This window comes from Sorghum bicolor, chromosome 4 (assembly GCF_000003195.3).
Source record: "Sorghum bicolor cultivar BTx623 chromosome 4, Sorghum_bicolor_NCBIv3, whole genome shotgun sequence".
Lineage (NCBI taxonomy): Eukaryota > Viridiplantae > Streptophyta > Magnoliopsida > Poales > Poaceae > Sorghum > Sorghum bicolor.
In genome coordinates this window covers 7,892,404-7,952,145 of record NC_012873.2, presented here as the reverse complement: position 1 = coordinate 7,952,145, position 59,742 = coordinate 7,892,404, and the positions used below count along the sequence as shown (strand labels likewise).

The 59,742-nt window shown below is 44.2% G+C and overlaps 5 protein-coding genes and 1 long non-coding RNA gene across 7 annotated transcripts; 2 read left to right on the top strand and 4 right to left on the bottom strand.

The window, feature by feature from the left end:
* On the bottom strand, positions 212-2,255 carry LOC8073759 (allene oxide synthase 3). Its single transcript, XM_002451731.2, has one exon. The coding sequence runs from the start codon at positions 2,097-2,099 to the stop codon at positions 522-524; it is 1,578 nt and encodes a 525-aa protein (XP_002451776.1). The 5' UTR covers positions 2,100-2,255; the 3' UTR covers positions 212-521.
* LOC8082958 (U-box domain-containing protein 34) lies at positions 17,990-21,066 on the bottom strand. Of its 2 annotated transcripts, XM_021458927.1 has the most exons (7): positions 20,510-21,065; positions 20,118-20,407; positions 19,928-20,029; positions 19,600-19,769; positions 19,341-19,521; positions 18,478-19,227; positions 17,990-18,402 (listed from the first exon to the last, which is right to left on the bottom strand). In XM_021458927.1, the coding sequence occupies exons 1-7, from the start codon at positions 20,718-20,720 to the stop codon at positions 18,205-18,207; spliced, it is 1,902 nt and encodes a 633-aa protein (XP_021314602.1). In that variant the 5' UTR covers positions 20,721-21,065; the 3' UTR covers positions 17,990-18,204. The 2 variants fall into 2 exon arrangements, with proteins under 2 accessions (XP_021314602.1, XP_021314600.1); XM_021458925.1 differs by having other exon boundaries at positions 19,341-19,769; positions 20,510-21,066.
* On the top strand, positions 26,135-30,328 carry LOC8073758 (U-box domain-containing protein 35). The gene is made up of 8 exons (XM_021458384.1): positions 26,135-26,453; positions 26,927-27,003; positions 27,233-27,354; positions 27,449-27,628; positions 27,844-28,159; positions 28,251-28,349; positions 28,441-28,869; positions 29,236-30,328. Exons 1-8 carry the CDS (start codon positions 26,276-26,278, stop codon positions 29,998-30,000), a joined length of 2,166 nt encoding a protein of 721 aa, XP_021314059.1. The 5' UTR covers positions 26,135-26,275; the 3' UTR covers positions 30,001-30,328.
* Positions 27,126-29,339, bottom strand: LOC110434411. The gene is made up of 2 exons (XR_002451909.1): positions 29,204-29,339; positions 27,126-27,634 (listed from the first exon to the last, which is right to left on the bottom strand). It is a non-coding gene; the product is annotated as an uncharacterized LOC110434411 (long non-coding RNA).
* Positions 38,960-46,578, bottom strand: LOC8082957 (aminopeptidase M1-A). Its single transcript, XM_002451729.2, has 19 exons — positions 46,163-46,578; positions 45,181-45,326; positions 45,005-45,107; positions 44,142-44,328; positions 43,951-44,044; positions 43,204-43,357; positions 42,807-42,911; positions 42,609-42,725; positions 41,793-41,906; positions 41,204-41,386; positions 40,778-41,063; positions 40,568-40,689; positions 40,388-40,485; positions 40,127-40,304; positions 39,923-40,037; positions 39,775-39,842; positions 39,516-39,593; positions 39,364-39,438; positions 38,960-39,275 (listed from the first exon to the last, which is right to left on the bottom strand). Exons 1-19 carry the CDS (start codon positions 46,400-46,402, stop codon positions 39,093-39,095), a joined length of 2,646 nt encoding a protein of 881 aa, XP_002451774.1. The 5' UTR covers positions 46,403-46,578; the 3' UTR covers positions 38,960-39,092.
* LOC8073757 (19.0 kDa class II heat shock protein) lies at positions 50,377-51,276 on the top strand. The gene has a single exon (XM_002453492.2). The coding sequence runs from the start codon at positions 50,477-50,479 to the stop codon at positions 51,026-51,028; it is 552 nt and encodes a 183-aa protein (XP_002453537.1). The 5' UTR covers positions 50,377-50,476; the 3' UTR covers positions 51,029-51,276.

Sequence of the window (59,742 nt, the reverse complement as noted above, 5' to 3'; positions counted from 1 at the left end):
GCAAGTGTGGTTGGGACTTGGGAACAACCACTCACATGCTCATTACTCATGCGAACACTTGCGACTTGTGGAATGTAGCTCAAAAAAGAAAAGAAAGGAAAAAAAAGAGAGAATTATCTCCTGCCTCTACATGCAACCTTGTTTGTTTGTTTTTTTTTGGACAAAGTTAATAATTCAGCTAAACAACCAATCAAACACATGGAACTGCAACTTGAAGAATGAAAAATAAATGAAGTTTTATTTCAAAAACCATGACACACACAGTTTTATTTCAAAAAAAAAATCATGACACACAGTAGCAAATGTTTTGAATTCGTAACATTTACAACAGATAATTTAGAAATGCTCTTATTGCCCCCATCAAACATTTTGTCGTTGTCCACCATTGATCTAATGCCACCCAAAATCATAAGAAAAGCACATGACGGGACTACGTACGTGCAGTACGTATCACACACAAAAGACAAAGTACACTGTACACACAGCAGTACAGTACACAGCACTGTGCATGATCGATCAGATCAGGGCTTGACGACGACGACGCTGTCATGGTCCCCCGCGGCAGCGGCGGAGGAAGCCGCCGCCGCCCTCGTCAGCGAAGTGAACGTGACGACCGGCTCCACGGGGGACTCCTCGACGGTGGCGACGAACGTGTCGTACCGACGGAACAGCTCCGCCACCATCAGCCTCCCCACCGCCACCACCGCGTCTTTCCCGGGGCACTGTTTGTTCCCTTCCGTGGCCGCGCCGGTCTCCGGCCCGTTGGACCACACCACGTGCTCCAGCAGCCGCCGCCGCTCGTCGTCGTCGGAGCAGGCGGCGAACCGGTCCGGGACGAACTCGCGGCCGCGGTGGCCGAACACGCGCTCGTCGCGCGTCGCCAGCGGCTGGTACCCGAACAGCAGCTCGCCCTTCTTCACCTCGTACGCCGCGTCGTGGCTCTCCACCACCGTGTCCCGCCGCGCCCGCCCGTACTGGAACTCCACCGGCGGGTTCATCCGCAGCGTCTCCCACACGAACGACTTCACCAGCGGCATCTTCTCCACGTCCGACAGGGTGATCGTCGTGCCCGGCCGTGGGACGACGGCGCGGACCTCTGCGGCGAGCCTGGCGTGCAGCTCCGGCCCGCTGCGCGCGAGCCACTTGACGACGTGCGGCAGGAAGATCTTGTACCCGCCGTAGGCGTTGAAGATGGCGAGGAAGACGAGGTTGTGGAGGAGCTCGTCGCGCGGGACGGGGACGGCGGCGGCGCCCGGGTCGTCGGCCTCGGCCTGCTTCTCGGCGTCGTCGAGGACGCCCGCCGCGACGTCGGCGAAGTAGGCCGTCAGCTCGGCGTAGTCGCGGCGCACCAGGAAGGGCGGCAGGCGGAAGGTGTGGAGGAGCAGCTCCTCCAGCAGCCACGGCCTGATGGCCTTGCTGGCGAGCGGGTGGAGCTGGAAGGCCAGCCACTTGTACGCCTTCGCCGCCGCGCCGTCGCCGATGGCCTTGCTCGGCGGCTTGCCGCCGAACAGCGCGGCGCAGGTGAAGTCCAGCATGTGGCGCATGTTGTGCTTGTTGAACTCCGAGGCGGCGCCGGCGCACGACGCGAGCTCGGCTTCGACGGCGTCGAACGTGGCGGCGAAGGCGACGCCGAACGCAGGCGCGACGTGGTGCATCCGCGCGGCGGCGAGGCGGATCATGACGCGCTTGAGCGCGGCGTGGCGCGGGTCGGCGCCGTCGAGGAACGCGAGCGGGCGGTGGCCGCCGAAGAGCGCGAGGGAGGGCATGAAGGTGCCGTCGAGCGTGCCGTCCTTGTCGACGCGGGAGTCGTCGAGGAGGACGCGGAAGCTGCGGGCGTCGAGGACGGCGACGACGCGGGAGTCGCCGGAGAGGAAAGGGCCCGGCGGCATGTTGACGCGCAGGACGGTGGCGCCGCCGTGCTTGGCGATGCGGGAGCGGAAGTACTCCTCCGCGCCCTGGAAGTAGAAGTAGTCCAGGCGGTCGCGCAGCGGCGAGAAGAAAGGCACGCCGTAGCTTCCCGGGATCTCGCGGACCGGGAGGCCAGAAGGCGACAGCTTCGGCTGCTCGTCGCCGGCGGCGTTGGCTCGTTTGGATGCCATGGCTGGGACTGGGAAGCAGAGAGCGCAGCAGGACACCGTTTTTAGTGCCTCGGATAGTCCACGTACGTACTGCGCGTGTTTTTCAATATCAATAAGCAATAAAAAAGCCGCGGACTTGGGCGTGTGCTATACTGCTGCTATATAGGCATATAGCAGAGCAATGTACTCTCTAGTCTCTAGTTTCTACACACAAGGATTTGGAAGGCATATTTTTAAGTTTGTATATGCAATTATTATGGCTCCGTTTGATTCCTCTGGCTAAATTTTAGCTACCTAAAATTATTTTAGCTACTCTTGAGTGACTAATAAACTAAACTATTTTAGCTCTTTTTAGTCAATGTTTTTAAAACTTTAACTACTAAAGTGATTAAAGTTTAACTATAAGCGAACCAAACATAGCCATATGTATATGTTTGACCCACCTGCGACTAATAAAATTTACTTATATTAGTCTGTACTCTCCTTGTCCCCGTTGTCACGCCCGGCCGGCATGCATGCAGGTTATTTTTTTAAAAAAAACATTGCATGCAACTTGTTTGGAAACGCGATCGCACCGTGATTACAAGAGTGCATGCACTGTGTTTCAAAAAAAAAAAAGAGTGCATGCACTGATATCAACCGGCAGTAACCGGTGAAGATGCTTTTCTTGACTTTATAATTAATTTTATTTTTATAAAATCAAGGGATTAGATTTTTTAAGCCTTCTTCACTTGCGAGGTATACAAGAGGTGTACCATATTAGACCTTCTCGGAGAGTCAAGTTTATTTAACTAAAATTATAAAAAAAATTACAAAAATTTATAATATACTCTATCTATCATAAATTATAAGTCTTTCTAATAATCTTGCAGAGTCAAACTATCTCAAGTTTGATCAAATTTATATTATAAGATAATACATTTGTGATATCAACTGAGTATCATTAGATTCTTTATTAATTATACTTTCATATTAAATATATTTAATATCATAAATCTTTGTACTTCTTAAATTTTGGTCAAACTTAAAATGCTTTACTCTTCAAGATTCTTGGAATGACTTATACTTTTGGATGAAGAGAGTAGTACATTATGAAAATATAAATAAGAAACATGTAATGATAATTACTTCCTCTATCCTATAATACATTGCATTCTAAAAATTTGAAGACAACTTAAGAAAACATTTAAATGACACATATACCCATAGATTATTTCATAGAGTTTTTTCTCAAATCATGGCTTTTCTTTTAACAAACCTTATCAAATTGAATCATAGTCATTATGTAAAATGTATTGTATTCTAATATAAATTTTAGAAGTTATCATTATGTAAAATGCATTGTATTTTAATATAAATTGTAGAAGGTATAATGTGCTTTATTTCAGGACGGGTAGAGTATTTGGTATCATGGTATCATATATAAGCCACGCACTTGAGTACTCTCTAGTCTCTACACACAAGGATTCGGAAGGCATACATGCACGGATGACCAGCTAAATAAAAACTGTCTGCCTGCGGCTTCTAGAAGGTCAGCCTCCGTGCGGCATGCCATAGGACGAATACAATTATCTACTTTTTTTCGTTTAAAAAAACTCTTGTTGTTGACTTTGACCAATCATATTTGATTGCTCATCTTGTTCAAAAATTTTGTGCAAATTCTAAAATAGATAAATTATTATTAAAATATCTCTAATGATCAAATAAGTCATGTGAAAATAAATGATATTTATATAAAAATTTTTAATAAAATGAATAGTCAAATAAGATGCCTGAAAATCAGCAGCAACGATCTTTTTGAGACGGATGGAGTACATGCATGTTCACCATTCATGACAGTGACGGATTAGTTAGGTTTTGTGCTGATCAGTGTCCAATCTCATCCAGAGTTTCCTCAGCTGACATCAACCCGACTATACTAGTAGTCAAGCTAGCTGCTCGATCCTTGGCCGATCCAGTTCTCGGCAGTTGACCAAAATCTGGTCAGAGGTGATCATTCCTTTGTTAACTCGTTTCAAATTTAAAATGATGGGACCGTAATTTATGAAAAGTGAATAGTCATTTCTAAAAAAATTATCCCGCCAGCTAACCAAAACAAGTACGGAATTAAAACTATCGATCTAGCTAAGACTACACTCCTACACTCCTGTCGCGTACCATGACCGGAATACCCTAATTAAGAGAGGAAAAACGGCAGAAGGAGGCCTTAAGATTAACAGAACCCACTTCCTCTCCGGGAGGCCCAGTTGAGCAGAGCACGGCCCATGACCCGCTCGAGCCCCGGTCTCGAGTGCAATCAGCGCCTCGCCCGAGCCCTGGTCTCAAGCGCAACCAGCGCCTCGCCCGAGCTCCGGTCTCGAGCGCAATCAGCGCCTCGCCCGAGCCCCGGTCTCGATGCCAGGCTTCCCACGCATGGCAATCGTACTGCGAACGCGACGTGAACCATGAATCCACCCATGCTACGGCAGGGAATGGCCCCCACTATTCAAACAACTTATGTTTCTAATACGCCTTATCTCCATCACTGTGAGTACGGCCGGACGAAGGATGGGATGAGAGATATCAAATTCCGACACTGTTGCCATAACCCAGCGGTCACTATTCCGCAACGCATGACAAGGGACGAGGCCTCGCGAAGGATTGCCACGACCCGAAACAGGGCTCGACAAGACGACTAAAGGGCAGCACATGAAGATCCACAACACGAAGGACGACCCCCATGATTAATAGGGACGACCACGCCGCTGTCATTACCTCAAGGATGCGATGACCAGCAACTATAGTCCCGACGTCGTAATCTCTCTGTGTACTAGAGTAGAAACTCAGACTTACCCATGTAAAACATGCCTCTCCTTGAGGCTATAAAAGGGGAGGCAGGGCATTGACTAGAGACAGATCGAACACGATCAACACAACAACCAACACACAATCCATCACATTCCAGAGAACTCACACGAGCACTCTGCCACCCACAAAGCCCAGACCTAGGACTACTTCCCTCTTTCGCAGCTAGCTTGGATGAAAACGGTACGGATATTTTCCGACCGTATTCGAGACCGAATTCGTTTAGAGAGGTTTAGATCTGTCCGTATTCGAGTCCGAATATTCAACATCCGAAACCGTATCCGAATAATTAAATCGTATATTTGTGATGTCGACATCCAATCATATCTTATCCGACATGGTTGATATTATCCGTATTCGAATCCGAATCCGACCAAAAATATGAAAACAAATATGATATCAGTGATATCCGTCCGTATCCGATCCGTTTTCATCCCCCTACTACAAGCACTTCAGGTGCAAGACAATACAAGATTCGACCCCCACAGTGGATGTAGAGCAGCGTTAGCCCGAACCAGTATAAATCTCTTGTGTCCTTGCATCACCATCTAGGTTTAGGGGCACGCAAATTCGTTACTCATTAGTGCCTGGATCACGTATCCAGATGCCGACAACTCCTCTATCTAAGTTCTCTAGCACCTTGTAAATGATCCTAAACAAGTAAACAAGATGTCGCCTTAACAAGAGTTCACCTAACCAATTTTTAGAGTAAGGTCACACAAACCTATGTCACTAATATACTTTGCACACCGATGAGCTCCTACACAACTTAGCAAGTAAGAGCACGAAGCTTCTAAGCTCACTAGTCATGCTCAATAACAAGGCAAATTACTTAACTACACAAGCCAAATTAGTCATGCAACAGGAGCTACTTTTAGCTACACAAGTAAGAAGATAACTAGCAGGCTACACAAACCAACTAATTACGAGAGCAACTACACAAGAACTAGAACTATGTATAGAAAGTAAATACATCGTGGAACAAAGGGAGTAGATGACACAAACGTGAGATCCCTGAAGCATGCAAGCAAGCCACGAAAAGACACTTTGAGGGTGTTTGATTTGCGAATTGAAGTAGTTTATTATCATTTTACTCTAAAGTTTTTAATTTGGTTTATAAAATAAAATGAGTGGATCTATTGTTGTCTCGTTCCTCACAAACTAATAATTAGTAATTCGATGAGGAAGGGGGATATTATATTAAATTTGAGGAATTAATTCATGACACATTAGTTCATCTAAAAGGAAAAAGGTCTATTTAACTCCCAAACTATTGATAGTTGTCTACTACTTCACCCCTTACTTTAAAATAATGTATTCTACCAATAAACTATTAAAAGCACTCTAAATGACCCCCAATGTGATTTTAAAGCGTTTCATTCATGTGACATATTAAAAAAAATCTATATAACCTCATAATATATCCAGGGTTGACTATATAACTTCCTTAACTATAAAACTTGATATTGTAACACTTTTCAACCATCTAATAGTGTCCAAATGACCCCAGAATGGTATATAGGGTCGTTTGAACACTGTCTCTTACCACACTTGCCTAAGCACCCATATTCGCACAAGCCCATTAGTTGCCTTCCTCTCTCTACTTAGGTTTGCGCTACCATCCGACGAGCACCACACTGACTCCTACTCCACCTCACAGCAGTCCTAGAAGGCATTAAGCACTGCGCCTGCTCCCTTACCATCTGATCCCCTCCCACATCCTCGACTCCTCTTGCCTTTTCCTCCTTAGCTACTTAAAAACTGAAGGACAACCTGATGGAGGATGTGGGAAGGGCTAGACGATGCTTGAGCTCAATGTCATTGATTAGTGTCGAGAGGTTGAGCAAGAGACAAGATGTCGGTTGTGGTCACTCCACGGGTATCACATTTTGTAGTTAAAGGCGTTATACATTCAACCTTTGATATATTAGGAGGGTGGTTATATAGATTTTTTTTATTGTTATAGTAGCGAAACCACCCTCGAAACGATCATACAGAGTTATTTAGATATGGTTTACTAGTTTAAGAGGTAGAATAACTAGTTTTATATGTGAAGAAGTATAGTAGACTACAGCCAATAGTTGTAGGGGCGGGGGTTATTAAGTTGACTTTTTCGCATCTAAAATGAGCTAATTCTCCACCAAATTACTTTTGAGTTCTTTGACTATAAGAAATACACGCGATTCAAAATATACTGCTCACCTACCGGCAGCTGGCATAGAAAGAGATGACGACCATCTTCTCGACTTGTTTAGTTCACCCAAAAATAAAAAACTTTTCAAGATTTTTCGTCATATCAAATCTTACGGCACATGCATAAAGTATTAAATGTAGATAAAAACAAAAACTAATTACACAGTTTGTCTGTAAATCACAAGACGAATCTTTTAACTCTAATTACTTTATGATTGGATAATTTTTATCAAATAAAAACGAAAATACTATAGTATCAAAATTCAAAATTTTTTAGATCTAAACAAGAACTTGTCGATTTCCTAACTCGATTCAGACCGGCCCCATTTCGAATTCGGAGTTGCATGCCATGCGTATAAGAAAACTTTCACATTAAACAGTGAATGGAGTCGTAATTATTCATAATAATGTGTTGCTCGGAGATAATATTAAATTACCAGATATTAGGTCTCAGCAGGTCCACCCCGTCGCCCACTCGCATGCATACATATGGTCTCAGCAGGTCCACCCCGTTACCAGATATTATGGATCAGTCGACCTACTCAAAGATCGATCAGAATCAAACGATGCCCACGCGAACCACGAGCCCTCCGGCACTGTTTGGATAAACTCATAATTGGATTAACTAATTCAGAATCATCGAGAAGTATACCAATAATTAATTAATACGACAAATCATGGTGATTTAATTATATGACGATATCAAAGAACCATCGCAATTGCATAATCGATGGCCTGGAAAGAATTGAGGATTGTTGAGACGCAGTTGCAACAGATTCAGTACAACATCAAGAACCATCAAAAAAAAAGTTTTTCTTCTCATGGAAGGGGTCTCTATTCTGTACATATACATAGGTCCATATGTAGATTCCTAAAAAAAAAATATATAGTAGATCACAACTAATTTCTGGGCTTCCCGCGCATAGCCTCTCCATTTGGCGGCATGGTCAAGCGGTATGGCAAGGGATTGTAAGGTTTTGCTGCTCTCTGCTTGCCGACACGACCAAGATGAGTTTGGAAAATATGGAATGGTGTACGGAGGTCTTCATCATCTTTTAAGTATATATTTTTATGTAAAAATTATCACTTTTAGTTTCTTTTTTTATGTTTTGTTTGATCAAAACTTGGATTTTTTTAGATAAAAGATAGTTTATACCCGGTTTCATCTATACCGTAAGGTAGAATCAGACCAATTATTACACAATTCGATCAATCGACCAGTAAAGGACCCAAAACACTAAGGAGAACGAAACGGGAAGAAAAGTTTTGACTATAAAGTACCAATAAACATAGTTGATCTAAAGAAATGCAGAGCTAGATGTCTCTAAAAACTGTCTAGCACATAGCAACTGGTCCTTTAGAAAGTCACACCACTGCGGTCCTATGTGTCTGGAGTCTTGGAAAAAACGCTGAACTGGATAGTTCTATGTGTTTTTGGAAAGATGAGAATTTCTATATGATCCAATTTTGGAGTCTGAAATGAACTTGGATTGTTCAATTCGTTTTTCTACCTTGCATTTGGTTGGTGCATAGAAATTTGTTTGACATTTGGTAATGAGAAACTAATAAAAACTCTTATTTAATTGAGTCAGTAGAAAGGCATGGCAGTTTGTTTTCAAGTTTGTACACATGACTAATGGTGAGTTCTATAAACAGTTGGAAATACAAATTAGCCTCCAATGTTTATAACCAAGATCTTGGTTATAAACATTGGAGACTAATTTGTATTTCCAACGGTTTCTTATGCTTTGATATCGCCATACTGTTAGGTCTTGTGTAGTTCCATTTTTTTAATTTCTCACATCGATTCTTTGGACGTATAAGCATTAAATATAGATGAAAAAATAACTAATTGTATAGTTTATCTGTAATTTGCGAGACGAATTTTTTAAGCCTAGTTAGTCTATGGTTAGACAATAATTGTTAAATACAAACAAAAATGCTACAACAATCGAAACCAAAAATTTTCGCGAACTAGGCATAGAAAGAGATGACGAGCATCTCCCTGAAATGAGTGACTTCTCGATTCAGACCAGCCCCATTTCGTTTTAAAGTTTATTGCATGATCCATGCATGCGTATAAGAACACTTTCACATTAATCAGTGATTGGAATGATAATTCATAATGTGTTGCTCGGAAATAATATTTCTAGATATTATGGTTTCAGGTCCATCGTCATCATCCATCAGGTCAGTGTCGGCCTACTCAAAGCTGGATCAGAATCAAACGATGCTGACGCGAAACTGTTTGAAGAGATAACTGTTTGAAGAGATTAGACCTATAATTGAATTAACTAACTTCAGATTCAGAAACAGCGAGAAGTACGCCAATGATTAGTGTTAGAAATTTAAACATTTTAATGTTTGGTTTAATCCAGAAAAATACAAATAACAAAGTGGTGGCATATACATGCACATGTGCAATTTTATCGCTACTCAGACTAGTGATAAACATTGCAATTGCTGTAGACATACTGAAAATTAGGATTATACCCAGAGGAAGGACCAGTGCCTTGGCACTGGTGGCTCCATTCACACTAGTCGACATAGTTCATTGCTTGAAGTAGAGGACCACAGTCGATGCAGATAGATGTTCGCAATGCAGAATCACCGGGAAGAAGACGAAGACGATCCAAGGAAGAAGATGTCCACTATCCGAGTAGTTACCAGGAAGTAGTCGATGTCGCCAATCCGAGGAAGCAAGCAGTCGTGGAAGACGTTCCTCAAACACCTGATTGCCCGCACACCCAAGCAGGTGTCTCGATGTGAGACGTTGAGTTCTGAAGGCCTACTCTCCCGATCTCTGTGCGCGCAGAGGTTCAGGTCGGCGATATGGAAGAGCAACTCGACATGGACTGGACTTGTTGTGTTGTGTTGTGCATGCAGGGAAAGGCGATGCGAGGATGAAAGATATAGGCGAGAAAGAAAACGTCTAATTAAATTGCAATCAATGACCATCAAATGCCTTTAGCCAGACAACGGTCAGATCCCATTTCTTATCTTTTTTCTTTTCCACCAGGCAAAACGTATGCACACGCACGCGTCACGTCACGTCTCGACATGACACGCTCGCCACGGCTCGGCGGCGGCGGCGGCGGCGGCGCGCGCGTGTGGCACCCTTTTTTTTTCCTTCCTCAACTTCTATATAGGAGCTATTACATGCCGTCTATTTAAGTTGAGTTAACACAGAGTCAATAATCAATCCGGTATTAAACCTTTTGTATTATAGCATTTATTATGGGTCCTAGAATTAAATATCATCAAATAGTATATGAGCCAAAAGCCCAAATAATATTTAACAATCCCCACCTACTTCTAGGGCACATAGAAATGCTTTTAAATTTTCATGTCGTTTCATATACTAGTTGTTTCAGTAGAGACTGTTAAGTTGAACTTCCACCTAGAATGAAGATTACACTTAGTCACAACTTGAACAATGGACTATGCCTTAAATTGCAAGTTTTGTGTAAAATAAGTTTCATCTAAACTCATAACTCATACTAGGTTGCAAGAGCATCCCCTCTGGTTGAAGCATATAAGTCATACTTCTGACCCATTCATGAGTATCTAGAGATCACCCAGATCTCATAGACTGTGACAAGCAGTCAAACTCATATAGATGTATTCCTTAAAGATGTTCTATAGGACAACATCTATCACTTCACAAGCCACTTTGGAATAAATTTAGGTATATGACCAGCCTTCCTTACAGACTTCGGAAAGAAGTACAGTTGAGATGAGTTAAATAAAGGGTCTTTCCTCACAGTCTACTTCTGGTTTGTTTCACTATTCTACTTTACGAGATCTCTGATCATATAGAACATGTTGCTACCAAGGTAGACCTCACGTGGGTCTCAAACCCATCTCACTCGATGCACTATCGATCACATTACGTGAAAGTCCCTTTGTGAATTGATCTGCCAGATTCTTAGACGTATGGATATAGTCCAACGCTATAACTCTGGAGTTTCTCAATTTTCTGATAGTCTTTAGTTACCGTTTGACATGCCTTGTGGACTTTATGTTGTCCTTAGAACTATTGATTTTCGTGATCATAGTCTGATTATCACATTTTATGGAAATAGCTAGTATAGATTTCTCAACCACCGGTAAATCCATTAGGAGTTCATGAAGCCACTCGGCCTCAGCGTTGGTGGTGTCTAATGCTATGAGTTCTGCTTCCATGGTTGACTTCGTTAAGATAGTCTGCTCGCAAGACTTCCATGAAACAACGCCACCTCCAAGCAGAAATACATATCCACTTGTGGCCTTTAAAACATCAGCATCAGATATCCAATTGGCATCATAATAACCCTCTAATACCTTAGGGTATCCGGTATAGAGAGTAATGCGCTCACAGTACCTGTTAAATAGCGCATTACTCTATCAAGAGCTTGCCAGTGAATATCTCCCAGATTTGACACAAACCGACTAAGTTTGCTAACTGCGAACGAGATATCAGGCCTCGTAGCACATCAGTGAACCTATAATTTGAGAGAATCTTAGTTGATCCATTGCTATTCTTTGATTTTTCCTCAATAGCACACTAGGATCATAAGACGTAGGAGCAGACTCACAGTCACTATAACCAAAGCGACTTAAAATCTTTTCCATAGTGGGATTGTACAAGTGTAACCCCACCATTGCCATCTCTTAAAAGCTTAATGTTTAGAATAACATCAGCTTCTCCTAAATCTTTCATTTCAAAGTTATTAGACAAAAAGTCTTTAACTTCCATGATCATATCAAGGCTTGTCCAAATATCAGTATATCATCCACTTACAGACATATGATCACACCTTCACCCCTACCAAACCGATAGTACGCACATTTGTTAGCTTCATTAACAACAAAGCCGACAGAAGTTAAAGTTCTGTCAAACTTCTCATGTCATTGTTTTGGAGCTTATTTTAGGCCATATAAGGATTTAATAGCTTACACACCACTTGTTACAAATCCATCAGGCTGATCCAATAGATCTCTTCCTCCAACTCTCCATTTAGGAAAGCTGTCTTTACATCCATCTGATGAATAAGAAGACCATGAGAGACAACCAAGAACAGTAACACTCGAATTGTAGTCAAATGGGCAACCGGTGAATAAGTATCAAAAAAATCTTCCCCTTCTCTTTGGGTATAACCCTTAGCCACAAGCCTAGCCTTGTACCTCTTAATTGTACCATGAGGCCTAAGCTTTTTCTTGCACATCAATTTATAACCTATAGGTTTACACCCATAAGGCCGTTCAACAATTTCTCAAGTTCCATTAGACATTATTGAATCCATCTTATTCCTTATAGCTTCCTTCCATAGGTCAAGATCAGGAGAAGAAAATGTCTCTTTAATGGTAGTTGGGATATCATCCACGAGGTACACAATATAGTCATCTCCAAAAGACTTTATTTTCCTCTATCTTTTGCTCTTTCAAGTGACAATATTATCATCCTCCTCAGGATAGTGAACATGAGGTTCCTCAGTTTGTTCTATCGGAATAAATTGCTCATGGATATTTATAGATTCATGACTAGAAATATTAGGTGCACTTTTCATAGGAAATTCGCTTTCAAAGAATGTTGCGTCTCTAGATTCCATTATAGTACCAACATGCATGTCAGGTACCCCAGAATTTATAATTAAAAACCTATACCCTACGCTGTTAGCAATATAACCTAGGAAAATACAGTCAACAGTTTTAGGTCCAACTTTGTGTTTCTTGTTTATTGGCACATTTACTTTAGCCAAACAACCCCAAATTCGCAAATAGGAGATATTTAGTCTCTTTTTTCCCATTCCTCAAATGATGTGATTTCTTTATTTTTTTGTAGGAACTCTATTCAGGACATGACATGCTGTCAGGACCGTCTCACCCCACTATTCATTAGATAGTTCTGATGTCTCTAACATGACGTTAACCATCTCTGTTAGAGTATGGTTCTTTCTTTAGGCAATCCCATTAGACTATGGTGAGCATGTCGGTGTCCTCTCATGAATAATTCCATGTTCTATGCAGAAAATAGAAAAATTATTAGAAAAATATTCTCCACCATGATCGGACCTTAAATATTTAATTTTTCTCTCAAGTTGGTTTTCTACTTCAGCTTTATAGGTCTTAAAATAATATAATGCTTCATCCTTTGTTTTAAGTAAGTACACATGACAAAATCTAGTACAATCATCCATAAAAGTAATGAAGTATCGTCTGCCACCTTTAGTCATCTCACCATTCATCTCGTATAGATCGGAATGGATTAGTTCTAACGGTGCCATGTTCCTCGCCTCTGCAGCCTTATGAGGCTTGCGAGGTTGCTTGGATTGCACGCACATATGACACTTAGAACCTCTGACTAAATTAAATTTTAAGATTAAATTTATATTTGGTAGCCACGTTAAACAACCAAAATTAACATGACCAAATCACGAATATCAAATATTCGACTCATTCAAAATAATAGTATGGTTCATAACTTTATTACACACATCGAGCATAGATAAGTGGAACAAGCCTCCGCAATCATAACCTTTACCAATAAAAGTTTCAAACTTAGAAATTATAACTTTATTGGCTTCAAAGATAATTTTGTATCCATCTATGCAAAGCTGAGAGCCGCTAACTAGATTCTTTTTGATAGAGAGGACATGCTGCATGTTCTTCATCAGTATCGTCTTTCCCGAAGTGAACTTCAGAATGATCGTACCAACACCAAGAATCGCTGGGCTGATAAGAAGAAAACAAAGAGATGTCAGCACATACATGTACATTAGCCCAGTATCCATCCACCACTTAGGTGAATGACAGACTGAAAAAACAGTGGGTAAATAATTCCTTCAGCCTTGCTAACAATCATGTTCACTGACTTTTTCTCTTCTCGCTTGAATTTGTGGTCTGGGCAAGAACTTGTCCAATGGTCATCGCTACCGTAAACAAAGCATCCCCCATCTGCCTTTTTCTTCTTAAAAGTTGTTCTTTGCTTTGGCTTTGGATTTGTCCCTTGCTTGTTCTCTTGCTTGTTCTTTTTCTTGTTACGGAATGCATATTGTTTTTTCTTCTGCACCACATTGGCACTAGAAGACTCAATGTCTTTCCCATGTGTGTCTTTTGTTCTCATTTTCTCCTCAACATCAAAAGTTCCCATAAATTCGGCAAGACCAAACTCTTTCCTCTTGTGTTTTAGAGAAGGTGGCAACTTAGCGATTATAACGTCGGCGGCAACTTAGCGATTATAACGCCGGCCACAACTTCTCAGGCAACACACATGAGAATTTTTTGAGTTTTTTTGCTAGTGCCTGTATCTCATGTGCTTCTTCAATCACAGAAGGTTACCCACCATTTTGTAATCAAAAAGCTGCTCCATGAGATACAACTCACTACTAGCATCAGAAACCTCAAACTTGGTCTCAAGCGCATCCCATAACTCCTTAGCGGTGGTGCAAATGATATATTTGTCGACATACTTTTATCGAGTGCACTTATCACCAAGAAGAAGATGAAGATGGTCCGAGGAAGAAGATGTCCGCTATCCAAGCAGTCACCAGAAAGTAGTCGATGTCGTCAATCCGAGAAAGCGAGCAGTCGCGGAAGATGCTTCCAAAAAACTGATTGCCCGCACACACGAGCAGGTGTCTCGATGCAAGGCGTCGGGTTCCGGAGAGACCGGATGTGTTGTGTTGTGCGCGCAGGCAAAACGTATGCGCACGCGCGTCACGCTCGCCACGGGTGCATGCGTGTGGCACCCTTTTTTCCTTCCTCAACTTCTTTATAGGAGCTATTACAAGCCGCCTATTTAAGTTGAGTTAACACAGAGTTAATAATCAATCCGGTATTAAACCGTTTGCATTTATTACGGGTCCTAGAATTAAATATGATCAAATAGTATATGGGTCAAAAAAGCCCAAATAATATTTAACAATTAGTACTATGAAAAATAATGGCGATTTAATTATGTGACGATATTCATGACCCAAACTAAGGCCTTGTTTAGTTCGCGAAAAATTTTGGGTTTCACTACTGTAGCACTTTTGTTTCTATTTGGTAATTATTATCTAATCATAGACTAACTAGGCTTAAAAGATTCGTCTTGCAAATGACAGATAAACTGTGCAATTAGTTATCTTTTTTATCTATATTTAATGCTTCACGCATGTGCCGCAAGATTCGATGTGACAGAGAATCTTGGAAAATTTTAGAAACTAAACAAGGCCGCCAAGTATGCTGGTTCTCTAGAGTATTTTCAAGAGCTAAAAAATCACTTCATGAATCACGTTTAAAACAGTACACTTAAATTTGTTATCTTTCTCCAACTATTTCTATAATATACTTCTAAAAATAGATAAAAATGGATCTATCACATAATCCTTTTTCTGTCCTCCAATTTCTCCTTTGTGGCTGCCGCCGCCAACGGTTGATATTATGGGCTAGAACTGATCTCTCTTTCCTTAAAAAAACTACAGTTCTTTTTATGAAGTCAAATAATACCAATTTTGATTGAAAATGTACTAGTACTTTTAATCAAATAAATATCATTAGATTAATTATGAAATGAATTTATTTGAAGATATAACTATTGATATTTTCCTATAAAATAGGTTAAATTAAACTTGAGAAGATTTAACTTGTTTTAAACTTAGAATCGTATTCTTCCTGTCATGGAGGAAGTAGAACAATAGCCACTATTCATATCCCGTAGAATCGAATTACTTGTAGCCATGTTCTCATTCTTTTTTGCCGCGCAATCATTACAGTCCATGATTGGCGTGCAGCAAAAGAGCACACTATTGGCTGAACCAATCCTAGTCCATGTTCATCTTCCTTAATTGTTCCTTCCGTGCTGAGTATCTGGCACCGCTTCATGCGTCCAGTTGTCTATGCTGATGATCGCGGCTGGCAAGCGCGCGGATGCTCCACGCCAGCGGCGGACTTATGCTGATTTGTTATAAGAGAAAAATATTATTTTATAGCCAGTTGATTTGAATGATAAGGTCAAGCGAACAGAGATTTTGGATCCTCTCCTCTAAATCTAAACACTAATAGGGCATAAGGTTAGTTAGCTCTAAACTTTAGTGCACCTTAATTTAGAGCTTTAAATCTCAAAACAGAGTTAATCGGTCTAAAGTTTTTAGATCTTCAAAGTTTAGAGGAAGGGATCCAAACAAACCTGTATCCTACATCAGGGATATCCATCCCTAGTGACTGCGATAATCTTATATCTCTTTCTGCTGCTCAACATTGCAGAGAAAATTGAAACTTTATCCCAAGAGCAAGTTGAATTCGCTCAAATGCTCCCGACGAACAATTTTTCTGAGGTGGCTACCATAAATATATGTTTATCAGTCATTATCAAAGAAGACCGATGTGGACTATATGAGCCCTAGGTACCCTTACCAACTCGACTCGATCCCCATGCGGGGGTGGGCTAGGCTAATTGGTCGAGGATGAGTCAAACTTTGGTGTATTCACTAACTTGGTGGACAACGCATAAGCAAAACATACATAGAAAAGCGGTTGTTGTTAATGACTAGAAAACCCTGTAAACCAATGTTTAAACTAATAGGCTATGGCATTTAGCGAGACCTCCTCCAAAAGCTATCTCATTTAACGATTTTATATAAAACATGAATTTTTAAATTAATTATGCACAGAAACATTTATATTTTAGGCTTTGAATAAAAAACACTAAATAAAATATGTTCCTAGTAGTAGACCTAAAAGGCTCAAAAGCTTTGGTCCAACCGACGCTTGACATGTGCGCCTGTCAAGGATTCTGCAATTTCCCCTACAAGCGGTTTTTTATATGAATTGATCTTCTATGAAGTATGATTTATAAATTTTTCTAAGATCTAAATAGTTTTTTGATAATTTAAACCGTGCAAATGTGATTTTGTAAACTTTTATGATTTAATCTTAGTTGTTTGGTTTACATTCATGCCCTTACATTTAATTGTGTTAAAAAATAGATTTAAAATCCATTTAAGATTTGATAGGTTTTTATTCTTTTTCAAAATAAAGATAGAAAGTGTATTTTCAAAAACTATTCTAAATTTAATGCTTTAAAATGTAGTTTAAATTATTCCAAATTTTATTTCAAAATTAAGTTTAAACAACAAGTGTACTTTGGTACTTAAAAAGGGATTCAAATTTGTTTCAAAATAGAGTTTAAAAAAGATTATAAAATATGTTTAAAAGAGGGTTTGAGATTTATAAAGACCTTCATTTTGTTTTGGGTCCAAATCTATTCAACCAACCCAATCCTTTCCTCTTTGTCCCCTTGCTACCCCACCCAGCTATTTTGACAAGATGGAGTTTCTCTAAACACGGTGTTGATATTAGGGCCTTGTTTAGTTCTGAAAAGTGAAAAGTTTTCGGTACTGTAGCACTTTCGTTTGTTTGTGACAAATATTATCCAATCATGCACTAACTAGGATCAAAAGATTCGTCTCGTGATTTACAGCTAAACTGTGTAATTAGTTTTTGTTTTCATCTATATTTAATGTTTCATGCATGTGTCATAAGATTCGATGTGACGGAGAATCTTGAAAACTTTTTGGTTTTCAGGGTGAACTAAACAAGGCCCAGGCTGGTGTACATCGAGAGTGGGGAGAGGTGAATTCTGCTACCCCACCCAGCTATTTTGACAAGATGAACTTTATGAAACTTTCTTTTAGACCCTTTAGTCATTTTATAATAAAATTATCATTTATGTAATAAACATTGCAATATATCAGTGATATTTTTATTGCGTGTATGAATAAATTCGATTTTATTCTTGAAACCGGTGTGACGAGCTTACACTAAAACTTTTTATGCCGCAGCATGGGCTGAACAGAGATTTGGTGAGGGAGAGTAATATAAATAGCAAGAAGCCATTTAAGCTTGCTCTATTCCAAAACTGATGACCATTATTATGGCCACAAAACCTATCACTCCAATTACAAAATTATCCTTCGTGATTCTCTGCTTTACAGCTGCCCCTTTCTCATTTACAGGTTTTGAACAAGTTAACATCCGAAAAGCAAAGGCTTCTTGCGTGTTCGCGAAAACAATTTCACCACTATTAACAGCTGAATCAAGAAGAGATATGAACCTGACTCCCATTTCACTCGTTTGTCTGAGCTGGTAATTGTGACTTCCACTGCTGTATCGCGGCACGCAAGGAATGGTTCGGGACTATGGACGAATTCGGCAGCTTCCTCCTCGTAACAGGCGATGTCTTGTGCCTCTTGAGCCAAGCTCTGATCGCGTAATGCTCGTAGGTGTGGCCATCTGCGGCGACATGAGGATCCTCCATTAACTCCTGCACCCAAATTCCATTTCGGTAAGCACAAGCTAAAGAGAGCTGAAACCGATTCAAATTCTGCACACGAGTTACCTGTGTTATAGGACAGATGAAGTGACTTGGTACACTCAGTTTTGGGTTTCTCAAATTGACAGCAGAAGTTATCCTGTGCAGAATCTCATCGAGTTTCGGCAGCACCTCTGACTCAAGATCAGGCCTATCCCTGCATTTCAATGCCGTGCATCTCAATCCGAGCCTGGCAAACATCTCTGCCTCATCAAGCGGCCAATCAGTCTGAGACCTGTCGAGAATGTCAGAGAGCCTGCCATTTCTCACAGCGTTTTCTGCGCTAACAATGAGCCCATTTGGGCGTCTGCCGGTAAGGAGTTGCAGGATGACAACTCCCAGCGCGAACACGTCAGATTTGGGACGAACGGTGCCGGTCTGCTGGTACTCAGGGTCCATGTAGTACAGTGTGCCGGCGACGATCGTCTCCTTGTACTCGGTTTGCCAGTCGGGCACAAGATCAGAGATGAGCTTTGCGAAACCGACGTCGCCGATCTTGCCCACGTAGTTCCTGTCCAGTAAGATGTTGGCCGGTTTCAGGTCACGGTGGACAATAGGCTCGGGGTTTCTTGCGTGCAAGAATGCGAGTCCGCAGGACACGTCAAAGATGACCTGGAACCGGAGGAACCAGTGCAGTGGTTGGCACCCTTTGGTGTTGAAGAGCTGATCTTCTAGGCTTCCATTCTCCAGGTATTCATATACCAGACAGCCAATTTCTGGACAGAAACCAAGCAACAAAACCAGGTTGGGATGGCGAAGCTGGCTAAGAATCTCAACCTGCAAAAAATATCACACAATCGAATTGTTTCAGACAACTTTCGTTTTATAAGAAAGTACTCCAGTACTGTGAATTTTGAATGGTATCTTGGAACGTAGGAATCATCAGCTACCTCCTTCAAGAACTCATCAGTTTTGTCAATGGAGTCTTCCTGAATGACCTTCACAGCCACCTCAGTGTGATCAAGGGTGCACCTGTACACATTGCCATAACCCCCCTCGCCAATCTTCCTTTCTTCAGAGAAGTTATCAGTGGCAAGCTCTATATCTTTCTTCGAATACCGCCTGCAACTTCTGCTCTTTGACAAAATAGCATCAACAATCTGCACCTTATCCTGAGAGATCATGCTGGTAGCCATTTCTGTCTTGTACCTTGAATAAGCCTCTCGGGTGAATGATTTTCTTGCTTGCTCAACTTCAATGATGACCTTCAGCTGTTTCGCCTTCTCATCAGATACCATCTGCTTCAAAGCTTCCTCCCACTCTAGTGCATGCTCCACCTTCCTAGCCTCTTCAGAACACTCGACAGAAAGTACCTGAATCTGTGTGATATGATGGATGGAAGCAAAATTTAGATTATACAGTTTAAGTTATTCAGTGGAGATTATGCACAACATAAAGAATGTACACTATTTGAATATCATAGTCATTTGGCATCAGAAATCATGAAGATACAAACAGATTCAGGAAAAAATCTAACCTTTTTCTTAACATTGACGAGGTCTATACAAGCTTTATCATAGACTACTAAGGTTTCCTGCAGCTCCTTCCTTAGTTTGGACACTTCATCTGTAGATTGGCACTGTAAGTAAGGTCAAAAAGACATGTTTAGCATGTCCTGGAAGCAAACAAATGCATCTCAAATTTTTGCGCGCAACGATATATCTGACCTCTTCGCTGGAGTTTGAGGCAGCACACAGAGCTTCCCCCAAGGAGCTAAGAGAATCATAGTTCTTACTACCTTGTGTTCCTGCGGCATTTATTCCTGAACTTCCCGAAGCAACTTGTTCGGAACTTTCTGAACTTGGAACAACATTAGAAGCACTATATGAGCTGTGGGATTGGGAGAATGAATCTGATTGTGCTTCATCACTAGCAAAGTTGTCAAACAGTAAACTCCTATGTGATAGTGCAAATGTTTCATGGCTAATGGACTCGATCCTCAAGTTTGTGTTAGACTCTGCAAAATTGATATCCCAAAGACAAAATAAGGTTATTAAACAAGAAAAAGGAAACATTGATGCAGTATATGCGGTAGAAGATTTTAAGACTCAGAATGCACCGCTCTTTTGAGGATATCTTGCGAGTTTCATAATTAGTCTCCGTTTGGACACAACAAATACATTGCATGAACTTTGCGTAGCTTGAATGACGGTACCAGGGACATCTGGGATGCTCAGCACCCTGCAAGATGGACAATGTGACAAATAATGCCTTACTGCAAAAATCATGATATATGCATACAAAATATCTTTGTTAATCGGTATGTGCATAGGTGATAAATTATTAAATGCAAATTTGTAAAAAAAAAAAAAAAGCAAAGCAGAATTATCATGCAGGCTCTGAATTAGTTAGATGCAGTTATATGGACAACCAGGAAAACATTTCTAAATCCAATAGAGAAGAACAAGGACAATAAGTCAAATGTGGAAGCCAGCACTAGAACAAAGTGCACCCAAAAGTCAAGGTGTGTTTGGATTGCGGGCAAGGTCGGACAGGATGGTCTTATCCATATTTACATAGATATAGGCATATAGCTATCTAAGTTTTGTGTTTAGTTGAGCGGATAGAACAAGCCATTTTTATTTATTTTTTTATATGAATGAGAGTGGATGGGATGAGAATAGCTGATTACTGATATATCTTAATTAAAAATAGTAAAATTACTTATATACTAACACTTACAACACTAATTTTATCAAGATAATTAATATTAAAAACAAATTGTGCTAATTAGCACTAATCCTAGTCTACTGACAAACAAACCATACACTTATCAATGTAGAAACATTTTTTTAGCATATCAATGTAGAAACATTGATCAACACCAATATTTCTATCAGAATTAACAACACAACATACTAATTATCACTAATTTGTTTACTCATGATTAACATTAGAGAAGGTGGATGAGCTCGCCGAACCAATTTTGCTAGACGGGCTTGCCCAGCATTGAGGAAAATGCCCCCCTAGTTGGATAGCTTTGTCTAAGCTGACCTAAAATCTAACACTACTAAAAACTGGATCCCCTGTCCTGAACAATCATATATCATAAACCAACCTCATCCTAAACTATGGAAAGAAAACTATGGGCAAAGAGAGAAAAGGTAGCGTAATAAATAAACATGAACTCCATTCTACTTTTCCACCAAAACAGATTTGGCTGGTGATTTAAGTCAGTCAGAATGTCACGATGAATGATAGAAATGCAGTTTGAGATGAAGGAAGATCACTGAAGCCGGACATAAGATCCTCGGGGAACTGAAGACATCGATATGATGATACAGTATATGCATAACAGAAGATGAGTGACTCGAAACCTACTAATCTCGCCAAAATTAAAGGTTTTTTTTATTTATTTTTTATTGAAAGCTTACCAAAAATGAACTTTAGTCGTGATTAAAGACATTGCTCCGTGCACCTATCAAATCCAACCTCAACCAAAAAGGTAAAATTTATAGCAAAAAAAGAAGCCGATCTGTCTGATTGACCACCATTAATCAAATCAAAATCAAAACTGTACAGTGACAATGCCCCAACCATAGCCATAATCCATCAATTCAATGCTAGAAAGGACAAGAACCACCAAAAAGCAAATATATACTTAGACCATTGATTTTCTATCCGTCCGATCTGGTGTTGTGTTTGTCTGACGTCCCTGCATTCTTTGATCTTTCCTAGTTTCTTCAATCCCGTCTCCGACCAGGTTAGAGCTCGGATTCGGGACTGGAGTGGTTCGGATTCAGGATTGGAGTTCATCTAGAATCCAGCAGACTTTAAAGAGGCACCATGGCGGCACGCCGGCCTAGCGATGGCAGCAGGGATAACACCGGCTGGCGGAGGCGGCCGGCGAGTAAGGTAGGGGACCATGGCGGTGGTAGCAGTGTGCACTCGGTGAGACCCTATCCTGCCGCGGCCCGCGGCAGGGGCATCACCACGTTTGCGCAGCGTCAGGGGTGTGGATTATTGGAAGAACGGATGCGACGGGAGGAAGACGATGTTAAAAAAAAAATGATTGTGAGCTAAAATGCTCGATCCTTTTTTGCTAGACAAGTGTTTTGACATTTCTTTTTCTTACAAAAATCAAAAATGAAAAAAAAAGCCAACAAACAGTAACTCACCTCCGGAACCAGCGGAAGGACGCGGAGCCGAGCACGAGGCTCCGTACGCCGGACTCGTGCATGTACCGCAGCAGCGCCTCCGCCACGCCGTCGCCTTCCACCACCACCGTCTCCACCTGCGCGCGCGGAGGAAACCCCATTGCAGTCACACCGAAACACAAGCGGACGCTGCACTAAAAATGCGAGCTTTCAGTTAGTGGGATTCTCGCACGGCGCACTCACGGTGACGTTGGCGCGGCCACAGGAGCAGTAGAGGCGGCGGAACGGGAGCAGCGCCTCCTCCGCGCGCGCGCGCCGGTCCCGCGCGTACGCCTCCGCCGGCTCCCTTCCCACCAGCGCCACCGGCACCCGCTCCCCCGCTGCGCCGCCGCCGCCGCAGCGACAGACCACGTCGTCAGCTCGCGTCCATTTCGGAATGGGGAACAGATGAACAAAACAGCCGAAACGATGGAGTGGAAGAGCCTGGGAGCTTACTCGGGGAAGGCACGTAGGAGAGCTCGGGGAGGACGTGGACGACGGCGATGGCGACGGCGCGGCCGTCGTCCGGGAGTCCCGCGGCGACCCACCGCGCGGCGAGGCGGCTGCCGCTGCCGCCGGGGCGCACGGCGACGGCGACGGTCGGCGGCGCGCCGCCGGAGGCCATTTGGTTTCGGTGTAATGTAAAACTGAAGGCTGTCACGCCGCCGTGAGTAGGGGGGAGGATGTAGCGGCGGTGCGTGGCGGTCGAGCAGTCCCGCTCCGCTCCGCTCGGCGCGGCGAGGCAGACGCGCAGGGTGTTTGAGAATTGAGTGCAGGCGGGAATTTTGCTTTGTTGGGGGGAGTCCGGCTACGCCTACATGTTTACTCTCGTAGGCTTGGGAAAATTGAAATGGGGGTGAGGCTGGCAGGTGGGGCCGAGGGCATTCGAAGTGGGCAGTGGTACTGTCTCTTGGTCTTGACACAACACTAGATGACACGATCTATCCCCGCATTTTAAATTTTTAGATCGTGCTTCATCGACATGGGCAGGATCTACCTTTAGAGTTAGATTTAGCTATTTGGGGTTTAAATAGCCTTAAATATCCAAATATGAGAGTTAGATTGAGGTTATTTGCATTTAATCCATTCAAAAAACTATCCCCAAAAATGTGCTTATTTGGACTATTTGGGATATTTGAGGTGGGACCCACAGAGAAAAGGCATCGGCCTCACATCTGTGCTGGATCCCTATTCTCCATTCCCGACTCGCCTCCTAGCCCGCGCGCCTCCGACTTGTGCTGCCGCTCCCAGCCCGCCTCCACGCCTCACCGAGGAACGTCGAGGTCTTCCAGCCCGCCTCGCGCGGTGCCACCCAGCCAAAGGTAGATCCGCCTCGCCGGCGCCTCCCAGCCAGTTGTGGAGGCAGATCTGCCGAGGAACATCGCCGCCTCCCAGCCCGCCTCGTCGGCGCCACCCAGCCGCGTCGGTGCCTCCCACCTATGCCGCTGCCTCCCAACGAGCTCGTCCTCCAGCCGCACGTCGCCTCAGAGCCTTGCTTCTCCTCCCAGCCGGCCACACCAAATTCAGCTGCAAAAGAGTCAAATGATTGAAAAATTATATTTATTGTCAATCTAATCTTTGTATCCAAACACCTCTTCACCTAGAGTTAGTTGAGGGTTAGTCATAAGCTACAAAATAACTCTAACCTTTAACTTAGTTAGAGTATCCAAAGGGGGCCATGGTATAAAAATGACACAAAAGTACATTTCCAACGCTATAATGTATTTTTCTAGTACTTAGGGTGTTTTTAGTTGGGATTTTTTTACCTTTTTTATATCAAAACGTAAAAAACCAAACAAAGGCGCGAGCTTCCGCGTAGGTTGTACAAATAAAGCATTTTTTCTATGTACAAATTTCATAGCACCTAGAGATCTGCTTCCAGCGGTTGTGGCATCCAAGTTTTCAGAAAAAAAAATACCCACCTACCATGGATATGGTATGTATCCGTTTGATTTTCCATTGTAAGCTTAAGAAACGGACCTTTTTCCTCCACCACAGCCGTTGACAGTAGTTTTTTCCTAAAAAAAACCATCACTTTTCAACCAAACGACTTTCAATTTTCTTACATCCAGTACCCATATTAGCTTTTCCATATACCGCGGCTCATAACAACTTTTTGTGAAAGCCACAACTCAATAAAATACACCCTTATTATACTATATCTCATATACTTCTTTAATGGATTATAAATTTTGTGAACCTTTCATAAATGGTATGGGAAGGGCAGGCTTGGTGCAGTGGTGAAAGTGTCTCACTGAGTCACTAGATCATGAGAATTTATTTTTTCCCTTCTCCAGACCCCACTCACGTGGGAGCCTCCAGCACTAGGTCTGCCCTTTTTTCGTAAATGGTATAGCAACTTTTCTGGCATGAAAATAGATTGTAAAATTTTTGAAGCCACAACAACTTTTATGGCATGACAAGTGAGTACAACAACCTCTAAACGAAAAATACCCAGAACAGTATTTCTTTGTCAAGAACAAAGCCATCACAATTTGTAAGCTCTATCAACATCAGCAATCCACATAGCTTTTCGGTCTGCCTCTATCTTCATAGGCCTCTGTACAACTTCAAGAGCTTCACTATTTGAGAGATCTCTCCCCCCTCATAAATCAGCAGGATATATGAACTACAAACTGGGTACCATTCTCTTCAACAAGAATCTACAGTTACCTGATTGGCCACAGGCAAGTTCACCAAAGCATACACATGGCTTTGAAATTATTTCTGCCAACCATAATATAAAGTCTTTTTTCTGCTACTTCTGAAGGACCGATCAAGCACATGGAACATTCCGAGGAGGAAACATATGCACCTTGAGTAGTCTTACAACTGCGTAGTCCATGGCTGCGATATATAGAGCCATGGTCAAGCTAGTCTGCTTGCTACTCCTTCTAGTTTATGGACTTGTTGACTACTTGAGCAGTGTGTTGGCTACACATGACAGACAAAACAGGTGAATGGTGAAACGTTTCTCTAGCTTTTGTAGTGAGGCAGAAAAACTGCTACGTGGTTTCGTAGGATTCTGATTCTTCTCTCATCTCATATTTTTTCAGTTAATCTTTTTTAAGTAGGACAAGTTAAAATGTGTTGTACTTAAATTGTTCTTTGCCAAAAGACTTCATATTTTTTTTGAAATATATTTTTATTTACATGATTTTTTATAAGAAAAAAAAACATTTTTTGGATCAAAATCCAACCAAACGATTTTGTAAAGTGATGTAGTTTCTCAGAGAAAGGTTTCTACAAAGAATATGAATTTGAAACGTTTCTTCTAAAATCGAGATCCCTATCAAACAGGCCCTAAAATGACACAAAGCTGACAAATAATCCATAGGATGACTATACTGATAGTCCTTAGTCATGTCATGAGCCATGACCAACACACACAAAGCTTGTGTTTGCAGAAAACAGACGAATGGACACAAGAAAAGATGAACAGCAAAGCCGTCGAGCCACCCAATAATAGGAGAAAAACTCATGGCCCAAAAACAGCAAAACTCCCTGAAAACGCATTTGCAGTTTTGGTTTTGGGTGGCTCAATTACAGCAGGGGCAAACGGGGGAGGGAGGTTAGGGACGAGCAGCACAAAATAAGGCGACGGGAGAGGAGAGACAAAATCCCTCTTGTCTCTCTCTCCCCCTCCGTTTCGCATCCTCCTATCTGCTGTTGGGGATTCGCCATTGAAGATGTTCGCCTCGCCCTTCTCCGTGACCTCTTCGCACAGCAGCGAGCAAGAGCCGGTTGCAAGGGACAGCTCTATCATCGTGGCCGTCGACCGGGACAAGAACAGCCAGCAGGCAGCAAAATGGGCGGTGGATCGGCTCCTGACCAGGGGCAGCATGCTCCAGCTCGTCCATGTCAGGGGTATAGTAGGCGCCTTGTCAGCCGTTTTATTTTTATATATATGCAAATGTAGGTTTTCTGCATCAACATGTGTGATATGAGAATAAAAGAAGATTGCTCGCCTTGCTACACCAAACAACCTCAACGGCCTTTGAGCTAGGGCAATTTCTGAATTCTGACCATTAGGAGATCTTCAGATTCAGGCTATACAATGCTAAACCATTTCTCCAATATGATAGTAGACCAATTGTCCTTACAAGCTGATTATAGATCAAGTGTTAACCTAAAAGTTTTGTTTCTATTGTAACAATATGACATGATGCCATTTTAGATTGCCAACCAAAAAAAATGACACAAGAAAATGCCTATTCCTTTTGTAGGGTAATGTGCACTAAAAAAAACTCAATTCTTCTATTCAACATGGTCTGCTTTATGTTAAAATCGTGGTCTGATTCATTATGGCTTAACTTGTTTCATATGACCATTATTTACAGTTGAAGCAAACAAAGATGAGGGTGACGAGATAACACAGCTATTTATATCATATAGAGGGTATTGTGCTCGTAAAGGGGTAAGTGCCCATTGAATATTACTTTTTTTTCTCAAATATTGGAAGCATATATAAATGATATCACTGCAGAATATTTATCAATCAACTACAGAAACATCATACTGAACTGTACACAGTTTAACTGCTAGAAAGAGAATTTTGGAATCAAATGCTTCGGTTACACTATTCTGAAAATATCTAGAATGGCTGCAAAAGCAGTATTCACGTTTACGCCACCTTTACATGGCAGATGCATCTGAAGGAGTTGATCTTGGATGGCAGTGACATCTCCAAAGCAATAATTGACTATGCCACTACCAATGCGATCACTGACATTGTCGTCGGCGCATCAACTAAGAACACATTCATCAGGTATATTACCTGCTCATTCATCTCCCATGGTTGCACGCATTTACACTCCCATGATGCCTATACTGAAAACAGGCATGATCCTTGTACTGTGCAGAAGGTTTAGAAATCCCGATGTCCCAACGTGCTTGATGAAGATGGCGCCTGATTATTGCACAGTACATGTCATCCACAAGGCAAAGGCCATCCAGGTGAAGGCAGCCAAAGCTCCTGCACCCTTTACTACTCTCCCTCCAAAGCAACACTCCCAACCAAACATAGAGTCTGATGCCTCAAGGTAAATCTGAGGATGAAAATCACTTCATTAGTTACATTGTGTAGCTGCGAAAATAATATGGTTCCCAGTAATCTGAACCCTTTCTTTCTTAAAATTGTAAAATGCATGGGCTTTCTTAGTCAGGTCACTCTTTGCCTTCATAACTTGTTAACATCCATGTTTTAAAAAAGAACTTGATAATATCAGCTAAAACAAGTATTTGGTTTCTTAAACAGGGCCTCAAGAGGAGACTGGAAGAAGACTTCTCATACATCGTCTCCATTGGCAAGTAGTAGAAATTCAGTGGACCGGTTATCTGCCTATGCAAAGGCCCCGTCGAGAGATAGGCCTCTTACTGGAGCTAAGACAGCACCCCAGAAGGATTTTGACGACTACATCGATTTCATAGCACCACCGAGGCCCTCAGTGACTCGTAGCTCCTTTTCAGATGACATTGATTTCGCAATGAGCATGGAGTTGCCATCCATAGACTTCGGTGAATCCTTGGAGCTCTCCTCAGCGATGTCCATGGAAAGCCTAAGTTGTTCCGGGGTAAGTGCCTCCTCAATAAGTATAACATTAACATCGAGTTCTTTTTGGAAAATGACACAATCTCTTGTTTTATTTCACATGAAACTGGAAGGATGTGGAAGCTGAAATGAGACGCCTGAGACTAGAACTAAAACAGACAATGGAGATGTATAACTCTGCATGTAAGGAAGCTATTGATGCCAAACATAAGGTGTGTTTGCTTCTGTGTTGCTAAATACCAGGTTCTTTCTTACTAAGCTAACCTAAAGATATTGAAACAATGAACGATGATCTGACTGCAGGCAGCACAGATGCACCAGATGAAGGTAGAAGAGTCCAAAAAGTACCAAGAACTACGGAATGCAGAAGAGGAAGCTCTTGCGCTAGTTGAAATGGAGAAAGCAAAGTGCAGAGCTGCACTTGAGGCAGCAGAAGCTGCACAGAAAATTGCAGAGCTCGAGGCGCAGAAGAGATTGAGAGCAGAATGGAAGGCAAAGCGGGAGGCTGAGGATAGGAAGAAAGCAACTGATGCACTGAACAAAAATGATATCCGGTACAGGAGATACTCCATTGATGACATAGAAGCTGCTACACATAAGTTTGATAAGGCGCTAAAGATAGGAGAAGGTGGATATGGACCAGTATATAAAGCAGTACTGGATCATACTAATGTTGCTATTAAAATCTTAAGACCAGATGCATCACAGGGACGGAAACAATTTCAGCAAGAGGTAAATCTGATACAGCAGTCACAGATTGTGCTAGCCTTGAAATTTATGAAACTTTAGCTAGTAAGTTCTTTGTTGATATGGTCAGTCTACATTGCACAGCTTTTCTTATCTAAATATCACTAGAAGAGCATCAAACACCAAATATATTATGTTTCTTATATCTGCAATGGTTTGTTCACTCTCACAAAATGGAGCTTTCTTCTCTTCTCACATCAAACAAATCTTATTAATAGAGTTTATCGATAGTTAGTCAATAATTGATATGAATTCATGACCATGATCAACCTATTTATATCAATGACAACACTAGTATCATGCCTAAAGTAGGTATTACCTGCTAAATCACGTGCTTGTGACAATTTGCAGATTGAAGTGCTAAGCTGCATGCGGCATCCAAACATGGTTCTGTTGCTTGGAGCTTGCCCAGAGTATGGGTGCCTGGTGTATGAATACATGGACTATGGAAGCCTTGAGGACCGGCTCTGCAGACGAGGAAAAACATTGCCAATCCCATGGAGCATCCGCTTCAGGATCGCCGCCGACATTGCAACTGGACTTCTCTTCCTCCACCAAGCAAAGCCAGAACCACTTGTCCACCGGGACCTAAAGCCTGCCAACATCCTCCTCGACCACAACTTTGTCAGCAAGATCAGCGACGTCGGCCTTGCAAGGCTGGTGCCACAATCCGCAGCCGATGTCACACAGTACAGGATGACATCGACAGCTGGCACCTTCTGCTACATTGACCCGGAGTACCAGCAGACTGGCATGCTCACCACCAAGTCTGACATATACTCTCTTGGCATCATGCTGCTCCAGATCATCACGGCAAGATCACCCATGGGGCTCACGCATCATGTAGAAAATGCCATAGAGAGAGGAGCCTTCCAGGAGATACTTGACCCGACGGTGACAGACTGGCCGGTGGAAGAGGCTCTGGAATTCGCAAAGCTGGCATTGCGGTGCGCCGAGCTACGGAAGAAAGACAGGCCGGATCTTGGAAAAGAAATCTTGCCAGAGCTTACGAGGTTGCGTAATCTTGGGCATGATTATGAGACTTCCCAGGTTAGCAGCGCAAGTACAAACTGTTCAAGCTCCGCACCATACAGTTTCAATAATGATGACATCTAAATACCATGAGAACGAATCTTCTGCCGGATTAAGCAAATCAGGCATAATTATAACAGTATAGAGCATAGACAGACATGGACATGATGATCAGAATTCAGTCCTAACTCAGATGAGATGATCATGGACTGCAGCGCCTGATGATGGGGCCTAACATAGTTTCAGTCCACCAAACGAGATTGTTAGCATGTAGATAAGGGGAGCATACAAAGGAAACTTATGGTGTGCATGTGTGTAAAATATGTTAATTTCATTTTACTGTAACTGCAGCCTCAAGTTTTCAACTATGGTTTGCCTCCATTTTTTAAGTCACCAGCACGGTTCCTGAAAACATTTTAACTTGTTTCCATCAATCTCAGTGGCATCATAACAATCAGTGAATTTTCATTCCAAGAACCACAAGACAAAATAGCAAAAGTTGGGCACTCCCCTTCTCTACCTTTTATGGCTATAACGTTGGACATGTAAACATAAATTAGTTATTCACATGACAGATCATCTCAATACCTCAACAAAATAGTAACAGAACAAACCCGCAAGATGCCTGAAAAACAAAGTTTTTTTTCTCTCTAGCCTATGTACACATTCGAGAATCAATGACATTTGTCTCATGCAGCACGCAAATGCAATATTCCATCTAAACAATAATAGTATTCCGCAAGAGTGCAGTATGACATGTCTAGTACTCTAGTTGCTGATGAGTGCAATACAATAGTGTTGAGAAGATTCTGAGGGGCAATCCCCACGCTCCTGGCATCAATCAAAATTTTGCACAATTCGATGCGTATGTAACCAACAATCCCTAAGGCTATCTTGATAGAAGACTCATTTGGGAACCTAAATCTAAAATAGGTCTCGAACACAGTAATTATAGCCTCCAACAGATTATCCATGTAGAAGACACAAGAGACATGACACAAATTTGGGTATAGGGGGAGTTTTCTGATGGGCGACCCGGGAGGCGGCACCTCGCCGCACCCCCCTCCTCTCTCCTCCCCACCCGCTACATCTCCTCCACCTCCCTCCACCACTCCCGCCGAAGACCCCCTGCCGCCGCCGGCCGCTCGTCGTCCTGCGCCTGCTGCCGTCGTCCAGCCGCGACAACTCGTCGTCATTCCGCCGTCGCCGTCCCGCTTCGAACTCCAATCCCGCCTGCTCCAAGATCACTACGCAACTGCCCTCCCCGACATCATTGCCCCCTCGTCGTCTCCGGCGTTCGTCTGGGTAACTCCCCCCTCCCGTGCTCCATGCTTTAACAAGTTTTTCGTTGCGAATGCTTTGCGGTTCGTTCTTGCACCGGGTCCAGGTCGCTTAGACGTCGCGTGCGTTGCCTTGCTCGTTTTTCGTTTTCGCGTTTCTTGCCAGAACGTTGCCAATGTCCTTGCCGTCCGTGGTTCGGTTTGCATTGGCTCTGTTCGGTTGTTCTTTCACCACTCCATGGCGGCTGCCGAGCTCGCCGTGGAGCGCCTGCCTAGTATTCAATGCCCTGAGCCTGCTCCCAACGCCCGGGTGTACTACGGCGTTAATTCGGTTGACTCTCGCGAGGTGGCCCCTGGGAAGGCCTCTGAACCTGCTCTGCCGTTGGATACCCGTGTTATCCGCCTAGGGAAGGTGTCCCCAGATCTCCTGACTGTTCCCGCGCTGCCTTACACTGTTCGAGCTACTGGATATTCGGCTACCTGCCTGCCTCCTCCTGGGGTTAAGGCGTCGGGTCTTGTCGCCGCGGACGCGGCAGGGGGAAACTTTACTCCCCAGCCGAAGAGCAAAATTCAAGTCGCTGGCTCGCCCGCTTCCTACTTGCAGGCCGCCCTTACTCCCCTGGCTAAGCCTCTAGTTCAAACCAAAACGCTGTCTCGCCCAGCCTCCCTCGACGGATGCTTCCGCTGCCTCGCATCTGACCACCTCGTCAAAGACTGTCGTGACCCCGTGCATTGCCGTCGCTGCCGTTCCTCGGGGCACCGCAGCTGGCAGTGCAAAATGCCTTTCAAGCGTCTGCTTCGTGCTGCTTCCCGCCGTCTGCCGCCTTTCGTGCGCAGGCTTGCGTCTGCTGGCGCAGCTCGGCAGGATGCTTCTGCTGCTACTGTGCCTCCGACAACGCCGGTGTCCCCTAGCCGTTACTCTCCATGCTCGGTAGCCGCCAACGCTGCTGCTTTGGAGCGTGGAGGGGACGTGCTGCCTTCGGACTCAGACCTGGACAGGCTCCTTCTTGAAGCTGCTTCGGCTGCCTTCACCCCCGAGTGCATCGTCGCCTCTGCTTCAACGCCTGAGGACGAGCATGTCGGCTCGGCTACGGGGGGATCGCCCTCTGCCACTGTGTTCACTGACAAGTTTGTCATCGAACATCCGGTGGCGGAGGCGCGGTCGCCCCCCCTTCCGCCTCCTCAGCCAGCTGCTACGCTGGTGGCCCGTGGTGTCGATACGACAAACCGCTACTCCACCTCCTCTGGGGAGGAGTATGCCAGTGGCGAGTTCAGTGCCGACGGTGACAACTCCAGCTCTGATGGCTCGCCTTGGCAGTCCCACCGTGCGCGTCATGCCGACGCGTGGGTCTCTCCTGGGCGTCAGGAGGTTGCTGCGCGCCTTCTTTTCGCGTTCATTGAGCCGGCAGTCCACCCTGATCAGGTGAGTGCGACCATTAGGGCAGCTCTCCTCCAAGCTGCGCCCTTGCTGCCCATTGAACTCCTTCAATCTTCTCACGGTGCTATGCTCTTACGTTTCGCCAACGAAGAAGAGCGTGACTCCCTGCGCCTGCTAAGTCCTATTGCTGCGGATGGCTCTGCCATCTTCCTCCAAAAGCCTAATGAAACCGCAAACCGTTTCTTCCGCGTGCCAACTTGGCTTGCCTTCGTCTTTGTGATTGACTTCCCTGTCGAGCACTGGTACGAGGACAAGATAAGGGAGTGCTTTCGCGGCTTTGCCAATGTGGCAGAGATTGAACCCGAGTGCCTAACCGGAAACTACTTTGGCCCCCTGCGCCTTCTTCTTGAGCTAAATGACCGCCTTGAGCTTCCTGTTCAGCTTAGGATCTCGTCCAAGTCGGGTATCGGCCGCGATGGGGCTGTGGCAAAAATTATCCCTATCCGCGTCTGGCCGAGGGATTTTCAGCTCAACAGTCGTGGCCATCTCTCATCCTTCTTTGGCACCCCCGCGCCTCCTTCAGCCGGGCCAAGTCAGGGTCCCCCGGGGCCCTTCGCTCGTGAGCAGCAACTGCGTCCTGCCCCAAACTACTTCAGCCAGATGTATCCTGTAAGGCAACCGAATCATGGGCAAGGGCGCAACCTTCAGAATGCACTTCCCTTTGACCCCCTCAATACCCACCTAAAGCCCAAGTTACCCATGGCTCAAACCCAAACTCTGCTCTTGGGGGTAGCTGCTGCCGCTGCTCTGAAAATCCTGGCCGGGGCAGCTATTGCCGGATTTGCTACTGTTCACAGCTCCAACGCGTTCGAGGTCACCGACGCCACAGCTGCAACATCGAGCGACCTTGCGTCTGTTGCTGAGGCTGTGGCGACGGACGCAGCTGCGCAACAGACAGTGCAGACCTATGCTCGTCGTCGTGGCCGCCCCAAGGCGTCCACGACTGTTCGTCGGACTCGCCGTCAGGTGGCTCCAACGCGCGCCAGCCTTCGCCTGGCTGCGAAAGCGCCAACGGGCTTCGTCGACATGACTACGCAGGCAGTGCAACGTAAGGCATTGCTGAACTCTCTGTCTTCCTGCTCGGCTGATCTGCAGAAGATGGTTGTCAAGAGGGATATTTTGTCCCGCAACAAGCTCCCCCTATCCGCAGCCGATCTGCGCAAGCTGCTGGCGGCCGCTAAGGTCCCGAGCGCTCCTGAGGCGGTGTCCGCGGCGTACGATGAATGATCTGATGCATGCAAGGTGCCGCCGCCGCCCGACCGTCCGTGCCACCACATCTACCCATCTGTATCGTAGGAGTAAAGCTTGTGTTGTCTGGTCCCATGGCTGGACCTTCTGTTGCTGTTGTATGTTCAAATGAGTTTGCATCAAAACTCTGATTGTAAGACGCTTAATGTTATTTCGTGGAATGTACGCGGTTTAGGCGACCTGGACAAGTGTAACCTCGTTCGTAATGCTTTTCGTGATGTTAACCCTGTTATTGTATGTTTGCAAGAAACGAAATTGCCGGACATCGATTTCTTCAAAGCTGCCACTTTCTTGCCTGTTGGTTTCTCTTACGTGTTCAGCCCCTCGGATGGTGCTCGTGGGGGAATCCTAACGGCCTGGGACCCAAATTTTTTCTCCCTCACACACGACTTCATAAAACCCTACTCTCTTACTTGCTCTTTCTCATGCAAATTGACAAATTTGGACTTCTCTATAACAAACACATATGGCCCTTCTGATCACTCTTTTTCCTTGGCTTACCTGCAAAACCTTGAAGCTTTGCCACCTCTCATCACCGGCCCCTGGCTCATCTTGGGGGATTTCAACCTTGTAAGACAGCCAACGGACAAAAATAATCGCCAAATTAACGCCAGCTTAGCCCAGGCCTTCAACTCCACTATCGACAGGCTTTGTGTTTCTGAGATCAAGCTATCTGATAGACTTTACACTTGGTCCAACCACCAAACCTTTCCTATCCTTGCCCACCTTGACTGGGTTTTTGCCAACAATGAGCTAAACCTCCTTTTCCCGATGTCGACTCTGTCCTCCCTACCAAAACCCACTTCTGACCACGTTCCTCTTCTGTTAAGCTTGAGCACTGAACTTCCTAAGTCAGCGTTCTTCCGTTTCGAAAAACACTGGCTGTTCCATCAGTCCTTTCTTCCAGCAGTTCTTGCGGGATGGCAGGCGCCGATTTCGTCGAGTGATGCAGCTGGACGTCTGGCAGCTCGCATCAAGGCTACGAGGGCTGCGGCCAAGGTTTGGTCTAGGTGTAACAGGGCACCACCATATTTAATCCACAACTCACGGTTCCTCATTCAGTTATTTGACTTTTTTGAGGAAACAAGAGACCTATCCACTAATGAGATACAAGCTAGGTACAATGCGAGGCAGGGACTGCAAATGCTCGTCAAGCAACAGGCGGCGTATTGGAAGCAGCGAAGCAAACACAAAGCAATCAAAGAAAGTGATGCAAACACAAAGTTCCACCATGCCCAGGCCACTCAACGTATGAGATGCAAGTTCATTAGAATGGTTCAAGTTGATGGGGTCCAGATTGTAAATCATGATGGAAAAACAGCTGCTCTTACTGACTACTTCAAGTCCATCATCGGTGTGCCTGGTTCTTCTCAGCCTTTAGACTTCTTGCAGATCTACAGTGGATGCTATAGGCCAGCTGCTTCGATCACCGACCAGTTCTCTGAGTCTGAAGCCAAAGCGGCAATGTTATCGATGAACATGAACAGCGCGCCAGGCCCTGATGGTTTTGGTCCACTGTTCTACAAGGTGGCTTGGGGGACTATCAAGGATGATGTTATGCAGATGCTTCGACAGTTCCATGGAGGTCTGATAGATCTGCAGAGAATAAACAGATCACATATGGTGCTCCTACCCAAAAAGCCCGATGCTGTCGAAGTCAGTGCATTCAGACCCATTGCCCTGCAGAACTGTTGCTACAAAATCCTGTCCAAGGTGCTAACTGTAAGACTCCAAGCAGAAATCCCGAAGTTAATTGATATTAATCAGACAGGATTCATCAGAGGGAGAGCCATTTCAGATACTTTTGTGTACGCTATGGAACTGGTCCAAGTATGTCACAAGAGGAAGATGCCTGCCATTGTGCTAAAGTTAGATTTCGCGAAAGCTTTTGATACAGTCAATTGGGATGGCCTCCAGAAAGTACTCATGGCAAGAGGGTTTCCAGACAAATGGCTCAGATGGGTTAATGTTATACTCAGTTCAGCAATGACGGCGGTTCTAGTGAATGGATGTGCGGGACCTTGGATTCAGTGTAAGCGAGGCCTTCGGCAAGGAGACCCAATTTCTCCATACCTATTCCTACTGGTGGCAGAAACTCTGCAGAGACTGATCCATCAATCCGAAGACATTAGACACCCAACAGAGGCTAATCAACCTTGTGCGGTTTTGCAATACGCTGATGATACTCTTATTGTTCTGCGGGGTGACCTGGTCGGTGCTACTGCCATCAGGCGGGTCCTGGACAAATTTGCTGCTGCCTCCGGCCTGAGAATCAATTACGACAAAAGCACACTTGTGCCCATTTTTATGGATGAGGATACTGTCAACTCCTGTGTGCAGATCATTGGATGCAAACGGGACTCATTCCCACAACCATACCTGGGGCTGCCTTTGTCCATCCATAAGTTGCCTCTCTCGGCCTTCTCACCGAACATAGACAAAGCTGATCGTCGCTTGGGTGCTTGGCAAGCAACCTTTCTAAACAAAATGGGACGGACTGTGCTGATCAACTCGGTGCTAGACTCACAGTTAGTGTACTTGATGAGTTCGCTACAGCTCCCTCCCAGAATCATCTCTCAGATGGACAAAAAAAGAAGGGCTTTCCTCTGGTCTGGAGCAAAGGACGGCAAGGGCTCACCGACAGCATGCTTGGTGGCCTGGACAGTGGTCTGCAATCCAAAAGAACAGGGTGGTCTCGGCGTCCGTGACATTGGCATTCAGAATGTCACTTTACTGCTTAAGCTGCTGCAGCGATTACACTGCCCCTCCTCATCTGCCTGGTCTCAGTGGGTTCAGGAACGAGCTTCGTTGGCAACACTCAAGGGTGATGTACATGGAGATCACTGGCACACGCTGCGACAACTACTACCTCTATACCAGGCTATAACATCGGTCGATATTGGAAACGGGAAATCAACATCCTTTTGGGACGATGTATGGCTTGGAGATGAAGCTCTGGCTGACCGCTACCCTCTGGTTCTCAGTCACTGCAACTTCAAAAGTGCTACGGTCAGTGAGATTATTGGGCATGGCATCGAGAATTACATGGTACCGCGCGTATCCCCCTCTGCTATGGCCGAACTGAGGCAGCTTAGTGAGGAGTTACATCAGGTCAACCTCACCACCTTGCCAGATAAAAGACTATTGATGTTCTGTAAGCAAGAGTCAAAGCTTGACAGCGGGGCTCTGTACAAAATGCTTAAGGCAAGAGGGCAACCATCGTCTTCTGACAGTGCCACCTTCATCTGGAAGTCGTTTGCACCCCCGAGAGTCCAAATGTTTATGTGGTTGCTTTCACAAAACAGGTTGCAGTCTCGCTCTCAACTGACGCTCAAGAAGATTGTGTCGGATCCCACCTGTGAAGTCTGCGGGCTGCATGAAGAAACGCAATCCCACATCTTCTATCACTGTGACATGGCAGCTCAGTTCTGGAGCCGTATGGCCATGAACGTTCCTTCGGATCCAACCAACCTCCTATCCTGGAACAGGCCAGCCTCGGTCGCCCAGGAAGGATTCTCCTCCTTCGTGGCTCTTTGCCACTGGCAGCTGTGGAAGGCCAGGAATGAGAAGGTATTCAGACAGTGCACCACTGGAGTGCAGCAAATACTTCGACAATGCTCTGCAGTTTCGGTCCAGTGGGAGGCCAGACTACCACCATCCAAGAGGCATGTTGTCCAGGCCTGGGGACAGCTCTTCGAAGCAGCAAGACAAGGAGAAGGCTGAGTATCTACGAGTAGTTTTCCTCCCAACCCCAAAATCTTCCACTGTATGGGTCTTGTATTTTGGGTGATTGTTGGAGATAGTCTAACACCTATTCCCATGGGGTTTGGGGAACCGCCGCGGCGTTGATGCGGCAACCGGGGAAGGGAGCGAGACTGAGGGAGGGAGGCCGGAGGGGATGGCTTACAGGACGGGACCGTAGGGCGACGGCGTACTGTTGACCCCCGACGGCGCGAAGAAGAGCGGCGGCGGCGGCGACGACGAACCGAGGAAGTGACCGCGCCATGGCGGCCGCCTGCACACGGTGACCGCCCAGCTTCTTCGTAATGGTTGGCGCGCGAGGTCGGCATGCTCGAATCAAAAAAAAATGTCGGCATGCTCCGCCGGTCCGTATCGAATGCCCGGTGGCCGGTGCCCCGGTGAGCCTTTGAAATCTACTGGTCCAAATTGCATCCAAATTAGAGAAACCCCAAGGAGAATCGATCTAGTACAAACTCATCTCCCATACAAACTGTACAAACTCTAATCTGGACCGCAGGATGTTGATCCAAGGGCGCGGAAAGATTGGGTCATTTTGCACTTAACTGCCCGCTCTTAATCACACTTTTACAAATCCCTCCTTCCACCTCTCTCATGCGCTCCCTTGGATCAACATCCTGCGGTCCAGATTAGAGTTTGCACAGTTTGCACGGGAGATGAGTTTGCACTAGATCCGTTGCCAACTCCAAGAGCTTAAATTTAGTAGTCAAATTGTATTGTTTAGCTGTTTTATAAAACCTTGCTATTTTATAAAATCACATAGCCAATACAGTGGTTGGCTATATATAGCCACCAAAAATTAAAGCCAACTTTCTATTTTACAAAACCACATAGCATATGTGTTAGAGTCTACTTTTTATTATGTAAATTTTAAAATAGTCTCCACAACAAGAATAACTAAGCTCTTGGAGTTGCTCAAGTCGCTTCTATGCCTTAACCTTGTAAGCGCCATCTAATTTACTTATATTGTAAGTTTTTGAAACATCCAAACTCTGGTTATTTCGACCAGACCATAGTGAAACTCTGGTTATTCATGTGAATTGGAAAATATATTTGTATTTTAAGGTCATTTAAGGTTTTATACATGTAAATAATACATTATGCTGCAAAATAATTATGGAGTCAAACCTTGAAACAATGACTTAGTGCACATTTGGAAGCCAACTCGCAGTCAGTTATTGCCTACTGGAACAAAATTTACCGTTCTCCTGTGCGTCATGGGCGATACGGGCCTCATCAGGATATAACCGATGAATTCGACGCATATCTACCAGGGTAATTTTCGCACAGAAGAACAGTTTGCAACGGACAAGGCAGCTCAGGACGACACAAACGAAAGTACCCTTTATTACTTGTTCCAGCGCACAAGTTTTTTTTTTTTTGAACAATTCCAGCGCACAAGTTACATCTCTGCACTAGGACTACAGAGAGATGAAAGTGATCGTCTCTGATCAGTGCTTGTGAGCCAGCTTCTCGAGAACACTGCCGAGGTCAGCCTCAGCCTTGATGTTCTTGACCCATTGGGCATTGATCCTTACTCTCTCAATGCTCTGCTTCACAGTCCTCGCGATGTTCGGCTTGGTTCTGCTCTTGAAGAACTCCTCCGCCTCATCACCGTGTTCATCGGTGGCCAGCTGAAACCATGTTTCATGATGTGTCAGAAAGGTAAAATGTAAATGGGCTTATAAAAGAGACGGGATGCAGATTGGTCATGCAACGTACTGGCGACACGGTTATGTTGACGAAATAGGTGAGCAGAGTGCCAGAGTAGGCTCCCAATATGTAGTCCCAGTTGTCCTGAAATTATAGAGTTAGCATATATGGAAAGTAAAAGTCACAAAGCTAACAAAGAAAATAAGGGCAACAGTGAATACCTTCAGCCATTGCCATGCGACCTCGTGTGCCCCTGAACTCACCCCTCTTAGCAAAAATATTGCGTCCTGATTCCTCACCTGCGTGTGCAATACAACATGAGACCGTGCAATACACATGAGACCAGTAAAATGAAGCAAAGTTTAACCATATCATGTGGAACACACATGGCCACCTGAACTCATGCAACAGTAAACCAATAGCATAAATAATAATTAGCATATAAATGTAAAAATTGAAGAATTATGGCATGTTTATTACCTCAGGTGACAATATGAAATCCAATGCTTCACGGACAACATCAGGGTCAGGGGATGATGCCAAAGAACCTACAGAAGGGTCAGAAATTTCATGAGATCCCAGAAAAACAAGCTCACCTTTGAATGGTAAAAGAAAAATGTCCACTTGCCTAACACACGAACTTTCTCCTGGCTTAGATCAGTCTCTCTATATATCTTCAATAGCGATTCGTAGCCAGTTTTGTTTGATTTGCTCACTGTCTGCATCAAAGCAACATATGCAGCCTACAAAACAAAACAGGATCAATAAATGGGTTGTGGACCATTTAGTAGTTAGCTCATATACACAACTTAAATTCCGTTAAGATGCTAACCTTTCTAACATCTGGAGGGAGGAGCGGCGTCTCTCTGTCTTCCAAAAAGACATTAAATCGACGAACAGCTTCATTTATGGTAGTCTCATGGCCAAGTTCTGCAAGAGCAGTTAATAGTGTGCCTCTTAACAAAGCATTCAGGTGGCCCTCGCTACTCTTAGCATCCCAGCCAAGTTTCCTACAAACAATTTCTGAAATGTTAGGCAAGATCTCAGTATAAATGTTATTCCCATTACAGAATAAATAGAGCAATATACTTACAGTGCAAATGGCTCCAGGAAATCAATTAGGAACTTCTTCAGATTAACCAACTCCTCTGGAGCAGCAACAGCCATCATCTCGGCAATGTGCAGACTCGTCTACAGAGACAAATGGTTTAAATTGCTAAGGAAAAAAAAACTATGTATGTGAAAAGGACTTTTCAGGTAGAGAGAACATTACCGTGATTACTTGTGCAAGCACAGTATACTCAGTCTCATCCTTGTATACAGAAATCAACTGCAACAAGGAGACTAGCTTTTGTTTGCCAGCCATACAGAGGGCATAAGCATCATCGAGCACACCTGTATTTAATTTAAGCAATAACAATGTAAGACCAGTTTGACGGGATAAGAATGGTTCACTTGAAATAAGACTTTCGGCAGAATTTACCGTATCTGTCTGCTGCACTCAATTTGTTGGTTTCAATTGCATACCGAAGTCGGGATGCAAGTTCATCATCATAGCTCACCCTATAGAAGCTGGTCTGGTTGACATTAAGTTTAATCCAGAAGCTACACTTCTTTTGGCATTCTGTGAGCCCTAACCCTGACAAATCAAAATCTTCTTGTTTCCCATGAAAAAGGAACTTCTCTTGGCGTGAGTACGCACAACAACATAGTGTGACAGGAACCACCCATTGCCCATCTCCTGTGGACCCACTTGAAAGAAATTGTGTCTGCAAGAAACAAAACCAAGATCGGAAGATTTTCAGAAGGCCTCTAAAGCAGAAACTAAACATGATTTTGCAAATGGAGAAAAGGTCTTCCAAATTTACAGGATTTCACAAACATGTCTCCAGAAAGGTTTACAATATACCTGCTCCAGCTGGACCTTTCCATCCTTGACTTTCACACTGACAACAGGATAACCTTGCTGTTTTGTCCATGAATGCATTAATGTTCTAACTGGTTCACCAGACCCCTCTTCAAGGGCAGCCCATAAGTCCTCTGTCTTTGCATTTGAATACGCAAATCTTTTGATGTATGCAGCCAAAGATTTCTAGCAAAAAGAATAAAAGGACAGCTTCTGGTTACCACTGAAAATATATTTGAGATATCCTCATTGACAAGTGAGTAAGTGACAAATAACATGAAAATTATGTGCATTTTGCAATAATGTGTTCTTAAAGAATAGCATTAATATACAATTAATATGTCTAGCATGTCTCCCAATTGTCTAAGTATGTATTTAGGAAGAAAAAACATATTAATTAAACTCCTAACAAAAGCTTATGTGTATAGTCCAATGATTGCCTCCATTATTAAAAAAACTAAGTGGCATTTCACAAGTGGGGCTAGGTGACATTATAATTCAGCCACACAATTATACTACTATTTTTTAAAACCGTGCATTTTTTTTTTCTTGACAGACAAAATGAAGAGAGTAATGAATAAGAAAACCAAACCTGAAAGACCTCAGCCCCAAGATAGCTTTGCAGCATCCGAATGACAGAAGCTCCTTTCCTATAGCTTATAGCATCAAATATCTCATCTATTTCATCAACATGATTTATGTCCACCTGAAAATAATATATTATTAAGCCACATGAAATGTGCATCAATATGTGCCAGTTTTAAATATGCATTGATTTTTATTCTGCCATTTAAACTGCACTATCAGTATTTCATAGTGTGCCTCAAGTCTCTACAGACAATGCCACAATGGTTATCGATTTTTAGAACAAAGATAATTGTAATATTGTACCACACTTTCTAAAAGCACTAGAAACCTGGGACTTTGGACCATTTCTTTAATTCTCCCATCTCCAGTAGAATAAAAAAAAATCATCTTACATAATGGCATCAAAATTGGCCATTATACAACCACACATCGTTTCCATCATCAAAATACCTCGATCGTATTCGAATTAATAACTTTGCTAACATATAACCAAGTTTGGCTAAGTTAGCCTTGAGACAAGCAGGTATGAGGTAGTAGAACACAATTCAAAACATCCATTGTAAACATAAATTATGATGGGTGTAATGCCAACTTTAGCCCCAGTAGAGGCATCCACTGATACACCAATGTTTTGCCACAAAATAAAGGTGTAGTGAATACAAAGCCAATCATATTTATATTTATTAGGACTGATAAAATTAGATAAGCAATCAACGGTCACATCCATATCTTAGACCTCCAAGTCCACTTAGAATGTAAAATATACATTTGTAAATTCCTACAGATATGGTCATAATATTGCAGGGGAAAAAACTGTTACCTCAATTGGATGTGAACCTGCAAGAGCATCCAACTTGAAACCTGTTGTAGATTCCTCTAGAAACTGAGTCCAAACATTCCATTCAGGGAAGAACTGATCTGCAGCTAAGTAAGACACCTGCAGTGGAAAGAACAAATTAAATGAGAAACATAAAACTATATGGAAGTTTTCAATTACTTTTTTGTTCTAATTTATTACCCAAGTCGCAAAGCCCTCATTAAGCCACAGATGTGTCCACCACTCCATTGTGACAAGATTTCCAAACCATTGATGAGCTAATTCATGAGCTACAACAACTGCAACCTGGATAGGCAAAAAAAAAATCATCGTAACGTTTGTGTGACAGCACATGACAATCAAACAGCTACTGCATATCTGAATCAAACCACTACAAAATACTATAACATCCTTCTGCATTAATGATTATTAAATTGGTTAGTAAAAAGAAATTAGTTCTGTAATCAAGTTCAGCATTCTCAACTATTGTCCAATTCAAATGGTTTCAGGTACCATGGGAAAATACATAATTAAGATGGTGAATCACATGACCAGCTTAGTACAAATAATTGAAAAATACAATTTCATAGTGACCAACCCGTTGCTTATTGGCAGCTGCAGAGTGTTTTTCATCAAATAGCAATGCTGTTTCACGGTATGTAACCAAGCCATAGTTCTCCATGGCTCCAGCTGCAAAATCCGGAATAGCAATCATGTCCATTTTGGGGAGGGGGTATGGCACAGCAAAATACCTGCCAACATAAAGAATTCATCAATCATCATTACCTGATACCACAAAGAGAACTTTTGTGTGTGACAGTGAATCAAGCAGAGGATGTGATATGGATGCCTCAAATGATCATCAAATTCACAAGAAGCAGATGTTCTTTGAAGGTATGGTAGGGCCATAGATTTTCTTTTTTTAATCAAAGCATGAAACATCATTTACAAAGCATGAAACATCATTTACAAATTTGGAAAGGCCTTAAACCAAGGGTCCAATTTTGGTAAGGCCAACATCACATCATCAATACTGCAACACTGCATCATCAATATTGAAACATGTAAATACCCACTAAGCTCGTAATGGAATGGAATGCATCCACAATTATACTGGACATCAAGAAATAGAGCCTCTAATGGAATGCATCCACAATTTCACACGCATGGCAGAATTTAATCAAATCAATCAACCTATAGAACTCAATTCTTTGCAGAATATCTTGGCCAGGATCAGTATCAAATTCCAAAATAATATTATCGGATTAAATAAACTATGCATCTATGAGCACCGCAACAAAAATGTAGGCGATCTTTCAAATATCTGAGAATGTGAGATAATTACTCCTTAAAGAGGACCAATGTCTTCAAGGCAACCTCTAGAGCAAACTTCCCTTGCGCACTCTTACCAACTTGTGTATAAACACGGACTCTAGTTCCTGCAAAGGAATGGAGAACAAGTCAACTTTTTAGGCATGAATGGCCATAAGATGAAGGATAAAAAATTGGATGTTAATGTGGCAGAAGTTACAGTACCATCTGTGGTGAAATCTTCCACATAGTCAAAAATGCCAACAATAACAGCCACTAGGTATGTAGACATTATCGGAGATTCCTGGAAGTAGACTATTTTGGTAGGACCATTGATCTTCTCTTCAGTGGCTGGCATATTTGACAAAGCAATGGTCTCAGAAGGAACTTCAAGAGTAATTTTGAACACAGCCTGCAGGGAGAGAAGGAAAGGTCAAACATAAAATATTTATAAGCCGTACTTTTTCTGTCAATCAGCAATGTTTTTCTCTCATAATAAATCAGCGAACAGTACTTTCAACAATGACTCTTTAGATAAGCGAACAGGTTATTGTTTGCCATGTAATATAAAGCCATTAATGTTTTTTATGTGCGAATTACGCATTTTAAATGCCGGTTAAACCGGTGAGGTTAAATCCTAACCATGAAATCAGGGTAAAATGAATGAGATCATACAATAATCCTAAGCATCAAATCAGATTAAATGAATTGAGATCATCTATAGAATCTATGAAGGGACAACTACAAAGAATCTCAATCTGCATGAGCACAGATATGTCCATCTAGAGAATAGAACCTCTGTTTTATCCTTAACACTAGCATCAATTGAATTTGAATTTGTTCATGATTACCATGCAAGACTCTAACTCTATATGCATCTTACCTCATGCAATGGAAGCAAAAGCAAACATAAGATAGTATCAAAGAATAGAAGGGAGTAGGTATAAAACAAAGTGGTGAAGCTTGAATTGTGCCCCTCTCCATAAACCTCATGCAGGGTTTTATTTCTTCATGAAATGCAAATAAAAGTAAACATATTTGAGCCTAGAAGAGCAAAAGAGATCGAGAAAGAGATGAAAGCAGTAAACCTTGAAAGCAGGCTCATCCCAACAAGGGAAGCAGCGCCTCGCATCAGCTGGTTCAAACTGTGTTACAGCCATGTTTTTCTTCTCTCCATTGAGCTCATACACACTATAAACAAAAAGTTGCATTGTGAATATGTTGCTTGAGTTACAAATCAACTTAATACTAGAAAAATGATCACCTTCTGTAGAACCCATGCATCTTATCATTCAAAGTTCCCTGGAAGGCAATCGTCAAAGTCCCCTCCCCGAGAGGAAGCACCTCACTGAAGCGAATAATCAGGATCTCATCTTCTGACACGTTGGTAACCTCCAAAGGTTGCAGCACCTGATTCAAATGATAACATGATTTAGAATAAATGCAGAGCAAAGTGCTAGCGCATTGTCAAAGGGTCTCTAGCCTAGTGGTTAGAGCACCTAGGTAGCATCCAGCAGGCCTAGGTTCGACTCCCCATGGGAGCGAATTTAAACAGATCTGGAATAAATAGAAAATAAAAAATAGGCTGGGTTTTCCCCTGCTGACTTCGGTCAAAAAAGTGCTAGTGCATTGTTAGAAACACCTCATAAACCCTCCAAGACATTATTACCATCCAGATATGGCCCTTTTTGTAAACCATCCTAAGTGCAAAAGTGCTATTCCTACTCAGAGATTTAAAACACGCAGCGTACAGTTTCAAAATTACAATCCTTATATGATTGCAGGAAAAGTTTGAATAAGTATACAAGCACCTGTAAGTATTAAACCATATCACTATGGCACCTGCAAATACTGAGACCTTTCACTGACAGCTAAATTTATATTCGTGCTCCAAGTGTAATCTAAGATGCACAAAATCATGAATTTCAATCAATCAAGTAAGAAATTTTATGGCAGATTTAATGACTTCAAACTTTCAATCAATCAACTTGCAAGAAATTCTGAGGTAGCTATAGCACTAAGAAACTACACAAAGTTTAAGACGCCTATCTCATAACTGTGGAAGTTGCTCAGAGCAGATCAAAACTTGAAGCGACTGGTATTCTGGGTAAAAAAAAACACGGCATCTAAGAACCCTCGCTGACACCTCCGAAAAGATCGCCACATCTAATAAGTCCCTTTCTCTAAACCCGAAACCCGCGCACAGCGACGGGCGGGGAGCAAAGGCAAGGCAAGCACGCAAGCACCTGGTCGGAGCCCTGCGGCGCGAAGCTGACGCCCGCTGGCGCGACGTCGAGCTCGGCGGCGTTGAGCACGAGGAACCGCGTCGGCGCGGTGACGCCGAGGGACACCGACACCGAGCCGGCGAAGGCGCAGGCGGCGAGGTCGGGCGTGAGGCGCAGGTCGTAGCGCCGCGGGGTCGCGAAGTGGGGCAGCCGCGCCTGGCCCCGGAACTGCTCCGCGGTCTGCTCCGGCTCCGCCGCCATCGCCTAGCGGAGGAAGGAAGGAAGGCGGGCGGGCGGCAGAGAGATTCGGATGGGAGGAAGGAAGGATGCGTTGGAGGCTTCGGAGGGAGGTGGAGTGGAGGACGAATAAACTGACGAAGCGCTGGGTACGGCGAGGGGACGGGGTTTTAAGCGCTTTGCGGTTTGCGACTGTGATCCGGATGATTTACGCGGAGGAAGGACCATTTATATATATTTATATATATATATATATATAATATTTTTATTTTTATTTATACTCGGGTGGGGACCCCTGCGGGCCTGCCGCAACGTAACGGGGTTCTCTTGCTTGCCCTGTTTGGTTTCTAAAGTATTAAATATATATTATTTACAAAATTTAAAATTAAAAATACATCTAAAAGTTAATTTATAAGATAAATTTTTTAAACCTAATTAATCTATAATTAAATATTAATTAAATAAGTCGTGACGGTGGACGCAAGGCCAGCAGCAGCAGCTGGGAGCAAAGCAAACAGATTTCTGTGGTGAATGGTGGGGTCGTGAACAGATTTTCTTTGAATTTTCTTTTTCGTGGAATTTTTGTTTCCAATGAACTACGCGTGGCGGAAGATAGATATGCATATGAGCTGATGAGGGACGAGGAGGAGACGTGGAGACGGAGGCTACCAAACTAGTGAAGCACATCTTCTCCGGTTACGCCGAGGCTAGTTATTAGAGACACCGAGAGAGAGAGAGCTGTCTCCAGCCACTTGTATTTGGAATTAATGAATTATTATTATTATTTACTCCCTCTGTCCATAAATAAATGCATGTCGCGCTTTTCGAGGAGTGAAGTCAAATTTTTTAAGTTTGACCAGAAATATACCAAATAATACCAATATTTGCAGTTGCAGATAAATATATTATGAAAGTATATTTCATGCCCAATCTAATGATACATATCACATACGATAAATATTAGTATATTTTTGTATATATTTGGTCAAACTTAAAAAAGTTTGACTCTTCGGGAAACGAGATGTGCATTTATTTGTGGATGGAGTAGTAGACATGATAGTGTCATGGCTGACTATAGAAAAGAAAATGACTAGTAATATGCTTGTGAATATTCAAGGAACCACATCTTAGACCTAAGGGGTGTTTGGTTATTGTGATAAAATTTAACAGGCATCGTAGCATTTTCGTTTTATTTGATAATTAGTGTCTAATTATAGACTAATTAGGCTCAAAAGATTAGCCTCGCAAATTATCCTCTAGGTGTTGTTTTAGTTTTGCAAATAGTATATATATTTCATACTTTATATATATGTCCAAACATTCGATGTGATGGGTAGTAAAAAAATCACTTGGAACCAAACAGGGCCTAAGACACTTGTGACCGTTATCATGCGACTTACTCGGACATATTCTTCTTGTCTTGTCTTGTAAAAGATATGTTAATTATAGTACTTCGATTTGTCGATCACCAAAACCCCGTAATCATAACAGTAGGGCATTTGATGCGTACGTTCACCTTCACATGCTCTCTCCATCCCAACTTGAGAAGCTTGTAAACACTAATGCTTGCGACCGGAGAGAGTGGCACCATTTGAGAAGCTTGTAAACAACATCGTTTTTTTAAGTGTTTCTTTGTTTCAATAAGCATTATCGAAAGATGTGCCCTTAGCTAGCTAGCTAGCTAGCGAAGTATTATCAATAGTAACCCAGCTATGTGTTGAATATTTAATCATTTTATGGCATGCATGCTTTAATCCAAAAAAAAGACATCACATACATCATAGCATAAACAAGCATGAGGAATTCAATATCGCATATGCAGATCTGCTACCAAACAAGGTAATAGCATGTCGTATCAAACGTATCCATATCACCATGCCTAGCCTCTGCCTCGTCTAGATTGGTATGATCATCTCATAGTAGTGTGCCTAGACAACATCTCTATTACCTGACTTAGGCGCTAAGTTACGCATGAAGAGGTCATTGATCATACATAGAATCCTCCTCATGGATATATTGGGCCCCATCTATAGCTATCCTCGAGTGTAGAGCTTCGCAACCTCCTCATCTGCCAGTGTTGGGATCAACTATGGCATGATCCATGTCCTCATTCGACCATAGTCTAGCTAGCACATTGCAACAAACTCCTACAAATCATGGTAAGTCTCCTCCTCCAAGTCTTCCACTCCATCTGCTCTGGCGTTGTATCCATCTCGAAAGTGGCATAGAACTATCTAATTGCTAACTCATTCCTACCCTGCTGGAACTCAATCACCTCCCTCAATCCCAAGAACTCAAAAACATCTCCATCATTAGAGCAACCGCTGGGAAACCCAACCAAGCCCAATCAACACACTGTGCGTCGTGCACCAACCTCTGATAAAAGTTTCCCCAAAACAAGTCATATTGTGTCCTAATGTGGAAGTGTGGTGTCAGTGAAGAGCCATCCTAGGTGTGTTTCTTAGCCCAACTGCCATGGAGAACTGCTTGGACACCCACTCCTCCCTCTGAGCTGGTGGCAAAGTCAAGTCATTGGGGTAGACCCCATCACCCTCTTCCACCTCTCCTCACCAATCACCTCCTCCTCCTCGCTACTCTCACCATAATAACCATTGTATCCCTCATCTTCGCCTCTCCTCCACCTTATCACTCACAATCTTCTTGCCATCATCATCATCAGACGACGACGGTGATGGAAATGAAGCCCTCTTTGTCAACCTCCCTAGTACCACCCTCTATGTGGTTACTGCTCTCGTCTTGCTCTGGTTGATAATCTACGTTCTCAGGATCATCACTGATGGTTGGGTGACGGCCAGCAAACTCATCAAGCCTTAACTTCTTCTCTGGCATCCCACACTTGAGGCGAAGGACCACATGAGTGGCTCTGTAAGACAATACAATGGCACATGGTGAGAAGCAAAGTCACAAGTCAACAATATGAAAGAAAGGTATAAATGAAGTGAATTGAGGGAGCCAACATTAAAATAGTGAGAAAAAACTATTATGGAGCATCCACAAGTGAAGTACAAATGCTACTCTAACCTAAGGTGACAATAGAAGCTAAGCCTGGACAAAACAATGCCTAGATTGTCCTGGGGACCATTTAGCAGAGCACCAGGCCGTCGTCAGGAACCTCGAATAGTTTCGCCTGCTCTCGCATACCGTTCTAGAGAACACTATCCGCCAGACTCCTAGTCCGTCAGCCAGACACGAACAATATGAACACGACTCATGAATCACAAATCCACCCATATCTTCCAATCTACTTAGTTCTAGATCGCCAAATCTCACACAGAGGTTCGCCCAAACATGTTTTCTACAAGATCTCCAACACCTTTTACATCAATCCATAGCCAACGTAGATCGACACTAGGTTTGCATCCATGGAGAGAAAAGCAAATTGAGAGCAAAGGAGTCGTATGGTGAAGAGAAAAGAAAAAGAAAACTGAGAAAAAAAGATTTTTTTTTATGAAACAACTGAGAAAAAAAGATTGCTGAAGAAAAAAGAGACACAACAAAATAAGATAGAAAACTAAAACAGGAAAAAAAGAAATAAACACAAATGAAATGGAATAGAAAAAGGTGGTGGAAAAAACTGAATGGAACAGGTAAAAAGGAAAAAAAAGGAAAACAATACGAAAAGATAGAACAAAACAAACGAAACGTTCTTGGTGAAAATAACAAAAAAAAAAGTAGAAACCAAGAAATGTTCATGGTTTTATATATACTATTACTATCAAATCTGTCTGAATTGGACTCTATATGACGCGAGTTTGTGTTGATTAAAAATTAATGCTCAACCAGCCAAGCGGAATCCACTTCCCGTGGACACCTGAACCTTCTCCATCTCTCCGGCCAGCGCACCAGTCAGTCATCAGTCATCACTGATTCACAGCCCCCACCCACCGACCCAAATACTCGATCGGACGAGCACCCCCACCACGCTTCCACCATTCTCCACACTCTTCCCTCCCCCTCGCACCCTCGATATATAAATCCTCCTCCTGCCTCCCGTCTCACCTCAATCCCAAGAACACGGCCTCAGATCACCAGCTAGCCATTGTCGATCAGCAAAAGCCAGAGCTTCAGCCAGGAGCAATGGAGTTCACGTTCGGTGGCTTCGGCGACCCGGCGTTCTCGGCGGCGGTGCAGCAGCTGATGGACCTGCCCGACGAGCTGGAGCGGCAGCTGAACGCGCCGACGCGGGCCTATGTGCGCGACCGCCGGGCCATGGCCAACACGCCCATGGACGTCAAGGAGCTCCCGTCCGGGGCGATCGTCCTGGCCGTCGACATGCCCGGGGTCAGCCCCGCCGACGTCAAGGTCCAGGTGGAGGAGGGCAACGTGCTCACCATCAGCGGCGAGCGCAAGCGCCCCGCCGAGGACGGCGGCGCCGAGGGCAAGCAGCAGGCCCAGGCCGTCGCCGACGGCGGCGAGAAGCAAGGGGTGGTGAAGTACCTGAGGATGGAGAGGCGGATGGGCAAGTTCATGAGGCGGTTCCCGCTGCCGGAGAGCGCCGACCTGGACAGCATCCGCGCCGAGTACAGGGACGGCGTCCTCACCGTCACCGTCGACAAGAAGCCGCCGCCTGAGCCCAAGAAGCCGCGCGTCGTCCAGGTCACGGTCGGCGGCGAGCAGCAGGGCAAGTAAGGAAGCGAGGCGACATGCGCGTGACCAATGCTCGCCTTCAGCCGGATGATGAGCGAATAATTAATCAAGGTTTGATGCTGCGTTCTGCTTGGTACAATGGTGGATTAGTGTGTTACGGAATAAGTATCTTTATTTACAGTCGCGGTACATGCATGTCCTTCGAGTGTTTCTGCTTGCTACTCCCTCCGTGTATGGCTATGACATGGAGTATATATACAACGACATGGCCATGGCCTCAGTTATTATCAGTCTTTCTGGAGTAAAAAAAAAAGATCCAAAATTCAAAAAAGATTGAAATTTCAAACCTAGCTAATTCTACATTGACTACCCCCCCCCCCCCCCCCCCAAAAAAAAAAGGAAGGATACACCAAATAGATCCCAGAACCTCGTTCTTCACCAGAGGATCATCGTGGACAAAAGGAGCTGAACGCCCTGACCCCATTTCTCCTTCTGCGCGCACTTGTTTTCTTCTCACTTGTACCGTGGCATCTTTTTCTTTTCTTTTCTGAACAAATCTACCGTGACATGGCTAGGCTCTTCTAACAATGCAATGAAGAAGGCAAACGCGCCCTCTCTCGCTTCTTCTTTTCTTCTCTGCCCTCATGGCCTCGGGAAAAGGTTTGAAGTATAGATTTCCATCTGGCACTAACACGATGAGCCGGCCCGAGCACGACACTAAAAAGCACGGTCCATGCACCGCACGGCCCGGTGGTAGTGTCGTGCCTGGGCCGCAACTTCGGCCCGCAGTGCCGGCACGGGCACGGCACGGTTAATAGGCTGGCACAACGTTGGCACGATTATTTCTATCATCTGATGCTTTGAGGATAGATCATGACTATTGAATATATTCTAAGTCATGTATATAAGCATCACACAACTCTTTCAAACCCTAACTTCCTAGTCGGCGGCGCAGACGCATCCTTGTTACGACTACTCTTTCTTCCCGCCTGACTATATGACAACGGTGGCGCTCGTTTTCTCTTTGAGGCAAGGCGCAGTGAGCTTCTCGACTTCTCCTGGAGCCACGGGCCGGCACGGGCACGATGGGCCACCGTGCCTATCGGCACGACACGGCACGGTTAAGGAGCCATAGTGTCGTGCCTAGGCCGAGAGTTTGGCACGATGGCCCGAGACGGTACGGCACGAAAGACATAGTGCCGCATAGTGCCGTATAGTGCCAGGGCCGGACCGCCCGTTTGGCCAAGTATAGTTTGAAGAGCCAGGAAGGCTAGACGGGGGATGGAAGAGATGATGGCTAGGTAGAGGCAGCGGTGACGCCGCCAGAGCAGGCGGAGCGAAGGCGGCGGCTAGGGCACAGGTCGAACAGATGCGACATGGTCATTGCAGCATCGGAGGAGGGGAAGAAGGTGAAGCCGTGGAAGGAAGCTTAGTTCGTGTAAACAGTTGTGCACTAATATGTGACTATTCATATTAAAGTGACAAATTAAATGGCATAGGAACTTATATGATAGAGCATAGGAGCGAGCTTTTTTCTTGAAAGCGAAGAGTTTCATGACCCCTGGAGCTTGTACTCGTGTCATCCTGATTATCTGCACTCGGTGTTGAGGCTGTTGAGAATGTACTTTTTTCATCCCATAACAGAAGTCATGTTATGGAATGCGTGCAGGTTAAATTTTCTTAATTTTGATTAAATTTATAAAAAATATGTGTAACATATCTCCAAATAAATTTATTATGAAAGTATATTCAATAATCTATCTGATATCACTAATTATGTATTATAAATATTAATGTTCTTTTATATATAGTTGGTCAAAGTTAAAAAAATTGACTTCTCAAAAACCGAGAACGACTTCTATTTAAAAACAGAGAGAGTACGCTGTTTTTTTTTTTTGAACCAGGGATCTCCCCATTTCCATTGCATCATAAACGAAAATACAAACAGAGTTTTAGAGAGTTCAGAAGAGCAACATACAAACAGAACAAAGACAATTTGAAGGACTTAAACCCCCACGATAGAATACAACCCAGGGATCAACAGTAGCGACAAACACAAAAGCTTTTCACATGCGGGCTTGAGGCTTGCATTCCTCCGTATATCTTCAACGACCTGGCTCCTGGTTCACATCGTCCTCCCTGATTGCATCCTGAAGGAGGTTTGACTGACGAGCAACTCTATATTTCTTGGTCAGAAGTTGCACAACAATCTTGAATATGGTCTCCACGCCTTTGGTCAACACCTCCTTATCATCTTCCTTTTGAAGACCTGCCCTGAATTTCATTAAAGCACATGCATTCCTCACTATCTCTAGAGGATTATTGAGTTTCTTTCCATCTAAACAAATTTTGTTTCACATTTTCTAGATAGACCAACAAATTGCTACAATGCCAACAACATAAAACTGATTTTCTCTAGGAACCCATCGTTCGCACCATCTCCAACTTTGCTCAAAGGAAGTTGGGATGTTAGTCGCTCCAAGGCAAGTGGCGGCAGTTGCCCAAACCACCTTGGCAGCAAAGCAATTGAATAACAAATGATTAGCAGATTCAGGAGAATAACATGTCAAAGCATTATAAGTAGACTTCACAGAAAAATTGTCTCTGCATTCAAGTTTCCAGGAGACTGTGTCCTGATCAAACAACAGCAGTGTGTCAAAAATGTTCTCTTTGATTTTGTTCCATTCATCTCTCTGATCAAATCTACAGAAAGAGATAGGAACCTCACCACTAACCAACTGGAAGGCAGAGATGTCTTTCTGATCACAAAGCTTGAATAGATCAGGGGCCAGAATACAGAAAGGATCATTATACAGACAAATGTCTTTCCATACCAAAGTAGATTTGCCATTTTTAACACATTTCTTTCTAACTTGCAAGTAAATTCCTTTGATCTTAATAAGGTCAACCCAAATAGGAGAATCAGTTCTTTGTGCTTGACTGTAACAACAGACTCCCTTCTTAGATACTTATATGTTACTATGTCTTGCCATATATAACCCAGATTCCACCTCAAGTTTTCACCACCAATTGCAAAGGAGGCTCACATTCATTTTCCTCATATCTTTTATCCCCAATCCACCTTTCTTTTTACTTTTATAGATTTTAGGCCACTTCACTAAATGGTATTTTCTCTTAGTATGACACCCTTGCCAGAAAAAAGTTCTTCTAACCTTATCGAGCTCCTTGGTCACTTTTTTTCTGAAGGAGATAGATAGGCATGTGATAAATTGGGGCATTGTTTAAATTAACCTACCAGCAATAGACATGGACGATCCCTTCCAAACATCCAATCTCTCAGCATTTTTCTCAAGAAGGGGTAGCCAATCAATTACATGGAGCCTACTAGGGCTCACTGGAACACCAAGGTATTTTATAGGGAAATAACCAATCTGATAGTTGAAAATTTTAGCATAGGTCAAGGCCATGTTCTCATGATCATTGATCATAACTATCTCACTTTTGTTAATTTGATTTTGAGGCCAACCATCATTTCATAAAAAAGTATAGAAGCAGTTTCAAAGCTTTCTGTGGGTCATGCAAAAGACAAATTATCGTGTCGTCGGCATATTGAAGAATGGGAACCCCATGAGGGATGATGTGCTCAACTAAACCTACTATCAATCCATTCCTTTGAGCTTGGAGGACCATCCTGGTGAGGTAGTCTGCAACAAAGTTGAAAATGATTGGTGACAAGGGATCACCTTGTCTCAAACCTTTATAGCTTTTGACATAGGGGCCAATCAAGTTATTCACTTTAACACTAATTGTCCAACCCGCAACCACTTGCCTAATCCACCCACTCCAAATCTCATTGAAACCTCTAGCTTTCATGCAGGAAAATAACAAGGTCCAATTGACTTTGTCATAAGCCTTTTCAAAGTCGAGCTTTAGGATAATCTCGCAGTCATTTTTCATTAGTCTCATGTAAGATTTCATGTAAAGTGAGGACCCTCATCATGATGTTTCTTCTCCTCATGAAAGTAGACTATGCTGGGTGTATTAAATTTTCAACAAAAGGTTCAACCAAATCTAATAGTGAGTGTTATAGTAATCAGTTTGTACAAGCAATTCAAAAGACATATAGGGTGTGTTTGGTTACTTGGGCTAGCCTAGCCTGGCTTAAATTTTAGGTCAGCATAGTTCAAGTCTGGCTCTAGCAACACAACTTGTTGTTGTTTGGTTTATCTGTCTAAGCTAAGTCTGACTAGCAAATCCATTGTTTGGTTGCCTGGCTAGTAAGCCTGTACAACATCCTACAAGAGCACACCAGCAAGTATCCCGATCTTTCCAACGAGCCTCCTCTTCTTCTTCTCAGCAAGCCACCTCCCTGGCGACGGCCTCCACAGCACGCCACCGTAGCTTGTCGGCCCTGTGCGCGGCACGCGCCATCTTGCACATCTCCTCGGCGGTCGTCGTCTCGGTGACACGGTCCTTGGTCTTCATGGCATAGGTGGACTGGTACTCGGCCACCTCGCCATCCAGTGCGGCCTCGCAGGCGCTCAGGCGGCGGGCCGCGACGGAGAGCATGTGGCGGGCGTGCAAGGTACCCACCAAGCCACGAGAGCGCGGACACGGCGAATGGCAGGTCGTCGGGGCACGGCTGCTTGCAAGATCCGACCGATGGAATCTCCTCTGTGAGATCCGGTCGGGCACGGCTGCTCGCGTGCTTCTAGTTGAGATCCGCGAGCTCCTCCTCAAGATGCGCACGTGACGAGGGTCGTGCCCGCCGGAGCTTGGTGGTCGGCGAACCATCCCCTTCCTCGGGCATGGTGGCTGGAGCTCAGGGAGGTGCCCGGTGGACCCTCCTTGTCCTCGCGTGTGGTCGCCGGAGCGAGGCAGGGCTGGCGACGATGGATGGAGCTAAGGATTTGGACGGCGCGGAGCTGGCGACGATGGCCGGAACTGAGGTCGTCGCTGCCTTCTCTCCCCTTCGAGTTCCTTGTGGCGGTGAGGAGCACTTACAGGTGGGCCACATGCTTGTACAAGCCAGACTTAGCTAAAACGCAGGAATTGAGCATCTCCAGCAATGCAGCTTTTCTCCCCCTTTTTGGCTTTCACAAGCCTGGTTTAGAGGCTACCTAGGCAGCCAAACAGCCTGAAGCTGCATTATGGAAGTCTGGCTAGGCCCTAAGCCACGCAACCAAACACACTCATATGGGCCTATACTGCTCAACTCTAGCAACATTAGATATCTTTGCTGGTAAGGTGATAATAATACCATAGTTGATTCTACTTATGTCTACCCTACCTTGATGGAAGTCAGCAAAAAGCTAAATTATATCAGATTTGACAGTTTGCCAACAAGCTTGATAAAACTCAATTGGAACACTCTAGGACTAGCCACCTTGTTTTTTTCCCATTCAGGACAGTGCATTCCAAAGGGAGTATGTTCTTATCTCCTCATCACCCAATGGCTTCGTGATGGCAGCCATCTCGTCACCGAGGGAGCAATCTTGGTGAAGTATTCGATGATGGATGTAGCTCCCTTCTAGGTTGTAGAGAGGGCTATTGCACATTGGCTGACCCATCTAGAGTGGGCTCTTTCACATCATGACTAGAAAAAGAACTAAAAGCTACGCTTTTGATTCCTGAAGCATCAACCAAACTTTACAAAAAACCATCATAATCACCATCTCCAAGATTCTGCAACCATGCTTAAACGACGCATGCTCGTCCTCCTTATGTAGCATCAGGGACCAACATGCTTAAACGACGCATGCTCGTCCTCCTTATGTAGCATCAGGGACCACTGCTGGATCAGTATGTTGTCCTAAAAAATATCTACAAATATGCGCTAGACTTAACCTAGATGGGTTAAACTTTGTTGCCTTTTCTTCTCTTCTAGATGTGAGTTTGAACCTTATGGCGTTGTTTTGTTGTTTACACTTAGGCCTTGTTTAGATCAAATTTTTTTGGATTTTGACACTTTGGCACTTTCGTTTTTATTTGACAAACATTATCCAATTATGGAGCAACTAAGTTTAAAAGATTTGTCTCGTGATTTACAAGTAAACTGTGCTATTAGTTATCTTTTTTATCTACATTTAATGTTCCATGCATGTGCCGCAAGATTCGATGTGACGGGAAATCTTGTAAAGTTTTGGGTTTTTGCATGTATCTAAACAAGGCCTTAGTTGTGTATCACCTTTCTTTTTTTCTCGAATACGCAGGAGATCTACGTATCATTATATTAAGAAAAAATAGTTTACAATACAACCAACATGCAGCAAGCGCGCTAGGTGGTCGACACCTAGACCGACCTAGCAAAGAGTTTTGTGGACCGATATTACATACTGAATCAACCAAAAAGCGCTTGACATCACGTCCTACGAATCCTTCGGAAGAGCCCGCACGTGTGTCTATTGAACGCTGGGAATAGCGCGTCCAGGGCCTCTACCTCGCTCGACGACAAGGCCCCAACACACAGGGTGTCGAGTATCCCTCTCACCATGGGTGAAACCGATGCGGTCGGCGGAGCGATTCCCAGCCGCTTGTTTAGGAGAACCTCGCTCTGTTTAGAAGCCAGAATATGCGTCAACGGCTGGGCGACAATTCGACAACTCTTGAGCTAGATAGGCGGGAGCCTCCTAACAAGCGTCCTTTGCTGAGGTGGGGAGGCGATGAGGGACGACTCCCGCTTGACTCGCACCTTGTTAAGAAACCTTGCAAGGTGACGAGCGGCCTCGAGCAGCGTCAGCGTCTCATCCCCACACGTGACGTCGGGCTGACCCTTGTGAGGAGGCGTTAGCAACGCCAACTCTGGTGCTGATGGCTGAGACGGTGCGGCGGCCTCGCTCGACGTGGGAGCTATGTCGCTAAGGTCATACGTGGCTTGGTCGTTCAACAGACCGTCTACCGGTAGCAAAGCGCCCGCTGCGGGCGCCACCGTGATCACCACAACGGGCCCTATCTAAGGAGGCACAACTTGTACAGGAGATGACGGAGGCGGGTACGCCGTGCGTGGAGCAACCGTCACCGAGGAAGTAGCAACCTAAAGCATGATAGAAAACTCCTCAGGCATTAGGCTGATCCACACAAGTGGCGTCGAGCTTCTGAGCAGCTCTAACCCCACGAGGTCACGAGGAAGCTGCCAGCTTCGATGGTAGTAGCGACGTTGCCGTTGCCGCAAGAGGTGGTGACCCTCGCCTGCTTTCCTCGATGTCGTTGCCGATGTCGACAGCTTCCTTCGACGCCCGCCACGGTAACCTGCATGGGCCCTCCCATGCAAGCCGAGCTACGGGACACACGCTGGGGTGTGAAGGGTCGAGATGGCGGACTAGAGGGGGTGAATAGTTCTTTCTAAAAATTATCGCACCGGCTAACCGAAATAAGTGCGGAATTGAAACTATCGGTCTAGCCAAGACTACACCCCTCTATCTAAGTTCTCTAGCACCTTGTAAAAGATCCTAAACAAGCAAACAAAGTGCTACCTTAGTAAGAGCTCACCTAACCAATTCTAGAAGCAAGGTCACACAAACCTATGCCACTAGTACTTTGCAAACTGGGGAGCTCCTACACAACTAGTAAGCAAAAGCACAAAGCTCCTAAGCTCACTAGCAATGCTCAATAACAAGGCAACCAATGCCAAATTAGAGAGCGCAAGTTACTTAGCTACACAAACTAAGCAATGTGACTAACAAGGTTACACAAACCAAATTAGTCACGCTACACAACAAGAAGGTAACTAGCAAGCTACACAAGCTAACTAATTACAAGAGCAACTACACAAGCACAAACATAAGAATGTAAATACAAGCTTGTGTTAGGGACTTGCAAACCAATGGGAAGAACAAAGTTGACACGATGATTTTCTCCCGAGGTTCACTTGGTTGCCACTAAGCTACGTCTCTGTTGAGACAAGCTCCAAGGTTGCCGCCGGTCCTCTTGCTAGGGTGACCCGCAAGTCACACTCTCCCACGTGGAGTGCTTACCACAAGCTCTAGCACTTGATCCGGTCGGACCACTTGTCGCTCTTCACGTCTCGCTCAACTAGAGTTGCTCTTCGCGATCCCCGCGGGGTGAGCACCGTACCCCTCACAATCTCTTCTCTGGAGCACCGCACAATCTCCTTGCGTGCTTCGACGGAGTCACAAGCCACCAAGCCGTCTAGGAGGTGGCAACCTCCAACAGTAACAAGCACCACCGGCTTGCAACACGAACACCTAGTGCCACTCGATGCAATCTCTCAATGCAACACACTAGAATCACTCACTCGCTATTGATTCGCACTCTTGCAAGCACAAGTTAGAGGCTTTTCTAGCACTCCCCAAGCATGGACACTAAGTCCCAAGGGTGCTCAGCACCAGCCAAGGCCGGCCACCACTTCTAATTATAGCCCCAAGGGCTAAACTAGCCGTTGCCCCTTCACTGGGCAAAACACGTGGGCATCACACGCTCAACCTCCAGCGTCCGGTGCTCAGCTGACCGCCATGTGTCACTAGCTGTTTGAACTCGACCGTTGCCGCCAACGGTTACCACGCGTGCGCGCCTGCACCAGACACACCGGACGCTCTGCAGCATGCCTAGGTCGCATGCAGTTCCTTGCAAGGTGGTGGAGACCGCAACAGCATAGGCAGCGCCGAGGTAACCGACAAGTTTCTACTTGATGAGTAGAGGACAGACAATTGAAGCATCTCCCAAGAAGCTCTGTGGGATCTTCTGAGGTTGTTGGTGCTGCAACTGGCCGGTGCGAGACACAACCGAGGTGGTAGCCAACCCCGTTTGCTGTCGGTGGAGCACCTCCTGCCACTCGT

Coding starts and splice junctions, on each gene's coding strand:
- LOC8073759 (XM_002451731.2), bottom strand. CDS start 2,099: ATGGCATCCAAACGAGCCAACGCCGCCGGCGACGAGCAGCCGAAGCTG.
- LOC8073758 (XM_021458384.1), top strand. CDS start 26,276: ATGTTCGCCTCGCCCTTCTCCGTGACCTCTTCGCACAGCAGCGAGCAA. Junction 27,004..27,232: donor GGTATTGTGCTCGTAAAGGG/GTAAGTGCCCAT, acceptor TTTACATGGCAG/ATGCATCTGAAGGAGTTGAT. Junction 28,350..28,440: donor CTATTGATGCCAAACATAAG/GTGTGTTTGCTT, acceptor ATCTGACTGCAG/GCAGCACAGATGCACCAGAT.
- LOC8082958 (XM_021458925.1), bottom strand. CDS start 20,720: ATGCACATACCGATTAACAAAGATATTTTGTATGCATATATCATGATT. Junction 20,408..20,509: donor AAGATATCCTCAAAAGAGCG/GTGCATTCTGAG, acceptor TCAATTTTGCAG/AGTCTAACACAAACTTGAGG. Junction 20,030..20,117: donor CCTCAAACTCCAGCGAAGAG/GTCAGATATATC, acceptor CCTTACTTACAG/TGCCAATCTACAGATGAAGT.
- LOC8082957 (XM_002451729.2), bottom strand. CDS start 46,402: ATGGCGGCGGAGCCGGAGCAGACCGCGGAGCAGTTCCGGGGCCAGGCG. Junction 42,912..43,203: donor CAGCTGCCAATAAGCAACGG/GTTGGTCACTAT, acceptor TTGCCTATCCAG/GTTGCAGTTGTTGTAGCTCA. Junction 39,843..39,922: donor GGAGAAAGTTCGTGTGTTAG/GCAAGTGGACAT, acceptor ACCCTTCTGTAG/GTTCTTTGGCATCATCCCCT.
- LOC8073757 (XM_002453492.2), top strand. CDS start 50,477: ATGGAGTTCACGTTCGGTGGCTTCGGCGACCCGGCGTTCTCGGCGGCG.